The 72,089-nt window shown below is 38.9% G+C and overlaps 2 protein-coding genes across 2 annotated transcripts; both read right to left on the bottom strand.

Annotated features, from left to right (window-relative positions):
- Window positions 1–17,809: 17,809 nt before the first annotated feature.
- On the bottom strand, window positions 17,810–71,288 carry POC1B (POC1 centriolar protein B). Its single transcript, XM_030469045.1, has 12 exons — window positions 71,191–71,288; window positions 70,833–70,917; window positions 61,871–62,042; window positions 60,923–61,102; window positions 59,540–59,647; window positions 58,616–58,731; window positions 57,789–57,922; window positions 56,980–57,048; window positions 53,552–53,704; window positions 45,128–45,214; window positions 19,240–19,422; window positions 17,810–18,034 (listed from the first exon to the last, which is right to left on the bottom strand). The coding sequence occupies exons 1-12, from the start codon at window positions 71,203–71,205 to the stop codon at window positions 17,930–17,932; spliced, it is 1,407 nt and encodes a 468-aa protein (XP_030324905.1). The 5' UTR covers window positions 71,206–71,288; the 3' UTR covers window positions 17,810–17,929.
- On the bottom strand, window positions 68,541–70,492 carry GALNT4 (polypeptide N-acetylgalactosaminyltransferase 4). The gene has a single exon (XM_030469043.1). The coding sequence runs from the start codon at window positions 70,290–70,292 to the stop codon at window positions 68,541–68,543; it is 1,752 nt and encodes a 583-aa protein (XP_030324903.1). The 5' UTR covers window positions 70,293–70,492.
- Window positions 71,289–72,089: the final 801 nt, after the last annotated feature.

The raw sequence follows: 72,089 nt of genomic DNA, 5'->3' as shown, positions 1-72,089 counted from the left end.
GGGGACTGGAAAGGGTCTTTGCTTGCTTGTTTGATTTTGGCTTGGAGACTTTTGCTTGCTTGTTTTCTTTCTTGTTTGTAATTTTAACATTTGTTTGGATTAGTCCAAAAACTGGTGAACTGACCTTGTTTACTCTGCTCCCAGAATAGATAGGATAGTTTTCAAGGGTCAGTTGGAAGGCCAATAGGCCTCTGGATAACTCTAATCTTACATTCAGTGATTTCATCCAGCTTAATTTACCCTTGGATTTGCATGTGGTGAGACAGAAGTTCAAGAAACCTAAAACTGATTTTAGTGTAACAACTACTATTTTAAAGGTTGATTATAATTCTATTCCAGTGGGTTTTTTCCAGGTGTTTTGAATTTGTGCAGCTTTAAGTATCTTTCAGTGATAATATAGGTGGAAAGTTAAGATCATAGTATAATTAATATACATCTTGATTTCCTTAGGTACCTTTTGGACATCCATTAGAAGTAATTTAGGAGCCCCAGGCTTAAAGATCTGCTCTATAATGTTTAGCTCTAATGTGTCAAAACTCAAGTGGCTATTTTGACGTCATTCCCTCCATGCAGTGGGCCAGTCACCTGATTTATTAGCGTAAAATGAGTATTGTATTTATGGGTTCTTCCTATCGTTTTGTAATTATTGGATTCCCATTTTTTTCTCTCCTCCTCTGACACCACAATCATCACAAACCATCATCACCATGTGTAACAGGTACTGTATACTTCATCCTGACAGCATGCCTCCCAGGTGGGACTCTTCTGTGGGCTATACAATTGGGTGACTCCCAAATCATTGATGTGATTCCTGCAGAAAATCACGCCATATCCATGACTGGGACCAGTTTTGAGGCAGTATGCCATCCTCTTTTGAGAATTTGGCCCTAACTGTAATTACTGTAGCTGATGGATGCCCACTTCTGGAAATGTGCAGTGTTGTGGATGATGAATATTTGAAAATCTGATGCTGACCATCCAGTCAGTGGAATGCTGCCTCAGTTCAGGGGTTATATAAAGGACAGGAGAACAAGGGACAGAACTGCTAGAAAAGGGAACTCGATATGCTTTCAGAGTAACTGGCAGTGTCTGCTCAAGATTCCAAATACCTGGCAAAACCAAACCAAAATAGGAGTATTACTAACAAATATCCAGCACAACAATTTTTCATAGTAAGTATAAAATGCTAACTCACTTCCAGAACAAACACTCTAAACTACCTTTGCAGAAGACTGGCATGTCTTCAGCTCCTGTGGAAGAGGTCTGAACTAAGATCCTCAATCCAGACCTTTCCATATGTTCTGGACAAATTAATCCATTCTATGCAGAACCTTGGCCCCTTTACCATGTTATGTGTTTCACTGGGAGAACTGGAAATATCACAAGCTGCTGAAGAACTGCCTTACAAATTCTTTACACTCTCCCTTTGGCATACCCTGTATATGGAAACCTGTAAAGGTTAACATGTAAACCATTGTGGTAACAACCACTCTATAAAGATGTAAAATGCAATCATTGCTACAATACCTATAAACCAGCTTCTATCAAATTTACTTTAAAATGGGGATCCCAGGTACCCCCATACACATCTGGATGACCCTACATGTGTTAGCAATATGCTGCAATGACACACATGTGTTTCCATACAGCCTACACCTGTAGCACTGATAGCACAGGTTTTTTTGTTCAGAATCACATCACGCATGTGTTTGTTATTCAGGTTTCTGCTTCCCCAACTTTCCTTTGATGTACGTTTAATACAACTTTTTTCATCATTATTTGAAACAGAAACTCTGGGACAAAGTGAGAATCAAATATACTAAGTAAAATTAAGCCATGGTTTATACTTTTTCTGGAAGTCTAAGCCATGATAAAAAGTACATATTTCTCAGAAGAAAATGAAAAGTCTCAACTTTTACTTGGGGTCTACAGAGTTAGGGTCGGGCTGGGATGCTATGGCACTGAGCTGACCGAAGTCTACTGCAAAGGGTTTGTTTCAGGTGAGGAACAGGGATATTCAGATTGGCCTCATCTCTTCTAGAGACAATTTTCAGTGGGCATTAGCTTCTGGAAGTCCCCTGTGAGTCCTATACAGTTTTGGAAAATTAATGGAAAGATGTTTATGTGAAGTGTGAGAAAGATGCTTAATCTTAAGATTTAATTTATTCTTGAAATGTTTCTGAATCACACCTTCACTTGTTGCTGCCTTGCACAGTATGTTAAGGTAATGCTACTTTGTGCTTAACCTTTAAAAAAGAATTCTGTGATTACTGGTCCTGGTTCTCAAAGTGACTGTGAGAAATGGACAGGGCAGATGGGAGCAGGCTTTCCCAGTTGATGCTACAGAACATTTCTGTAATGATTCAAAGCCATGTTAAACAATAGCTTGTTCACATTCAGATGCAGAGCATCCCAAGATGCTGCATGAGGCAGGGGAAAGAACTGAAATTGCTTTTGTGGAGAAACTAGGCATAATTAAAGGCTTATGTCTGAATCTTATAGATCACAAACTGCTGTACAACAAGGGAAACAGCTCCCTAAGTAGCTTTTTATGAAACACTAAATATACTAGCATAACAATAAAACCTAACTATCCAGCTGCCAGTGAATTGTGTGTATGTGGTACTATGGACATCACTTCCCCTCTCTCCCTTCAAATCCATCCCTTACTGCTGCTGAAAAATAGCTAAGGTCCTCTCAGGACCAGATGAAATGTTTAATAAAAATAAGTCAGAGCTGCTTAATCTGCCTTTACAATCTGGCTGCACTTTTTCTGAAAATCATGATTATTCCTTTGGCAAAGTTCAGGGTGAAATGAGAGCTTTTAGCATGGCCCAAAGAGGGTGGGAGAAAAAATCTGCTTGCTGTCTCCCCTTTTGACATGACAAATAAAGGCGAATGTGTGAAGGTATTAGAGCCCCAGTGCAGAGCAGGAAGAGGAAAACAAATGGCCCCACACCATATGCCCGTAATCCCAATTAAAACGCATTCAAATTCATTTCTCTTCTCTTCAGCTTCCCTTTTCCACACCAGTGAACAAGCATGTTTGACAACAGTGTGGGAATTTCTAGTTCACTGAGCAGGTTTCCTTTCTCTTTGCTCCTTCATCTACCTGAGGCTGCTGCTCTGCACCCTCCATTTGCACTCAAAAGTCAGCTCTGTCTCTCCTCACCAGCCAGGCATTCTGCACTATGCCAGGGAGAAAGGAAACATGGGAAGTAGCAGGCACAGATTGAGGCAAAACCTTCTCAGTGGAAATGATGGGCTTTGTAGGAAAGCCCAGACCTTTTAGGCTTCACACTGATGATGTGCTTAGCTTGCCACCTTTCCCAGACATGGAGCTTCCTATCACTGAGGAATACGCATGGGGTAGCATCTAAGAGGGAAGCAGGTCCCCCTGCCTTCAACAGGCACAGAGAAGTGGGTGCAGCAGCCAAGGTGGTACATACTCAGTGTCACTGTCAAGGAAGCAGGGAAAAAAATGCTACAGGGTGCCTAGGAGGTTGGAAACTACCTTAGAGTCATCAGTCATGAGCACATGAGAGGAAGGCAGCATGGACTGTTCATTGGAGGCTGAACAGATCATGAGAGGGAGAGGATGTTACTGTGGCAGATCAATCTGCAACCATTAAATTGATTTTTAAAAATGAAAAAGGATGCACATGCCATTATAAAATCGAATAGGAAGAGCAACAAATAAACATGGCCTACAGTTCATAAGCCCATTGTTATGGGAGCCCTTTTCTTAGGCAAGATAGCAGGCAACCTCATCTGCAGCTTTCATAGAATCATAGAAAGTCAGGGGTTGGAAGGGACCTGGAAAGATCATCGAGTCCAACCCCCCCTGCCAGAGCAGGGTCACCTACAGCAGGTCACACAGGAACACATCCAGGTGGGTTTTGAATGTCTGCAGGAAAAGAGACTCCACAACCTCCTTAAGCAGCCTGTTCCAGTGCCCTGTCACCCTCACAATGAAAAAATTCTTCCTAATATTAATGTGGAACCACCTGTGCTCCAGTTTATAACCATTGCCCCTTGTCCTGTTGTTAGTGACCCCTGAGAAAAGCTTGACTCAATCCTCCTGGTACTCACCCCTTACATATTTATAAACATTAATGAGGTTACCCCCACTCTCTTCTTCTCCAAGCTGAAGAGACCCAGCTCCCTCAGTCTTTCCTCATAAGGGAGATGTTCCACTCTCTTCATCATCTTGGTTGCTCTGTGCTGGACTCTTTCAAGGGGTTCCATGTCCTTTTGGAACTGAGGGGCCCAGAACTGGACACAATATTCCAGATGTGGCCTCACCAGGGCAGAGTAGAGGAAGAGGAGAACCTCTCTTGATCTGCTAACAACCCCCCTTCTAATGCACCCCAGGATACCATTGGCCTTCTTGGCCACAAAGGCACATTGCTGGCTCATGGTTATCCTTCCATCCACCAGCACCCCCAGGTCCCTTTCCCCTGTGCTGCTCTCCCACAGCTCAGTCTCCAACCTATACTGGTACCTGGGGCTGTTCTTTCCCAAATGCAAGACTTTAAACTTGCCCTTGTTGTATTACATTAAATTTCTCCCTTCCCAACTCTCCAGTCTGTCCAGGTCCCTCCAAATGGCAGCACAGCCTTCTGGGGTGTCAGCCACTCCTCTCAGTTTTGTGTCACCAGAACACTTGATGATAGCACACTCTATTCCCTCATCCAGGTCATAATTTTCAGATTTCTACTTTTAACAATTCTAATGTAGAACTAATTATTTCCATCTAAAGGCCCTTCCCTCTCCATCTTTTCACCTTCCTATTGACATAAAAGCTAATGACTGGACCTATAGTCACGGAACTGCTTTTCTCTATTTGTCTCTTGCTTCAAACTCTGTTGCTTGTAGAATTTTGTAGAATCTTTCAAATTTCAACCAACAATTAAAAAAAGCCCTTGCTTTGTCTCCAGGTTTTGGGTTTTACACTGCCTTCTTCGCCAGCCTTTTCACGTCTCCATCCCACTGCTTCCAAAACAGAGTACAGCTGCTAGGTTGATGATACAGATGCAGAGATAAAACTCATCTCTCAAGAGATGCCTTAGTAAAATAATTTTAACATGAAGTTCCAGATAGTTTTCTCTGTATGTATTTTCTTATGTTTTTAGATTTACCACGTGGGCCATTGCCTTTAGAGCAGGTAAAGTAGCTAAGGTTGTCTCTGTCCTAGTGTATTTGCTTTTCATTAGGATGGAGTTGTTCTTATGGATGTATTTCAGTGGTCAGGCTGCCTGCCTTCTCAGAAGAAATGTCACTTACTCCAGTTTGCTCCTATCAGCTGTCCATACTCTTTCTGATGCTAAAAGGTCTCCAGAAAAGGTCCAAAGAGTGGTAATATATTATCCTTTTCTTCAAAAAGGTTGAAATGTCTAGAAATTTTCAAACTGAAAAGGATACCTATTATGGAAAATTTCATTCAAATGTTGGGAAATTTGTAGGAATGGCCTCTTACAAAAGGAAATGTAGGAAATTAGGGCTATTTGTGACACCCGTAGACTGTGCTTTAAATAATGGTAGGAGCTCTTGCCCACCACTTTCCTAACCAGGGCTCCCAAATGAGCTAAGTGATTCTGTATGTCAAGCCATAGTAGTGCTGTATGAACTATAACATTTATTTTAAATCCTCTTGTAGACAATGTACTGATTCAAACTCAATCCCAATCCCATAGCTGCTGCAAATGATGTCATTATTATAGAGCTCATTATACCATGACAGCTGGCAGAAATGAGCTTTGAAAATGTGCCTGCACTGATGTGATACCCACCAGGACTTCTTAATGGCCACATGGACAGGCAGCTACTGAGCTGTATCAATACCAGTGTTCCAGGTCAGTCAAAAAAAAAAAAAAAAAAAAAAAAAAAAAAGAATTAACATGATGAGGCAGATTCCTTCCAGCATATGCTGAGGCTTTGCCTGTGGTCATTTTTTGCTGTGGTAATTCTTTGCTGTGTGACTGTGGAGGCTACAGTGTCTCTGTTGTGTGAGGTAACCCATGAGAGAAATCTGGAAGGAGGCACAATATTTTGAGGTGGCCTTACACTATTCAAGGTTTGGCAGTCCCATTGTTTATACAACATTAATACCAAACTGATGCTTTTGGGAAACTCCACCCGTGCGTGATCTAGAAAACTTCCTGATATGCCCAACAAGACTTCAGCCAAGTGCACTAATTGTAGGCTGCAAAATATTTTTTCAGAGGAAAAGGATGGGAGAGAAGAGAGGGTAAAAACAGAAAGAGGAAGAGATAAGCAAATAACTGATGGGCTAGAGTAGGACAGACAATATGGGCAGGACAAAGTATTAGTGCAGAAGGAGGCAGAGACTGGTGGTGCATTTGGAAAGACCTTTTAACCTAATTATCAGAGGGTGTACTTAAGCAGAATGGGGGTCATGTTTATCCACTCCATATCTCTCTCTCTGCCTGCATTCAGCTTCTGCTGGCGTTGCCTCTTTCACTCACCCTCCTAAAACTTAAAGCTACCTCTTCTCCTTGCAGGGCTTACAGCATCACCTAGAAAATTACACTGGGACCCATTGCTTTCTGTCTCCATTCTTTCTCTAGCCCCTGGATATGCTGTGGCATCAACATTGTCTGACTCCACTGGCTGCGCTAGCCTCTTGGACAATCCACTTTCAGATTTAATGGGATTTCTCATTAAGAAAATATAATTAAAACTGAGACATCTGGAAAAAAACAAGATAGATACTCTAATGCTTGAAGAAAATATTAAAATTATGCTTACAGCTGTATCCTGCTTTTTGGTAGAACCAAGACTAAATTAACTCGAGAGTTTAAATCACCAGATCTTCTCAATGTTGTCTGAATCTTTCTTCTCAGTCAGTTGCTTTACAAAGTCAAGTTAGCCCAAATACACGGACACAATTAACACACTGATAAAACTCATGGGCTGAAGGAAAACAAAAGTATACGAAGTTGCTAGAGGTTGAGAGCCTGAAGCACAAAGGCAGATAATGTTAACTGCCTACAGTGTGAGCCCTGAAGTGAAAGAGAATTTATCTGCCATCCCCAGCATGCTTCACCTACTGAGCCCCCAGGATCCCAGGCATATTCCTGCATAAAGTCCTGCCACAAGATAACCCCACATTAAAGAGAGAAAATGAAACAACCATCACTGCCAAGTGATTCAGACTGAAGAGCAGAGTTTCAAGTGAAGATGGAATAGATAAAACAAAGGAGCAGCAGCCAATACACAGGCAGTTAGTTGACCTCGGAGGTGGCTTTCTAGAGTATCTCTCTGTACTTAACATCCCAAGAAACAACCTCACATCCACAATTCCAGCAGCCACCAGTACCCAGGAGGCACTAGAGAGATTGATGCAGCCTCCATACCAGAAGCTGGCCTGGGAGAAGTGAGTGATGGAGTGCTGAAGGGCACTCCCATTTCAGAGAGACAGAAATACAATCAGGTATTTTAGAAAACAGAAGAGGCGATATTGGCAGTGGGAGTTCTCCTGCAAATACTCAGAAATGAAGTATAATGTGGTATGAAAAATATTTCATTTCCAGGGCAGTTGAACCTGAGCAGCTTCTTTGGAAGTGAGGAAAGCTTCTCCAGGTCTCCCACATAACAAACCAAGAGACTAGATCATGTAATGTCCTTGTTCTCAAGATACCTAATTCTGAATAACCATAAAAAGCCAGGCAGAGCCAATGTATATTTATCCGGAGAACTTTCCCCCCTACTAAAAAGATAATAAAGAACCACCCAAACCCAACCAACCAACCAACAAACAAACAAAAAAAACCAACCCAAAACAAAACAAAACCACCACCACCAACAACAACAAAACCCCCCACAACAATAAATAAACAACAAAATCAGAAAAAGAAGTCAGGAAGAATCACAAGTTCAGTCCAGAGCTGTCCCAGGGCTGTGGAGCCTGGAGGGCTGCCAGGCAAGCTGGAAGGAAATCAGGCGGGTTTGTGATGGAAACCTGCCTGTGTTTCATTGGAAGTTCATCCAAACAGAGAAGCTTCTGTGAAACATTTTGCTTACGACAAATCGGCATCTTCTGACAAAAACCTGTGCCACTGGAAGCCTCCCAGCCAGTATTTATGGCATCATTATTCCTTAAATGAAAAATAAAAAAAGACACAAGAAAGAAACTGGGTGTGTCATAGCTAACATTAATGTGCTAAGTTACATATAATTTTGTGACTCCTTATATGGGCCAAATCTTAAAAATAAGACCTGGGGCATTTCTGTGATTCCCTGATTTCAGTCTAGTTTTGTTTGCACAATGAGTGCTAAAGGCTCAGCTTTGTTATCCTGCAACATACACAAATGTAAAAGGAATGGTGAGATGCTGGATGAAGATAAAGTGATTTTATTGCATCTGTCCTTTTATTACTCTGAATATCATTTTTAAAGTATTAGATTGTTAGTTTTGTATTCTTCCCTGTTCCTCATAAGACCATTACCCAGGAAAATACAGATAATTCCCTCCCAATACTCCGATTATGTAACAAGGACACAACTCACTCACATTGAAACTACTAATTTGAGAGTTTAGAGAAAAGAGAGCAATCTGGAAAACACATACACAGTCTGGAATAGCTGAATAATTGAGAGCATTTTTCTTTTAAAAGAAAAAAAGTGGGATATTTCCTCTTTTATGGTTTTGAATGGTTACTGGAAATCTCTTTCATTCTTGCATCTCTTTCAAAGGAGTACATAAAAGGCCACAGCATAAGGTCTGCATATAAACTGGGGACTTAGTCCTGCATACTCTTCATTCACCTTAGCTCCAGAGCCAGAAGTGGGAGGCTCTAATTCAGCAAGCTGTGAAAGAAATAACAAAGTACCCATTTAAACTAACCACAAGTTCAAGTTGTAAGGGCTCTATTTGTTTCCCATGTACCTTGGAAAGAAAACAGTCATCAGCTCCTATTCAAATTTTCTCCCTTTGCCCCTCAGTTATGTGAATACAGTGCACAAGATTTAGACATTTTCAGCATGGAACTTCAATCATGTGAGAAGCCCTACAGATTTCAGCCAGCTACTTCCTATTGAGTCAGCAAAGCACTTATGCCTGTGTGTGATTCTGAAGATGACTAATGTCCCTGGCTGTGTCTGTGCTGGCGGGTAGGCACATTGGGCAGGATGTCCTGTGGCCCCAGCCCCCAGCATACACCCTGGCTGCATCCTGGCTCTGGGCTGGGATAAAATCATTGTGATCATGAGCTTCTTTGGAAAAAAAAATCCCTGTGCCTGGAGCCAGCAAAAATGGTAGTGCACTTTGTGAGGAGTCTGCAGCTGGGGTGATTGAGGGGATGATCAGAGGGGCATCTACTCTGCTGCATGGCCAACAGCCCAGCTTTGTGCTTAGTGTTACCCACATGACGAAACCTTTTGGTAATTTGGAGTGGTACTGTATCAGCCCTGGCTCAAATGACATTGTTGCAACTCCTCTAATGAACATCTCACAGTCTTTCAATAATGTGGCTATTTATAGGCTAGGTCTATACCGAATAGATTGCAGAAGCTGCACAAAAGCTCCCAGTGTTTTAGCAATGAAGCTGCAGAAAGACATCAGTGTAAACCAAACCCACTCAGTATGGTTACATGCAATGAAATATTTGTGCTTTGACTGATTTTACTCACTGCTTAACTGAAAACTTAATGGCACCTTGATAAAATTTTATTTGGAGTGAAAGCTGGTCTTGTGAAGCACAGGGACTTTTAAATCTTACAGACTAAGACCTAAGCCCTGCATTTGTCTGCAATATCAGAACAATTGTCAGGTGCAGCATCACTTATTTTTAACAGAATACATCCATTAATCATCGTAGAACCTGGACACAGACAGAAACCATCAGCAACTGTCTTGTCTTTCAAGTTGCTCTTCGTAGGCTCTAGCAAACATCTATTCCCAGCACGCACCACAGGGTGAAAATAGTAACAAAAAGAATGATTAAAAAATGTTTGACAAGTGGTCTCATGAAGAAGAACTATTGCCAGGAGAGTTCTGTCCCTTTCACCATCCAAGTGCATTGCATCTTAAAATCATAGAGAATCATAGAATTGGCCGTGTTGGAAGGGACCTCAGAGATCATCGAGTCCAACCCTTGATCCACTACTGCCACAGTTACCAGACCATGGCACTGAGTGCCACATCCAGTCTCTTTTTAAATATCTCCAGGGATGGAGAATCCACTACTTCCCTGGGCAGCCCATTCCAACGTCTGATCACCCTCTCTGTAAAGAAGTTCTTTCTAATATCCAACCTAAACCTTCCCTGGCACAACTTAAGACCATGCCCTCTTGTCTTGCTGAGAGTTGCCTGGGAAAAGAGACGAACCCCCCCCTGGCTACACCCTCCTTTCAGGGAGTTGTAGAGAGCGATGAGGTCTCCCCTGAGCCTCCTCTTCTCCAGGCTGAACAGCCCCAGCTCCCTCAGCCTCTCCTCGTAGGAGGACTCCTCGAGTCCCTTCACCAGCCTGGTTGCCCTCCTTTGGACCTGCTTCAGGACCTCAATCTCCTTCCTAAACTGAGGGGCCCAGAACCGGACACAGTACTCGAGGTGTGGCCTCACCAGCGCTGAGTACAGGGGCAGAATCACTTCCTTGGACCTGCTGGTGACGCTGTTTCTGATACAGGCCAGGATGCCATTGGCCTTCTTGGCCACCTGGGCACACTGCTGGCTCATGTTCAGCTTCCTGTCAATCCAGACTCCCAGGTCCCTTTCTGCCTGGCTGCTCTCCAACCACTCTGTGCCTGCCCAGCCTGGAGCTCCCTATGGGGTTGTTGTGGCCAAAGTGCAGGACCCAGCACTTGGCTGTGTTAAACCTCATCCCATTGGAATCAGCCCAACTCTCCAGTCTGTCCAGGTCCCTCTGCAGAGCCCTCCTGCCTTCCAGCTGATCCACACTCCCCCCCAGCTTAGTGCCATCTGCAAATTTTCTGATGATGGACTCAATCCCCTCATCTAAATCATCCATAAAGATATTGAACAGAACCGGGCCCAACACTGATCCTTGGGGGACACCACTGGTGACCAGCTGCCAACTGGATGCAGCCCCATTCAGCACCACTCTCTGGGCCTGGTCCTCCAGCCAGTTCCTAACCCAGTACAGGGTGCTCCTGTCCAAGCTGTGGGCTGACAGCTTTTTCAGGAGGATGCTGTGGGAGACGGTGTCAAAGGCCTTGTTGAAGTCCAGGCAGACCACATCCACAGCCTTCCCCTCATCCACCATCGGGTCACCTGATCATAAAAGGAGATCAGGTTGGTCAAACAGGACCTGCCCTTCCTAACCCTGTGCTGGCTGGGTCTGATCCCTTGCCCATCCTGCAGGTGCTGTGTGATTGCACTGAGGATGATCTGTTCCATAACCCTGCCAGGCACTGAGGTCAGGCTGACGGGCCTGGAGTTTCCTGGTTCCTCCTTCCGGCCCTTTCTGTGGATTGGCGTGACATTGGCCAACTTCCAGTCATCAGGGATGTCCCCAGTGAACCAGGACTGTTGGTAGATGATAGAGAGAGGCTTGGCGAGCTCTTCTGCCAGCTCCCTCATCGCCCTGGGGTGGATCCCATCTGGTCCCATAGATTTGTGGGGATCCAAGCATCTCAATGGGTCACTGACTGTTTCCTTCTGGATTACAGGGGGGCTATTCAGATTCTTGGTTCTTTCTACAAGCTCCAGAAGCCAGATGTCCTCAGGATAACCTGTCTCACTGTTGAAAACTGAGGCAAAGAAGGTGTTAAATACCTCAGTCTTTTCTTCATCTTTGATAATGATATTCCTGCCCATGTCCAGTAGAGAACGAGGTTTTCCCTGCCCCTCCTTTTGCTCACCTGAGACCACCAGCAGAAGGTGGGGCAGCTCATCACAGCCTTTTATAGCCCTCTCCGTAGTGCTGGGTGACGGCCCCTAATCAGCTGACTGACCTCACCCTAAACCACCAGCAGAAGGTGGGGAAGCTCTTCCCATTCCTTTATACCCCTCTTGGCAGTGCTGGGTGCCACCCCCTTATCATCTGATTGATTGACCTCACCTGAGACCACCAGCAGAAAGTGGGGCAGCTCTTCACAGCACTTTATAGCCCACTTGTCAGTTCTAGGTGCCACATCCTTATCAGCTCATTGATTTGTCTCACCTGAGACTACCAGCTTAAGGTGGGGCAGCTCTTCGCAGCCCTTTATAGCCCTCTCAGCACTGCTGGGTGCCACCCCCTTATCAGCTGATTGCCCTCACCTGACACCACCAGCAGAAAGTGGGGCAGCTCTTCGCAGCCTTTATAGCCCTCTTGGCTGTGCTGGGTGCCGCCCCCTTTTCAGCTGATTGATTGACCTCACCTGACACCACCATGTTTCTTTTTCAGCTGTGCTAGATGAAAGGAGAATGAAGCAGCAGGACCCTTTGCACATGGCTCCACCAGGTCTTTCATAGAAGAAATCTGAAAAAGGACTTTATTACTTTAACCTTCCCACACTTCTGTTTGTATGAGACTTTTTCATCAAGTCTCAATAAATAGCAGACTGCTACAAACACGCATTGCTATGAATCTTATACATCTTCTGAACCTCATGACAGAATTGACATTAAATACAGGTGTTGGAATAAGCACTGCAAGCCTTTGGCTTCCATCACAGTGGCCAGAAAAGGCTTCAGTGACATCCTCTAGCACAGAGACTAGGAGTTCCTTTCTCCGTGCCTTCAGGTTTTATTCCCTAAAAGGAGCAGAGATTAGGGGATTAGGAGAAGAGAAAAATTTGAGGCAGAGGTATTATTTCATTATGATAATAAAGCACAAAAGGATGAAAAAAGTAGCTAATGGTTGTATTTGCTTTTTCTCTTCTGGCAATTGCTTCCTCCTCAGCAGCTTTGAAGAGAAGTTGAGTCCCTCTTTTGTCCGTCTCTGTAAGGACACAGGACACAAAGGGAATTCCAAACCTTACTACTACTCCAGATGGCAGAATCCTTTAGTAATACACCACTGAGACCTTTTTCTCAGGCATTTTTTCTCAGGCCACTCCTGCCTCTGCAAGTGCATTGAGCTCTCTTATGTCCATATCCCTGATATAGGCATGGGAAAATTATGTGATCCCAGTCACCCACAGACTCATACCCCCCTTTAATGCTAAAGCTTATGCAGGATTCCTGAACTAAAAGTTCCTGCAAAGGTCTAGACTGGCTCCTTCTCAAACAGCTGCCTTTAACATTCATCCTTCCTCAGGTGAGACAGAGTGACTTTTGGAAGACAGGAAGAATGGAAGGTGCACCTGCCTGTGCAGAGGGGTTGGAACTAGGTGATCTTTAAGGTACCTTCCAACCCATTCTGTGATACCCTATGATACTTGAAGGACAAGGTTAGATTAGGCACATGAATCCAAACCAAAGTCCCTGCTCCAGTGGACCCTTATGATAAGCCTAGGAACTTCCAGAGATCCTTGAAATGAAACTATTAAACAGTCAAACAGCAGCACTTTGGACCCTGACACACCCAGATAAGTTCTTTCCATTTGTTTTGTTAATTTTTTTTCCTGAAGACAGGAAAAATCAAGCAAGGCAAGGCAAAGAACTTGTTCTGATTGTGGAGCTTAGTGAAAACAAGCAATTTTTCTTCTTCAAGTTGTATTTACAAATATATTTGTGGTACATTGTCTGGAACTGCTGTCTCTTAAAAAATAAATATTTTGGAAGTGATGACACATTTTCTTTTTCATGATTCCTCAGTGCTCACCAGAAAAAACTCTTCAATACCAATGAATGGTCAAAGGCCTTTTTAAAATATTAGGACATTTAAGTACACTGCTAAGTTATAAATATGTTCTGTAACAGGTAATAAATGCAGCTCATTTTCTGTCTGATGGATTTAAAAATTCTGGTGAAATTGGTGAGCAGTGCACTCAGCACATCCTGTTAGCTGAGTCAATTGAAATTGCACCTGTTCTTGGATGCAAGTCATAACAAATGCAACCCATAGACATTGTAAAGAAAAGGAGTTGTATGCACTTTTTCCAATTAACATCTGCCTTTTGGCACGTCATTAACCTATTTTCCCACAAAGAAACAGCTTCAATTGTATTATGCATCTGAAGCGTGCAAAAAGTCCCTGAGGGGGCACTCTGACAAAAAGCCATACTGTTCCTGGATTCAATGTGAACATACATATTCATTAATTGTTTGGGGCCAAGAGTACAGTATTTCTGATTTTTACAAGTCTTACAAGGTAAACAGGTTACATAAAACTATGTCCTTGGAAATATATTTACATCCCAGCTACCGTAGCTCAGTAGAAAACTCAAGAATGATTTTGTGTTGTGATATGGCAATGAAAATAATTCAGCAAGACTGTGATCAGACTTTTCGGAAATTAAAAAACCCAAAAGTTTACCCTAAAGCAGCATATTTATTGATTTAAATAAATATAAATAAGTAATGGTAGGAAGTTGTATTCCTCTGACCCCCCTTAATGCTGTTCAAGCCATCTTAAAATGGTGAGGAGAATCTCTTCTACTACAGCTTCTTTGGTCATAAGATTAGTTAAATCAAAATTTAAAACTACAGCTTAAGTCTCTCAACATAAAGGTAATGATAACAAAACAATTAATTATTACCTTATATGTGTAAAAGCAAAAAAGAACTACAAAGCCAAGGGAGTTGTTCAGATACATTTGCCTCAGGAATTTGTTTTCCAAGTCCCTTAATGTTATAAAAAATATGTCAGCAGTAGCAAAGAGTAAATACTGGAGAGTTTTGGAGAATGTAGTGATGGGTTTTTTTTAAAAAACAAACAAACAAACAAAAAATCAACCAAAAACCCCTACAAAGAAACAAAAACATACCCCAAAATTAAGCAAGCTCCAGACAATAAAGAAAAAAAGCAACAAACCTATAATACAGTTTGACTTTGGTCTATAAAGCACAATGAATTATTGGCATGAACTGATGTCCCAGTCTGATTGTGCCCTGGTATTTGGGAGCCTCTGTGTCCAGCTTAAAATAAAAAGTGCCTTAAGGTCCAGTTTGGCAACATTTAGCCACTTGGTGTCTGCCCCCATGGTGATAATTGGGAACCTCTAGACATCCTCCCAAAGCAAATGCATATTAAAAACAGAGAATTGTTGCTGCCTCAGCAGCATGCTTTATGTAATACCTAAAATAAAAATGCCATTAAAGTTCCACTAAATTTTGATGGCAATTCAAAATAAAATTTAAGACACAATAGTAAGTGACAATATTTCTTTCAGAGTGAAAGAGTGGTGTTTTGAAATGTCTCCAGAAACCTGTACTATGGGTTTTTGAGCTACTGTGTCATGCTTTGACCCTCTGGGAATTTGAAGTTGGGTTCCTCCCAGCGACACCAACAGAAGAGGCTATTCCTGCTGTGACTTTTTCTTTCTCTTCCCCAGACTTGGGCAATCTACTGCAAGTCATTCAGACTTTGGTTGTGTTTTGTTTTTTAATAGGCAATGGAGGCAGTTTTGCAGTAGCTGGTCTGGATGCTGGAAGCAGTCTTTCTCCAATGAAGTTGCCCATTTACACTTACTGTCAGAGGGTCAGCTTAGCTTGAGGACCACATCAGGTACATGGTTCAGCTGGTTTAGAACAAGTATAGATTTTCAGTACTTCCCTGGGGTCTACATATTTTCATAATAATTTAATGACCTGAGCAATTATTTTCCATGTGGTGCAGAAGCAGAACTAAAACTAAAAAGTGGTCATTTTCCTCTAGCTCTGTCAGATAATTCAGATTAGTCAAGTCCCTAGTTATTTGCTAGAGCACAAGCTCTAAAGTAAATGCTTCTGAGAGTTTAACCAGCCTCCTCAGGTGATTTTAAAGGAAATTTTTCTATTCCACAGGTTTATTTGAAATTATAAGGATCAAGAGAATCAGATAACTAGCTTACATCAATGTTCCTTTAAAAAAAACATCACTGTGAATGGTTGTGGTTGTGTTTTAGGAGAGCTATCATATCTTGAGGAAAATACCTCAATCCTGTTCTCAACTAATCATTATCTCTAGTTATAGAGACATTCCAAGTGCCATGTATGTTGAGTTTCAGTATCAACAGACCTCCCAATAGAAAGACAAAACATCTCTTACTTTAGAAATGTTATGTTAGTTCAACGGTTCACAAAAAGCAGAGGAATAAACTGGATTAAGTAATAAATGCTCCAGATAATAGTGACTGAAAAGGAAGAAGGATTAGTGATAAGATCTAAGGTGGAAAGGAAAATTTTATCAGAGATTTTATTAAAGAACACAGAAGGAAAAAATATTTCCAGATCTTGTTGATAAATAATGCTGAGAAGCTTAAAAGCAACAAAAATCTATAGTTTTGAAATATGTACATAGTCCATTCAGAGAAAACAAGAAGCAAGAAAATTATTCTAATATCTACGTGGTTTTGAGTCTTCTAATAGAGCCAGAAAAGTAAAATACTAGAAGAGTATATGCAAATGCATAAAGCAAAGTACATCTGACCTAGAAGTATTTACATAACTGTGTTATATAGCATTATTCGCAGTTGCATAATCAAAGGTCAGGCTGCTTACATTGGAATATGTAAGACTACCTACCCTGTTGCAAAAAATCTGTGGCTGGGATGTTGCACAAAAATAGTTGAACCTAAAATTTTCATAAACTGCTTCTTCACTATAAACAGTACTACTAAAGACTGAAAATACATAGTACTTACTAAAATTCAGAGTTTACCTAGCAAGTAAGGTGCTGTCTGGCTATCTGAAGGGGATTACTTGGAGACAAAAAGAAAAGTTAATAATAAAAAGAATTGACTGCTTGTTGCCTTAGCTTGAACAACAATAGCATTTGCACGGTGAGCTTCTGTACTTAAGTTGAACTCTATTGATACTGATAAGGTTCAGCTTGGGCAATGGGCTTTATCTATATACAGTCAGTTGCAGAATTGGATTAAAATGCTCCCCCCATTCCCAATGGCCTGTTTTTCTTGTCAATTGCAGAAATGGATTGTGAAGTTTTGATTGTGAATTTACAATAGGTGTTCTGCAATTGCCATTTAAAAATATAATAGGTAGACATAAAGAAGCACAGATGTTTTCTATTAAAAACACGAATTACAGTTATCTTTTGGAGTCTTATTAAAAATAAAACCAAGATTAGCATACATAACAAAGTCTTTCCTGATTTATGGCTTCATTCCTAATGCATTAAGTGATGGGGAATATTCCTAGAATGCAAAGCTTGAGCACCTCTAGAAGTCCTTGAAGGATGAGAATCTTTTGCATCTATGATACAGATTTTGCATAATTTTGTGTTTGGTTCAAATGTGTATTTCAGAAGTATGATGTTGATCTTTATTTTTCTAAATATGACAAATGGAAGTTGGTGGGGATAAGTGTCTGCATCAGTCTTGCAACTGACTTCACAGAGTTGTAACTATAGGTTCAAAGCTGAAGTGACTTCATTTTCATAGTTTTTACACTACAACTTCTTCTAATGGGTCTCATTGAATTTAGGTGTTTGAGTAACAAACAAGCCTTAGCACAAAGAACATTATTTTCATAACCCTTATCCAAGTTAGATCTGAGTTAGAAAACCCACATAGAGCAATTCCATAATAATTGTTATTCACCTAAAAATAGGTAATTTGTTGCTTAGTTACATTCAAAGATCTTACTATGTTTAAAGGAGAGCCCCATAATGTTCAATAGGAATGATTTTAGAAAATACTAGTTTTGGCTGGGCTATACTTTATTAAATAAATATCTGAACATTTATATATATACCAATGCTTAAAATACTGTGCAATTTTTTCTTCAGTTTTTATTACACTGACTTGTTAGGAAAGAAGGACTATTTTTGTTTATAGCAAAATCTAATGTAGTAACATTTATTTCTTTGAGAATATATGAAACGTATTCTCTAACACAATTAATTTTCATTTTCACCTTTTATTCTTCCTGCTGTCCCTGAAGTAACATTTTTTGCTGATTTTCTAAGCATTCTTTCAATTTGTCTTCAGTCAAAGTAAGACGTTGTTCCAGGATTGAAACAGTCTGCATGAAGAGGACAGTAATTTAAATTTAGGTTTATATTACACAATATTATAAAAGTGTGCAACCCAGTATCAAAAGAAAAATAACTTCAACTCAAAAATAAAATCATTAAAAAATATCATAAGATGGATTTCCTTAACTATTCCATCATTTAAAACTGGCTTTGTATCTATAGAGGTTGTCTAGAGGTTTAAAATTGTTTTCACAAAATACTTTCTCTGAGAGAGAAAAATGTATACATGCCTATATAAATCACTCTGAAATACTAATGCAAAAGCTGTATTCATATTAGAACTGAAAACCAGCCATCACTGAAGAACCCAAATGATGCCTTATTAAAACCTAAGAGAAACTTCTAAAGCATCCCCAAAAAAAGGTATTGAGAAAAAAATGTACTATCAAAAGGCATTCTCCAAGAGATAAGCTTCATCAGAAAAGGTAGGTTTCTGGACACAGACTGGCAGTTACTTTTTAATCCAATTTACTACACAAATAATTTTCAACTGATGACTTGAATCAATACTCCCCCAAACTTATTTCTTGAGTTAACATATATATTACAAAAGAATGCAGGGGAAAAAAACCTTAGCCATTCCCTTTTGGTTTCATTTAATGGTAACATACTAGAGACTATACAGTATTATCTTAAAACAGACAAATGAAATCTGGACTACCAAAAAGAAATGGAAAGAAGTGACTCAGAGTCACTACCTGAGACTACTATTTGTGCATTTTCACCGACACTAGGAATGATTCCACTGCTTAGATTCTTACCTAAGTCAATTCCTTGAACATTAAGTTCTAAAAGGGATTTAATGGGACATTGCCTGTTTACTTTGTTCATCCCCTGCTAATGCATGATTGTTCAAGATGGAATCTGATGATGTCTGCTAAATAACTGGCTTCTGGCAAATCTATGCTAGATTTCACTACCGAAAAATAAGGAATTTTCTCCTCCAGAGTTAAAAATACAACAATAATATTTTTGATTAAGTGACAGGAAACTTTCACTTTAGCAAACACAATAGACATGACTGATATTTGCTGAAAGGAAAAATGCAAGCCAGTCATTTGACTATAGAATTATGCAGAATAACACCATAGACTTTACTATTATGATTTCTGGACACAGTCCTTGGGGGTTTTTGCCCATTGATAGCATTACCATTTTCCACAGCAAGTGTTATCTGTTTTTGCATACTTACAAGAGTTAAAACATCCAGCTGCTCCACAATGTGCTCCAAAGCATTACCCAGGGAAAGGGAGATGCCTGTTTGCTTGTCCACATCATGCAGAGCTGACTCGCTCTCATTCTCTGACTTCCTTTTTGGACTTGTTGCCAAGACTGAAGCAGGGTGATACTGCAGATCTTCATTGCTGACCTCATCCTTGAATACAGAAATACCATTGGAAGGTTCAGTTGTCTTTGTCTTAATTTAATTGGAGCCATACAAGAAGACAGGCAGAGAAGTCTGGCTTTTATGTTGTTTTTTTTTTTAATCTCCATACACATGTGTTTCTCATAGCTGATACAACTCAACACTTCAGTTAGTTCTGAACTAAGAGAGAATTTTAGCTGTAACAGACTAGGCAACAAGTGAAACCTCAGCAGTCTTTATGTGTATGTTTTAGGTACAAATAATTGAGGAAATACATGCTGCACTACTAGAACTTGAATTAAAGCTCAAGTAAATAACATTCTTGACTGGAATTTTCTTCAAAAAGATAACTATAGTTCATAAAGACATTCATTCACAGCAGTCATATGCATGAAAAATACATATTTGACTAGATGATCACAAGGGTTCTTTCCAACTTCATTGTATGAAACCTTTGTTTAGTATGAATTGACTTCTTTCAGAAAAATAATTTTAAAAAGAGCAGTTTTCAGTTGTTTATTCAGTGGCATTACTTTTAGAGAAACTCATTCCTTCAGAAAAGAGGAGGAGAAAACAACAGAAAAGACCCAACCAACTCTTAAGAGAGAAATAACTTTGATATATAAATGTAGCTGTAGGAGAGCAGGATCTTCACAATCACTTCTGGTTTTATTTGTGCATTGAAGTTCTTAATGAGACTTTTGAGTCACAAAAATGTTAATCATCACTAATTTATTAGGAGGTCCTTCATAACAAGTTACCCGATTTATTAATGACTTCTTAGTCTTTCATCAAAAATTTCTTATCCCTCTAGATAACTTTAGGTTACTTTTACGCTACAGTAAAGCCAGGTTCTCAAGATACATTATCTCTAATTAGAATTCCAATATCCACAACATATAAACATATAAAGCTTTTAAAAGGCTGCTAGTTAACTGTTTCTCTCAAGTTTATCAACAGCTGATTAAAATAGCCATTAGCTATGCAAAGGGGATCTTTTAGTCTTACCTGATGCATTTAAAATACAAAATATTTATAATGCATCTAAAATATATTTATGTTGTAAACCCAATGAGATTTTCAAAAGTCTTAAAATCATTGTCAGTCATCTAAAACCCAGATCTCCTAGGTCTCTAAAATTACCTCGTAGAATGCAAAGCACTAGGCAGAACTAGTGGGAAACCTTTACAAGATTACCTGGGGATGTGGATGACTTTCTGCCAAGAATGGTTGATGTGTCACCCATACCTTTGATTCAGGTAGGATCAGAGAGTGATGGATGAAATATTACTACTACAGTGTCATGATTTTAAGTATAAATAATACTAAGTCACATCAAGATTATCAACAGCTTATACTGCTGCATTATCCACAATTCTCTTCCTGTGCCTCCAGTGCCATCCTGCACAATCCTGACCAACTAACATGCTCTGTTTGCTGAGCTCACTGTTGTTGCTGATACTCCAAAATCTTTTCTTCCTTTAGTCCTGTGGTTACTCTATCTACACCAATGAGACAGAAGTAAGCAAGAGAAAGATTGTATTCACCATGTCTCTAGAAGGCTTTTTTTTTTTTAACTAGTAAAGCACAAGGGCTAACCAAAAATTCCACACACGTAGTCAGTAGACGACCATGGGTCTAAGGAGGGGAATCACTGAAAGCAGTGATTGTAGTGGGGTAAAAGAGTTTCCTATCTGACGAAAAGGAAGTCTCACCACCCCCTCTGGGTTAAAAGCTCTGCTGTGCAGTTAAGGTCTCAGTCCCCAGAAAAGAACCCCTGAAGTGCAGAATATGGGGTTGACAGGGACAGAAGAAGATACTCATGCATATACTTCAGACATTAACCTGCAAAATCGCATGGAACCCTTCTCAGGGTTTGGTAGTACCACGATATTTGGTGATATGTCACTTTCATTAATTTCATTATGAGGAAAGAAACAGAGAAATAGACTAAAATATACCACCAGTTCACTTTCAGCCCTCTTTTTTGTGCTTGGTGACTAATATATGGAAATGAATGATGCTCATCAAGTAATAAAGGTTTGATGCAATTAATATTGAATTCCAATTATTGATACTGGGTTGTGTCAAAAAATAAAAGTGTGCTAGAAAACAAACTATATATTTCAAGCATTAATTACCCAAGACGGTTATACAGAATGTCCTGATGGTCACAACATTTACATTGGACTACAGAGAACTAGCCTTCTCAGTCTAAGACTACTTAAATTTGTGGCTAATTTCCCAATGACTTATTAGCCAGGCTGTTAATTTTTAAAGGCATGAAACTATAGAAGAAAGGGTACTCTTTCCAGCCATGCAGTTTGAATTTTGCCTTTGGTCAACAGAAAGCAGCTTTAGTTCAGTGGTTAAGACGCTCCGTCAGGAGCACGTAAGACCTGCTTCCATGAGACACTATATTTCATATTTAAGGGTATAAAACAAATAGAAACTCCACAGTAGAAAGGTTTTGAACACAGAACTTACCCATTCTTAACTAGCTGGTTTAATAACATCTTTACATCTGGTACTGTAGTACCATGAATTTAAATTTCTCCTCAATATGAAAAGTCTTGTGATGTTAACTTCAAAGCATTTCAAAGAATTGTACATTGTGAGGGAGTCACTTGTTAGCTAAAAATGAAATAGAATACAAATGGCTTGATTTTTGGACAAGGAAGGCAGAAGACAAATTTCCCATTAAATATTGTGCTTTAGCTCCTTGCCTTGAAGTGTTAGCAGGCCTCAAAGAAAGTATTCATAATATCTCAGAACATTCTGGGGCTCACAGTGTATACCATTATCTCATGTACTTTTAGATGAGCATGAAGTATATAGGATTATTACATTTTAAGACTGTATCTTCCCTTTGCAGATTTTGTTATATGAGATATCATTAATTCAATTCCAGAAGAGCTCAGATTAACTGTATTATTTCTGATTTACCAATTTATATTTGAGGACCTTGGAAACAGAATTAATGGAAGCTTTTTGGCATGCTTACTAAATCACACAATGGAGACAGTCTCAACTGCTAACAAAGAAAAGATGAAGCTGAATTTTGCAATCAGATGTTGAAGAAAAAATATTGCACATTAAAGAATTCCTGCCTTATAACCAAGCATACCATGAAGAAACCCCTTGTATTTTACTACAACGGGAGAGTCTGCTAAGATAGACCTCTTAGTGAGATTTCTCTAGAAAGGTGGTGAGATTACAGAAGCCTTGCTTCTTGTACATCTTGACTGCTCATCCAGAAGCTTCCAACCAGGATTAGCTAAACTTGTCAACGAGGTAGAGGGCTCACTGGTTAAGTTGCAGCAAATTTCAGAAAAACTGAAGACAGGATAGATGGGACATGTTGCAAGAAAGACAGATAAAACTCAAGCATTATATATTCTGCCTGGCAGCAGCAAACGTGTGGTTATCATATGCCTTATGAAACAGGCAATTGATGAGGGAAGTTAAAAGTGTCAGTGAAAACCAGCCAGCTGGTGCAGGAACAGTTTGTGAAGATGATGCAATTATTTGTAGACACCTTCATGCATCTTCTGAAAAGTTTGGCAACTTTTTTGATTTTAATCAGACCTGAGGAAGAGGTAGGGGTCTCAGAGGTAATAAAGTTCCTAAAAGCTTCAGAAAACCATTTGCCAGAGTTTCCCCCCTGAGGCTAACGCAGCTCTACAAGCTCCTCAGCTCCCAAGAGGAATAAGGACCCAGGGTTAAACTGTGACATCATGAGAGTTCCAGAAGTGAGAGAAAGACTCAGGCTGGAACCTCTGTCTTCCCAGACAGCAATATTAATAAGTCCATTGGAAATAAACCTACCAGACTTTGTCTCATGTTAACAGAGCCACTTGTACTAATGTTTTGAGAAGTACATTAATTTTCTTGCCCTTTGAATGTTAGAAGTAATTAAATAACCAAAACAGATGTAACTGTAAACTTCAACTATTACTCTCTGACTTGTCTTAAAGGCATACTGGCTTTGCAAGTTCAGTGTCCAACAAATAATCTATTCATTCTCAGATACTTAAATATAATAAAAATATATATAACATTTAGTGGCACTCATATAAAAGTTTGCTGTGTGATTTGAAATATTTGGATTCAAAATCAATTTAATGGAGAAGAAAAGGAAAACAATATGATGTTATTATACATAGACAAGTTCTAAAAATAGTCTTCTTTAAGTCTTGCATTTCTCAGTTTCTTTTCAGACAAGCCCCATGTACTTCAGACTGAATATAAAAGTAGAGATTTCCATTTAGGTTCCCACAAAGTGATTACAAATTTTGCAATTAAAACCAATGTAAATGGTTTCTTTCAACCCAAGGAGAAAAGCTGTCAGCTTAGGTAAACAGAGCAATAGCTAAGCTATTAAAAAATCTCACCAGACACTTTTTCTTACAGTAAAATTGATCCAAAACTCAATGTATCAGACAAATGGGCCACAAAAAATGCTTTGGAGCTCAGTAAAATTGCCATCAACATTGTGAAGTCAGAGTACTGGAAAAGTTTTCTTCTAATTTAGCAGGTTAAGCAGGAAATTGAAATTCTTCTGTTATATACTCAAAGATGTATAGGGACAATGTGACACAAAAATGCTTATATAAATACAGCAAATGCCTTAACGTTTGTCAGAGCTGGATCAACAAACTGAACTTTCAAATCAGTAAGAGAGAAATGAAATGAGAAAGCTTCAAATTTTCAGCTTATCTAAGTTCTACCAAAATTGTTGCTATTTTTACCATAATATAAAAATTTGTTGAGATATTTTAAATGTTGTCAGGCATCAAGCATGCTGAAATATTATTGAGGTGCTTGCCTTACATTTCAACCTTTCCTAGTGTCTAAACTTACAATCTCTTCCTGCTCAGTGAAGGGTTCAAAACTGCTGAAATCTAATAAAACACTCAAATGTCAAAACCTGTTATAACGGGGTGACATCAGTATAAGTCCTTTAATTTTGGATACCAGTCAGTTTATGTTCACCACTTTCATTCAGCATAGTCTTTTTTATAATATCTTTTAAAAGAAACCCTTTCTACTCAACAGCCTGTTTTACATAAAATCTTTCAAGAACTAGGTGTTTCCTTTCCTTCAAACTAGTCCACTTCTAAAATACTTTACATACTTCCAGTTCATAAACAACAATTCTATGTCACCAGTGTAGTAAAAATGCCTCATAATTCAAAAAACCCAAACTATTCTGAAAGACTTCAGAGCTATAGCTTTTTTTGAGAGAACAGATTTGAACAAAGCCATCAATTTTAAGTTGTTACTTTTGAGCAAAACTTAAAAGAAAATTAAAATGTATACAGTGTTTCTATTCAAACAAGCAATATGGACTCACATTTGGGCAACTTCATGTAAGTTACAAATAAGCAAGAGAAGGAACAGATTTAATTAATCAGTAGGAAGTTATTACCATGACATTACCAAGCAGATGTTCAGTAGAAAATTGAATTTAGCTTATAAATGATGTCACAAACAGCAAACCATAATTCCTTATCTTTGTTTTCTGTCAAGCAAAAGAGCCAAAACTCTGTGGGCTGTACTTAATCAATTCGTGAAACATCCTTACACAAAACATTATCACCTCTCTGATTCCCAAACATCTTCCCATGAAACATTCACAGGTCACATGGATAGAAACAAACAGTTCACCCCAGTCTCCCTTCACTTCATGTTGTATAAGAATAGAATCTGAGTAAAATGCATCCATACATAAATATGCCTGAGGAGTTTTATTTATAGAGAAAAAAAAATTCCCTTAAGAAAAAAAAAAAAAAGCTTCTGTCACTGAACTGAAAATCATTAGTCTTCAATCTTCTAAGAGCTTTGAATTCAGAAACTACAGACAACAGCTTCCAAATGAGTATCTGGAAGATCCTAATTAAGATGGGGCTTATATGAAAAAGTGACATTGGATAAGCTTCCTAATGAATCACAAAAATTGGCATAGTCTTCTTCTTAAAAATAATCCTTTAAATATTGAACACATGGTACATTTGCCTATTAATACTAAAACATTTCTGTTATTGTGATTAAAACATCTACAAACAATTAGACATAAGTAGAGCATTAAGCTCAAACAGACCAAAGGGCAAAGGCTTAACAGTAGTCTCTCACCTTTTCAGACCTCGATTTCCTCTGTTTTTTGAAAGGTTATTTAAAATAATGGGAAATTTCACAGGAGAAGTAACAGTACTATCATTATCACTGCTTTTTCCTCTATCTTGTGAACATACCCTCAAACGAAAATGGTTGTTTGTGGACATGCTGAAGCGAACCATTTGGGAGATGTTTTTTCTTATTATTTTTTTTTTTTCCAAAGGCCATAGTTATTCACAGCTTCTATTACTTTGAAATTCTTTTTTTTTTCCAGTCAATAAGTGATCCACATAAAACAGAGCCCTCTGGCCTATTAGGCTTCCAGGGAGTATGTTAAATCACAATCTGTTTTATCAGTTTCTACAGCAGAAAACTTCCCTGTTGTTTCAGCTGATGACAGCACTCTTCATTTCCTCTCCTCTCACACGCACATGAATCAGCACAGCAAAATCCTGCCATGTGCCAAACCGCAGTTTTCTGCCCCTTGCTATCTGATGAGGTAGCTCTGTTATAATTTACTTGCAAACTTTAATCGAAGTAATGCACTCAAGCAGCAAAACACATATCAACTATGCAGCACGTCTAAAACAACATTCTACAAAGCGTTTCTAGCTTGAGCAGACCTCTTTCAAAACAACTCGTAACACAGAATCTCACACCTAATTCCAAGTCTTTCATGGCTTCTTAGCTATCTGTTTTCTCTATCTCTTAAAAGCACGTCCAAGCTAAAACCAAAAAATTGAAAGCACTTGGTGTAAGTGCACCTCACTCAGTCTCACATGGAATTATTTGGTCTCCTCCTCTCTGGCACAGGTATTGGTCACTGAAGATAACGCATCCCTCAGTTTAGAACCTGATTGTGAGTAGTGCTATCAGGATACAAACTCACAGCTTCAAACCAAGCCAAACTATCAGACTGCATTCCTTGGCAAAACAGGCCTTTTCATCTAAAATGGAATAACATTTTCTTGAAATTTGTCTTGAAAACAACAAATTGAATCTGAAATTAACTGACCTTATAGAAATGATGAGGCCAGTACGATACAATGAAAAGTAGTTGTTAAATTTGTGTCTGGGACTTTGTTGTTGTTTTGTTTTGGGTTTTTTTACTGCAAAATTAACTGAAATCCTGATGCACTTACAGCTATGGTCTGATTAAATGTTCATAGAATCATAGAATCATAGAATTGGCTGGGTTGGAAGGGACCTCAGAGATCATCGAGTCCAACCCTTTTACCACCGTTGCAGTTGCTAGACTATGGCACTAAGTGCCACATCCAGTCTCTTTTTAAATATCTCCAGGGATGGAGAATCCACTACTTCCCTGGGCAGCCCATTCCAAAGCTTGATCACCCTCTCCGTAAAGAAATTCTTTCTAATATTTAACCTAAATTTCCCCTGGCACAACTTAAGACCATGCCCTCTTGTCTTGTTGAAAGTCGTCTGGCAAAAGAGCCCAACCCCCACCTGGCTACACCTCCTTTCAGGGAGTTGTAGACAGTGATGAGGTCTCCCCTGAGCCTCCTCTTCTCCAGGCTGAACAGCCCCAGCTCCCTCAGCCTCTCCTCATAGGATCTGTGCTCGAGTCCCTTCACCAGCCTGGTTGCCCTCCTTTGGACCTGTTCCAGGACCTCTACATCCTTCTTAAACTGAGGGGCCCAGAACTGGACACAGTACTCGAGGTGTGGCCTCACCAGGGCTGAGTAGAGGGGCAGAATCACTTCCTTGGACCTGCTGGCCACGCTGTTCCTGATACAGGCCAGGATGCCATTGGCCTTCTTGGCCACCTGGGCACACTGCTGATGTTAAATTTAGCATTGCTATGATGGTATGGAATAAAAAGCTCTGCTCTTCACAGGTGCACCTCAAGATATCTTGGATATTTTCATGTAAAGAAATTATACTATACTTTCAAAGTGTTCTTTCACATACATAATGAGAAACTGGTTACATGATTTTGTTATGTCAGCTTTTTCCCAGATTACTGCTTGTGGTCTGTGAAAACATTGTAAAACAGAACACGTTCGATGCATTGAGTTTCTCACAATTCCACATGGACAGAATCTAGGACAGAACAAAACACCTTTCTCCTTATTCAATTAATGTCACGAGAACATAGAAAAAGAAGAAAAAATAATCCTTGTTTTCTCCAAGAAACGTAAAAATTAATTATATTTCCCCCAATAAAAAACTCACAGAAGTCCACAAATATTTAAGTGCATTCAGTCAGAAACAAATAAAATTTCTGAAATATTTATCTGAATTCTTAAATCAGCAGTAAAACCTAATATATACCTGAATACAGATTTACCTGTTTTTCAGTTTGTGCATTGGTGTTACTTTCTAGCATCAGTAGTTCCCTGCACAGTCTAAGTCCAAGTCAGTAAAGGCATCTACAAAAATTGAATAGTTATGCTCTGTTTCCACTGGATTTAGATAAACCTAAATCTTAAAATTGAATACAGTACCTAAATACAGAACCTATGCAGCTTCTGTGTAGGAAGAAAAGAAAAAGAAGAAAAAACCCAAAACCACAGCACCTTCAAACATATTCTAATCAAACTATTATGCTTTAAATACTTAGAGAAAACTGAGGATTTCCCCTTAAAAATAAGCAATACTGCTGAAAAATTAATAAACACAAAAATAAATATCACAAACATCCCACACAAATTGAACAGAAATCTTTAGAGGTTCAGTTTCCAAAGGTGAGAATTTCTCTGTCAAGAAGCAAATTATAAATCCAGCAGTTCAAGACGACCACATTCAAATACTTTCATAAATTACAAAAATAGTTTAGTGCACCTCAGGCACTAAAAATAACAATATATAACCTATGGAATAAAGCTTAAGGAAGATAAGTGACCATCAGTATACCTTGAGCTTCACCAAGAAGTTTTGTAAAGCTTACCATGATGGGTAACATGAAACCACAGAAACATTCCCTCTAGTAGCAAATTTAGGCAAATAACTTTGGACTACATGCGTGTACATCCACAGAAACATAGCTAAAACTGATGCTAAAGTTTCAAGTGATGACTTCATTTCACCCACGCAGATTCAAATAAATATTATATTATATTACATACTCGAGTTGAACTTTTTCTCCATTCTAGGGCAGTGAAAAGCTGAAGGAGGGCAGGAGGAAACCTTGTAAGAGAAACTAGAAACAAAATGAAAGAGATACAACCCAGCCTTAAACACATCCAGGGAGGGGATAGCCACAAATTCCCTGGGCAACCTGTTCAAGTCTCTAACATAAATCTCCCCTCTTCAAGTTTGAAACCATTGCCCTTTGTCCTCTCCCTACACACCCAGGCAAAAGGCCCTACCCCAGCTTTCTTGGATATTTCTTCAGATATTGGAAAGTCACTATAAAGTCACTTCAGAGCTTCCTCTTCTCCAGGTTGAGCAACCCCAACTTCCTCAGCCTGGCTCCATAGGTGAGGTGCTCCAGCCCTCTGATCATTTTTGTGGCTTTCTTCTGGACATGCTCAAGGATCCTTATGCCCCATGAAACCCTGCAGAAAGCTGAGGAGAACTCCCTGTGCTCCAGTATGCACAGCCTGGGCTCTGCTGCCTGACAAGTTGGGAAGGCTGCTGCACAAGCAGCAGTGCAGAGCTGCCCATGCTGCAGGATTCCTCATCATGCACATACACAAACTGCATTAGCAGAGCCCCCTGCTGTAGAAGGAGCACAAAAGAACTTTTTTCCCTCCCATATATAAGTATACTCTCATACATACCTACACAAAAGCTCCTTCAAAATTGTAGGCGCAGCCAACAGATGCTGCTTTCTGTTGGCACAGCTGCACCTGTACCAGTGTTTTTTGTCAGGATAACAGTGTCAGTGCTATGGTATGAATTCTTTTTTTTTTTTTTTATATTTCCTACCAACATGCAACAAAACGTCACATAAATGAGCCTATCTTGCCTTCATTTATGGTGCTAAGGGACAGGGTATCCACATGAAGATTTCAGAGAAATTTTGTTACCCAAGATCTGCCAGCTTTGATTTCCCCTTAGAGCAGGGATAACAACAGAAGGGTAAACCACTTGACTGGGTGGCTATCAGCAATACCACTGGGTTTTTACTCTTACTCCTACTTCTACAGAGCAAACACCTTTCTCCAAATTATTTAGAAGAAAATATCAAGGAGTAAAAACCATTAGAAAATGCTATCCAGAACATCAGGGCCCAAAGCTAAATCCAACAAGATCAGCACAATTGCTTGAAGACTTTGCCAAAGAACCAGATGGTTCTACCAAGAAAGAAAAAAGAAAAAAAAGAAAAAAAGAAAAAAAAAAAAAAAAAAAAAAAGGCAAATATTTCACAGCTTGGAACTGAAATCCCCCGACAATAGCCAGGACAAAATATTTTACTATGTAATACAGGAGCACTATTCCTCAGCAATTGACCAAAGCTTTTGTTAGTAAAATATAACAGCTATAACTGATAACGAAGAGAGGTTTCACAAGAATATCAATAAGGATATTCCATAAGGATAAAATGAAGCTTCAAAATTTTCCTTAACAAGTCAAACTTATGTGCTTTTGTTAGTTTTCATATAAATCCTGAAGAGAGACACAGAAGTCTATGCTGAGCTATTTCAGTGCTTAGCATTAGTAATAGACTGAAGGGCTGGACAACCTGTCCAGTTTGTTCAGATGAAACAATTCTCAGTGCTGCTGAGCTTACTTCAGAGGTGGAAAAAATTGCTTTTAACAGCACTTGCATAACTTTGTACTTAAGCCAATTGAGTTTTACAATTTACTGTGAAAGAAATCAAGCTAGGGAACTGCAGAAATCAAGAAATTTGAAAATTGTATACCCATATCCAAAAAACGTTAAATTTGGAGTGGTCTGACACGCATGTTATACTCTTGAAAAATAATTTATTTTAATTAGTGTTCTATTGCAAACTTCTGTCAAAATATACACACTGTTCAGCATCAATTAAGACGGTACATGTGTTGGCACATAAGACTGGTAGGTAGATAGGTTCTGTTGGCTGTATTAAAAAAGGAATTCAGCAAAGATAAAAATTATAGTGAAAGCATTAAGGTTGCCAATAATAGCTTTATTTTTAAATGATTTATCATTTTCTCCCACTGTTGGAACCTTGAGAAAACCAAGATAAACACCTTCTCTGATTTAAAAATATGTTCTGCAGTTGTGCCAGTTCATTAATATCAGGATTCAATTTAAAAATAAAAATTTTAAAAATCTCTGTGGTAAGCTGAGAGAGTGGCTTTCATTGTTCAGGAAATTTGCTACCTACCAGGCTCTAAAGATTTATCTTCTCCCTATTTGACACTTGGTATTTGCATTTTAGCCAATTTCTGCCTACCTAAAGTGACAATAATTAGCAAACCATTGGAGGTGACTAACTGTCAGCATGTCAACAGGAATGAATTTGGATGGTCGGGGCAGGGGTCAGGGTAGGGATGGTGGCTGACTCAGTGAGTTACAATTCCAAGAACATTTGTTATTCTTAAGTTTCACAGGAACACACTGTAGAAGTCTTAATCACCGAATCAGGTCCTTCAGGTACAAGGAGCTGCATCTATACCTCTTATTTAGCAATCTCTTACTTTTGAAATTACAACATCTCCCACGAGGAATTTCTTTTATGACCATTTATTTATTTTAAAAAGCATAAGTGTGGACAAAACTCAGTAGATCTAGCCAAGCAAAAGCATAAAACCTTCCCACTTCTGTCTCAGCAGATGCTCTTAATACCATAATGGTCACATCCACAATACTGTTGTCTTTTGTTGAAATAAATATGGATAGATAAATATAACAAAAGTAGTCAGCTAAAATTTAGGGGTTGTTCTCTACTTCTGCAAATGATGCAAGGAGGAAGCCCTCTTCTTCCATAGTTCTTAATATGAGAATGCCTTATGGATTAGCATCCTGATTCATATTATTAGTGACATGACACAGCTGACCACTTTTCAGTCATCGTTTCCTCCCTGCCAAAACCAAAAGAAGAGAGGAGGATATCTACCACAAACTCCTGCCTCTCTTGGCAGCAAAATGCCAACAACTTGAGGAAGCTCTGCCTTGTGATTCTTATAGGATTGTTTTTCCATTGAGCTGCAGAGAGGCAGCTGGCAAACACTGCAGAAGGGAAGCAGCCTGGTGTAAGTGTCCACGAGAACTCGTATCTTTGTGTTTCTGATCCAGTCACCGTCACACCTTAGTACTCTCTCTTGGTAGAAGAGAAAACTGCACTTACAGTTTCCATCCTCTGTAATGATGATTATGTGACCAAAAAGCTGAGGTAATAATTTGCTTATGCCACTGTATCTCAATAAGCGATCACACTCTGTTCTGGAAATTTGATCCTCTGTTTAGACCAGGGCAAAGAGAAACCAGAAACTTTTATTTTACTCCTGCTTGCCATTTCTTTGGCATTGAGATCTGATGTTTTACTGAGTAACAGAACAGAAGTTTTTTTAAGTTTCACCATACATTCAAACTAAATCCCTCTTTTTTTAATGATGACCAAGTTGCAGACTCTTGGCAAATTCTTTTTTTTTTTTTTTTTAAGAAAAAAACTTCCTTTATTATTCTAATATTATAATCTTTTAAAACTTCCAGAAGGAAGTTTACTTTTACCATCACCAGCAGTCGGGTGGTAGAAAGAATTTATAGAACTGTGTGTTCATGCAAAGTACAAGAGGATATTAATTTCCCAATGGTGCTCCCTGTCATCCATGTCCCTGCATTTTTAGGCAAATAATTTACAATGATAACAATAATGGACAGCATTAACAGTTTAATCTAGAGCTCAATCAAATCAATCATAGAATGGCTTGGGTTGGAAAGGACCTTAAAGATCATCTAGTTCCAACGTCCCTGCCACAGGCAGGGACACCTCCCACTAGACCAGGTTGCTCAGAGCACCGTCTATCCTGGCCTTAAAAACTTTGAGGGAGGGGGCAGCCACAGCTTTTCAGGATACAATTGGCTTTCTGGGCTGCAAGTGCACATTGGCAGCTCATGTTGAGCTTCTCATCAACCAACACCCCGAAGTCCTTCACCTCAGGGCTGTTCTCAGTTCATTCTATGAGCAACCTATAATTATCCTTAGGATTGCTTCGACCCAAGTGCAGGACCTTCCACTTGGCCTTATTAAACTTCATGAAGTTGCCACAGGCCACCTCTAAAACCTGACAAGGTTCCTCTGGATGGCAAATTATTTGCCTAACACTCATGTGGAAGACACTCTTGTTAAGAGCAGCAGCTCTGATTTTGAAACGTGGTTGTGCTCCCTTGAGCTTATGGCCACATGGCACTTGAAAGTAAAATGTATTTCTCTGAATAGTTTGTTTGCAGCAGTTAAGAGTTGGACTAAGAGTACAACTGAATTGAAAGAAAACAGGTTAAAAAAAAAAAGGTAAAAACAATTTTAAAATAAAAAACTTCATTAATTACTATTCACTGCATTGAATATAAGATATACAAGCATAACTTTGCCAAAAGGCGTGTACTGTTACGACCTTTTTACTCATTTCATTTAAGGCTGTGTGCTTGCAACTGCATAGGAGAGCTAAACAATGTGGAATCAATTGTAGAGTATCAGTTATGACAGGAAGGGGTCTGGCTGAGATGTGGAGATGCCCCATGCGGTGGGATGGAGAAGGCATTATCACTACTGTGTGTCACAATCCATACTTGAAAAGAAGTTAGAATGACAATAATACCAAAAGCAGTTGGCACTGTAATTCCAGATCAGCAGCTGGCATTCTAGTCCTAAATGCCAAGCTCCTGTTCAGGATTTAGAGCCTACACAGATAAAATGTATTGTTGCTTTTTACAACTTGAAAAGGTGGACTAATACAAATAGCCATAATATAAAGTAGAAGTGATGAAACACAGTTGATTAGGATAATTGAAGGCTGAAGGCCTCAGCAAAAACTCAATAGCCATTAGTATTAAGGGCAATTGGAAAAATAAAAGGAAAAAAGCATCCACTTCCTTAGGGAAACAATGCTAGGATTATAATTTTTGCTCTCCCCCACATCTTACTTAAGTTTTGAACTTATTACAGATTTAAGAGGGTCTGATGAAGGAAGAGATATTCTGAGAGAGAGCTGATTTCATGTAAGTTTCCTGAGAACAGACTGCCAGCTAAAAGAGAGCAATCAGTAAGCACTCCCACTGGGACAAAGGCTCTGGCAAAAGTTTACATGTTACTGGAGACCAGAGAATGCATGAGAGAGACAGATCTTACAATTACCTCAAAGAAAGAGAAAAGCTTCAAAAAAAAAAAACTTACAGTCAACTATGAAACACAGATTTGCAGGAAGTTAGGCTACATTATTTCTGTCACTCCAGGATTATTTGTATTTCACAAATATTAGGAACAAAAGTAGTCCTACCAATGGCGCACTTATTAGCTAAATGTGTTAAAGAGCAATCCAGCATTTTTTTAAGTGGTTAATGAAGTATTTTTATCTATCATCTTGGAAGATAATAAATGCTGTATTTCTGGCAAAACACCTTCTATTCCAACTGCAGCAAGACTGCTAAACAATTTATACTGTTTCTAAATATTTTTCAAACCTGGGTTACACAGTTTGAACTGGATGGTGTTGAAATAATTTGACAAGGAAGGTAATGATGTTGATTTTTAATATATCCTGGAATAATGGAGAAATACCAGGGGAATGGGGAAGCTGACATTCCGTCAGTAGTTACAAAGGATAAACAGGATAACTGTGTGGCCACAGGTCACAGCTTGAGAACTGTGTCAGGAACAAACACTGAAAAGTTGATATAAGGCATAGGCAGTAAAAATTTAAGGCATAATGTCAAGCAAATAATACTGTTTAAGAAAGAAAAGAAATGGTCTATCAAAATGGAGGCCTCTCTAGTGAAATATTTAGTCAAACTGTTCCTGCTACAAGTCCTTTTTTTGTTCGGTGATTTTTGTTTGTTTGTCTTTTGCTTTTTTGTTTTTTTAAGATCAATAGCATACAGGCTACAATTTCAATTAATGCATTTTAGGTTCTAATGCGGTATGAAGTCAATTGTCTAGCTAGTGCTTCTTAAAAAAAAACTAAATCAGAAGGTTAGTACAGAACTATGCTGGTCTTAGTGATTCCACTGAAATCTGTTCTTGTTTTGGTTCTATGTAAAATGTACCAGTGATCTGGAAGATCAAGAGATTAAGTTTACAGATGACACAAAAAGGTATACTGGAAACTAGTAAAATAGGCAGGTTTAATTGTCAATCTGACTTCATTCAGCTGTCCAAATGCACTTTATGTACACGTTAGGTCTCTTAGATGAAAACACCCTAGAGCAACGCACTATAGCAAACAGAGGCATTGAAAAGAATTACAATGGCATAACACGTAAGTGAATAGAATGATAAAACTTTGATATGATAAGGATATTGAGTGAAGAATTACAGTAACTTCCTACATGCATTTATAACTAGCTGAAAGTACTGAGCAAGAGGTAGTATTGTACTGTTCCACTTCACTGGCAAAAACTGGAAGTACGGACACAAAAATCCTAAGAAATATGTGAGGAATGAAGTAACACTTTTAAGATTGAATCATGTCTTGGAAGAGTAATCTTTTCAGTGAAGAACATCTGATAATCGTTAATCTAAGAATAGGTTAAGGATAAAGTAACTAATTCTCTTAAATCTCTCTGTCAAGAAAGGAGTCTTCCTTTACAAATAAAAATACTGCAGTAGCCAACTCAGAGTTGCATTGAAATGGTCCTGCTTCAGGTAACTGATGTGCAGTGAGGAACTGACACCTTGGCACTCAGGAAGTACAGTCTCCATACACTTGACACCCCACAGGAAAGCATCTGTCTATCCCTCCCTCCCTTGCACAGACCCAAGCTGGTACAACCAGTGCTATGAGGGAATACAAGAAAAAAATAAATAAAATAAAAACAAAGGATCAGAGGTACAAAAAAACAAAACAAAAGAAAACACCAACCGAAACCAAAACAAAAACCACAACCAAAACCAACAATAACAACAAAAAACCCCACAAAAAACAGACCAATGATGCCACATATCTCCACTTAGGGTGTCAGTCACACAGCTCCTACTTTCCCCATCCACCCCCAATACTATTTATTGCAAAATGCATATGGGCAATGAAATCCACTGTTCCTTTTCCAGAAGAACAACATAATCAGTACCCATGGATTGCTTCTCACTTGCTTTCCTCTGAGACCATATACATTCAGCTTTTGCAGTGCTTCAAATTCGAGCATGAAGGATGGATCTGCCTCCATTCAGCCTCTCTCAGTCACCTGCTGTTTAGGTTGCAGCCATACAGACAGAAGAAAGCAAGCTGAATCCTTTTAGACTGGAAAAATAACTGGCTACAACACACCTACTGCCTGAACAGAAGAAAAGCATTGCTACCACCTCCTGCACTTGTATCTTTACATTGCACCTTAAGAAAGATGATGTTCAGATGTGTCAGGCATGTAACATACCTGTGTTACACAGGTGTAATATCTATATGTGCTATATAGCACAACCACATTGGACACACAGCTCCATGGACATCAGCCAGCCTCAGTTAGGTTACAGCCAGCACTAACAGCCCACTTAACTACCTCAATTTTTTCTCATTTCCTTTGTGCTTCTATTAGTGTTTGGATAGCTGAGCAGATCACGGAACTGAATTGGATGGAACTAATCAGAAAAAACCAGTCATTAAGTTAAAATGATTGTGAACTCATCCTTTAGCATTGTCCTACCTAGTTTTTGACCCCAAAACTATTTTGGTGGAAGATACAAGGCAAAATTCTTTCAGACACTTTCTATATCAGACTTCTATCTGCAAAGGAATATTTTTGCCCTTACTGCTGCACTTTATTTGAAAAGTCTCCATCTCTCAATCATCTTTTAAGCAACCTATGTATTTTTTTTAATCTCAGTGCTTCCATTAACTCACACAAAGCAAGCAACTGCATCTCTTACAGCAAACTAGATGGTAAGGCAACAAAGGATTGCAAGGAGATTTTGTTGAATTAGAACAATTTATATATTTGGAAAACACAAACTTTTAGGCAGAAAGGACCCCCTAGGTTCAGATATCGCTGTAATCTAAGTGAGATATAGAATTTGCTAGCAGTTTTCCAAGTACTGTCCCTTAGGAAAAATATGAACAAAATTAGACAGTATTGAAGTGTTTTGTAACAAACTTGCATTAACCATTTTGAATGGCATGTTGGTTATACATATATACATACATATATATTTATATAATTTTATATCCCAAGTTCTACTACACAACTGCAAGCATGCTGAGCCATACTTAGACTCCAGTAGTATTTAGGAACAAAGACTAATTCAAGGACATTATTTTAGGTTTAGCATGTTTTCTAACATGCTTGATCTGTAAACTCAGCTTTATTATCCAACTTAAATAAAAATCTTGCAACCTTCTCTAAAAGAGTCACACACTATAACTATACATTCCCTTGTCTCTCAGTCCCACAAAATGTGCAATCTCAAATTTATTAAAGTCCTGTGAATACTATAAAAGTGCAAAACTTAACTTGTGCTACTGCAGGAAAAAAAAAAATAAAACTGGTGCTTACAGAGTAACAGAGCTGCTGAATGCTAACTTCATTAACTTCCATTAAGCAAAATGACTCACAAATGGCATTTGGATCTGTAGTAAATCATCATCTAGGTCAGCAGGAAGCTCATTACAGACCGACAATCCAAGTGACAGAAACACTTTTCTACAAGTGCTATAGTAGTAATTTCCTGTGTGAAAGGCTTGCTGCTGTTCCTGCATTCCTCAGGGGACACTTCTTCTCAGAGGATGTTACTCTTCCCCAGGAAGAGGAAGGAACCAGTTGTTATTGGATGTGTGGGCTGAGAGCTGTCGGGCATTTTCTGCATGCCGTAGAATCAGCTGTGGGAACTGTGAAGACAGCTTCGGTTCCCAGCCAAAGCAGGGAAAAACACTGCTTGGGCAGACAAGGTCAGAGTGTACACATACAGTATCTCAGGAAGTTGAAACAGAAATAATACCTGGAACTTCCATCCCTCAAGTTCCCCGAAATGTGCTGATTTGCTAAAGAAACAATATACAGACATGGAGCAGCTTGAAAAGCATTCTCAAGCATTGCACTGTTGCTATGAGCATAAGACCCTGCATAAAGTATTGCGAGTTCTAAAAGTAATCTACAGCAAGCCAGTTACCTTACAAAACAGTAGCAACAGTCCAGCAACAGCATCTGTTAACAGCAATATAATTAGGCAAACTGGCTTAAATATTGAAGCTTAATCTTTTACATGGAGTACTGGAAGCTGCTGTAGATCCCCCTCTTGAGCTTCCTGTCTGACAGTAACTCAAGCTCCCTTCCTATGTGCTGTTACATTCTTACAGGGCAGGTCACCAGTAGCTAGTCTGTACCTAGTCCAGTAACAGAGAACTCAGTCTCACATCCTACTGGCTTTTTTCTTAGTGGTATCACTAATATGTTTTCTTATTCTACAAACTGCTAATTTCCCAACTTGGTTAAAAAATTAAAAAAAAATAAAAATAAATCAACCAACTAACCAAAAAGTCCCCACACAACCAGCCAACCAAAATAATAACCCACCAACTATTTGATATAAAAGCAATTGGACAGAGACAGACAAATAGTCTCACAAGGTATATTTCCTTAGGAAAGTAGGCTAAAAATAGCATAGGAAATATATCCTTGCACTCTCTAGTGCTCAGATTCAGAACTCTGTCTCCAGTGAAAACTTGACTTTCTCTTAAGTTCCAGTTCACTGAAAGAATATAATGAAGCCTATTAAGGAACACCAAGACATGTATTATTACCTAATTATGTAGCAACACAACACATTTCCTGTTCTCTCCTTGTAAACTAGCAGTTACATGCTGTGTTAGAATTGCATCACTGCAAAACACAAGGGCCATTTGGATCATATTCCTCTTTTATTACAAATGTTGAGTTCACCTTCATGTATCTGATCTTTAAGTGTTATTTGATGCTAGTGGCATTGAAGCATATTGCTTCTAAGATTAAGTACACAAATCTTTTTTAAACATGCCTGTGCCTCCACAGAGACTAAAAATGCAAGTTTAGAAAAATCATCGTTCAATATGCCAAACAGGTCATCTCTTTGGCACTTGTGACAGAAGATGAGCCATTTTGTTCGTACACAACATACCTTCTTTGGAAAACCCCTAGCTGGGAAAAGGTTGTTTCTATTGCTTAAGGGTTGTTCCAGATGGATTAGGTGTAGCGCAGGGAGGGATGAGAGATTTGCCTTCCCTGAGAACAGCTGAATATATTTAGCTGCAGAGCTGTGGGGAGAAGTCAGCCCATCCTCTTCCCTCAGCCCTACACCCAGTACCTGCATAGTGTCCACAGCTGAAAGGTACATCTGGACTGTGCTGTATGCCAGGAGGACACTAAGAATTGCTTGTCTAAGAGAAAGACTGGATAGAGAAGAATTCATTTGCAAAAACACAAAAACAGAATTTACAAGTCCTCATTTCTATTCTGCTACACTGAACACTTCTGAATTCCCCTGTATACAACATTTACTCTGTGTTTTTGTAAGAGCTAGAATCAGAGATTCAAAGCCTGTTTGAGAGCTTTTGGTAGGTTCACCTGTGAAAAAGGCGTAGAGAGTTTTGCCTCAAAACTCTGGAGAAACAGGATCCCTTCACATTGTTCCTTAATTTAATTTTGTGATTGTGGAGTAAAGTTCACAGAGTTGACAATTCAATAGAATATGCATTTACTTGGACTGCAAATGGCAATACATGAAAAACTCCAGGGAATGGCTTTTCTGTGAGCAAGGAATATAAGGTGATGGGAGAGGCTTGAAATTGTCAATTTTTATCAAAGCCCTTCTACTGGTGGGATCACTCTTCAGTGCAGAGCTCAGTCTAATTGGCAACTGACATTTGGACAAGGAACACAAGCAGAACATTTTTCTCCTTTTCTTACAGGTCAGTGATTCCAGTCTTCCTTTCAAAAGGGTAGTGCCAGAATGTTCCTTTGGTAGAGAAAAATGTATAAATACCATGCAATGATCAAACTTCAAGCAAAAGGTTCAATGTCCAAAAAGTCCAAAAAGACTTGATATCCATGAAGTACAGAAAGAAGGCTGTTGTGCTTTTTGATGAACTGTAACAAGCAGTAAGGGCAACTGCTGTACACAGTGAAGTACAATTTCAGTTTTGCACATACTGTTTGTTCCCTTCTGAATTGCCCTCAGGCCTCAGAAGAGATGATCTATGTATTAAATTCCTATTCTTTCCTTTATTCCTTTTCCCCTCCCCTTAGCCTCACTGAAGACAATGGGTGTTTATTTCCATGTAATGCTGGAGCCAGGAACAGATGAAAATCAGAATAAATTTGAAGCTGCATGGTAAGGAAAATATGTAATGTTTTTAGCTTTTAAGAGAAAATTTCTTTTGTCATCTTCTTAAACAGGATTGTGGAGTACTATTAGGTTATGCAAGGAAGAGACATTATTCCAAGGTATCATGAGGAAGAATAGTTGTGTTGATCCTTCAGGTACACAGAGATGGGAGAATAGATTCAAATTTTGCATTCATAATTGCTGTCTTTGTAAAATATATGGGGTGGGTTTTAAGTTGGGTTTTGGGCTTTTTTTGGTTGCACTTAAAATAAGGTCAGGAAAAAATGTGTCAAAAATACCTAAACCCTGAAGTAAAGTGAGGATGCAATGTAAACACGATAAACTGAGAGAACAGGAACTTCTGCTTTTTGTATCAAGACACCTACTGCAAATGCAGTATTAATAAATTAATGACTTACCTTGAGGAATAAGCGTGGTGCATGATTTTATATGCTTTCACATCTTTTATAAGTTGGAGGAGTGGAATTTATTTGGTTGCTTTCTATTTTAAAATAGTTCCTTTCATTCCAAACAGGAACAATCCCCATCTTTCCCCTTCCAATAATTAATCCAGTCTTAACTTTGCAGAAATTGTACTCTAAATGAACAATAAACGTGTCTTGTTTTCAGTGCTAACTAGCACTGGAAGAGAAAGAACAGCAAACATCTCCCAGCCAGTGCAAACATTCTGACTTCCAGATTACAGTACTTTGCTTTGCTTCTTCCAAATCCTGTTTACATGAGCAAGGTCAGAGGATGGAACATTAGAGAGCTTCTACAGTGATTTCCTGCTGCTGTCAGTAAAAACTACCAAGACATCATCAACTTTCCCTTGTTCCCAAGAGCTTATCAGGGACAGGAGGTTACAGATAGATTGCCTTACAGACTTGAATAAACCCATCCTCCCTCAAAACTTGAAGTAAAATCAGAGGATGCAACAAGAAGAAATAGTCCCAAAGGGAAACAAGACTTCCAATTTTTCCTTTTCCATAGTTCCAAAACCAAAGGCAATATTAAGCTGCTTGATACATGGAGAATATTAATGCTTTCAGAGTTTTCAGTGAGATAGAAAGGAAAAAGAACCACCTCAAGACCCCAAACCTTGACTCCAATTCAGTGAACATTTTCAGAATGTAAAAGGCTAGAAAACACCTCGTTTTTAATAACTGCAACACATGAAGGCTCTTACCTTCGGAAAAGTTGGGGCTTTATGCAAATATCAGTTAGTTAAGAATATATAACTTGTTTTTATATCGGTTTCAGTAACACACAGTAGACATGAATGAATAAATGAATCATCAAATTCAAAGCTACTTTCCTGACAATTATGCAGATGGGAATTCTTAATGTTTTTGTAATTTTAGTCTAAAAGAAAGCATCTCCATACTGGAAGATTACAGTGAAGGTTTTCCAATGACACAATGACCACATTCCCCTCGCTAAGTTTACAAAGGAAGTTGCATCAGTATGAATCTTAGATGAAAAAAGGCTTTTCACCAAGTTAAAAAAAAAAAATGGCCTCACACCTTTAAGTTAGAAAATAAGCTGAAAAGATAAGGTGTTTAGAGGTCAGGAAGCTTAATTATTTAATTGTTTTTTAGCAAAATCCCTATGAAAACATTCATACCTGCATATCTTGGCCTCAAGCTTGAAGCTTTTCTTGAAGCAAGAAAATACAAGTAAATTTAAAATATATAAGTAGGCACTTAAAGTGTGGGACTTCTTATAGATTGCTGGCTTTGTTGAAGCAACAAATTCAAATTCCTTGAAAAGAAGAGGAGTGGAAAGAAGAGATAATATCAGTATTTTCTCATACAGATAAAGATCAAAATATAAACGAAGTGCTAAGAAAATATCTATTTTAAATTCACAATAAGGAAGTAAACGTGTTACATTTTTTTATTTGTTTTTCAAATCTCCTACAGGCAGACTATTGTCAAGAATATATGATAGTGATACTTAGCTGCACATTAATTATCTGGAGCTGTGTGTCTCATTTTAGGCTTCTCAATACAAGACAGACATTGACATCCTGGAGCAAGTCCAGCAGAGGGTGAGAAAGCTGGTGAGGGGGCTGGAACACATGATACACAAGAAAAGGCAGAGAACAAGCCTGTTCAGCCCTAAGAAGGAAAGATAGATGGAGATTTTACTGACATCTCAAATATCTAATGGGTGGATAGAGAAAAGACAGAGGCAGGCACTTATTAGTGACCACTGTGATACAATTAGAGGCAATAGACATATTGGAAGACAAGAAATTCTAGCTGCATGTTATGAAAAAAAAAATTAAGATTTTCACCAGTCAAGCACTAGAGCAAGCTGCCCAGAGAGGTGGTGGAATCTCCATTCTTACACATAGTAATAAATGAGCTGGCCAAGGCCGTTGAGAACCTGATCAAGGTCGGCCTTGCTTTAAGGGGAAGTTAGATGGAATACATCTTAGATCTACAACAGGTTGTCATAGGGGAAGTAAGAGCACATTTCTTATCACCAGTAGGACAGGATACAGTTCTAATAGCTGGAGAAGAGGGTTTTAACAGGGGGAACACTTGCTCCTATTTCCTAAAGTAGCTTGAGGTCTAAGGGAGCTGCTTACTGTTAGGAATTTTAAAAGTCATTCAACAATACATTACAAGGTTTTGTATGGACTTTCAATCTCTCTGAAAATATTTAAAGAAACTTCAGGGTACTTAGCATAGATCCTACAAAAGATTCAGTGTTGCTACTTGTCCTAGAGAAGCTGGTCTTTAAATAGTTGAGACAGTGATCCAAGAAAGACTGTACTTTTCTTCAGCAGAAAAATTAAATATGTTGATTAGCTACTACTAGTGGTCCAGGGACCTGCCAGCATGTTTTGTAAATAAACCGTAGGGCCCTGCTGTGTCACATGCATGATGAAGTCATGAAGAAGAACCATTAAAGATAAGTAAGTGCAGAGTGCATTTTTCTCTCAAAACATATCAAAAGTGCAGAAGAACTGCTTAAGGTAGAGCAAAACACTTCAATAAGAGTAAGTAGTTATACGCAGGATACTTGTAAATTAAGCTGGGAACCTGATTAATGAATTTCAGTCATTTGAACAGCATTATTCCAGTAGAAGCAGGACTGAAAAGCCATAAGCACCCTTAAGATGGGTCTTGAGAAGTTTGCAAGAGAAGAAAATAAACAAAAAAGCAAAGCACAAGAAAATAGTGTACAGTTATATTGTCTCTGGTAACCAGTAGAAAAAAAGCAACCCAGAGGGGTTGGAATCAGAGAGAGGGATGAGGATGAATTAGACTAGAGTTTGGTAACATCAGGTTAGAAGAGGATTAAAAGACCATAAGTACACATATGGCCTCTGTACATTAGAGCAATTGAGCCATCTTAAGATAAAAAGGTTCAAGTCACTGAGATACAGAATTATCTGAAGACACAAAGAGACTGGATAGATGGCCTGATTAAGAAACAGATGATAATTCCACAAAAACCAGAAGCTGTTAATGCAGCAGACAGGATGATGACACTAAAAGATGAGTTGGCATTAGAAAGTAGGGAGGACCAAATATGTTTGCAAAGTTATGGTAAATATTACTTACTACGGGAGAAGAAGGATGCTAGTGGCAGAGAAAACATATGAATGGTTTCTGGATATGTGTCAATAGTGGTGTGTTGGACAGAGCTGCTGTCCTTAAAGCTGTAGTCCAAGTAAAAAGGATATAGTAATGATGCTAGATGGAAAAAAAAAAAAAAAAAAGATGTAGACAGTGAATACTGAGATCCAGAAAGGTGAGAATTGATAGTGAACAGAAAATCAAGATTATGGGGGGAAAAAAAAAAAAATGATAACTGACACAATCAAAAGTCATGAACGTTTATGTAAAAAAGATGACTGTAAAGCCAGAAGCCAGCAATCAAAAGGATGCTGTTTCTAGAGGGTCAACTTATTATGAGTTCTGGGCATAAAACTATAAACTGTTCTCATATCAAAAGGATCAGTGAAGGAGTTTAAGTGATTGGCATATTTAAAGGTATGTAACAAAGAATTACAGTGCAACCACACGTTTGAATTCTGGGATCAGTATAAAGATCAAGAAGTAATGAATAGAGTACATTAAACTGATAGGTAGCCAATAATTATATCCACCACAATCCAGTATCTGTCAAGCCTACTAAAGAGATTTCTGGAAGTCTGCAAATTCCTTTTGACAGAAGTTATCTTTAAAAAAACATTTCCATTGTGAAACACAACATGACTGCTAAACCTTAAAATATATGAAATTATCACATCTCAATACATGATTATATCATTATTTGTTTTGAAGAAAAGGTTTCTCTTTGACATCAACCTCTGTATCATGATCTCCAATAAATGATCGTAAAGAATTTCATAAAGTATCTTCACAACTTACCTTTTCATAAAGCACTCAGAACAAAAGAAAACCACAGAAACCACAAGTGCTGCCTGTTCATATGTATTAATTCTGCAACCACACAAACTCTTGTTATGGCAACTAAAATTGCTCCGAAAACAATTCATTCCTTCACAGGAACAGATTCAGAGCAAAAAGAGAAATTCTCATTTTAACCTAATTCTAGAACAGTACATCTTTTAGATCTCATACCATGAGAGCATATTTCTACTCCTACGAAACTACCGTTAAAACATTGCCTTCCTTTCCTCCCACATGCCATTCCAATGTCATATGAAAACCTAACACTAGGAGGATCTATGATTCTCTCTTAGAATGTGTTACTTTTTTTTTTTAATTCTAGAGACCTACTAGATGCCTTAAAAGGAGAAAAATGAAAACATTGCTTTTTTAATTTCATTAACGAGAGATCTATTCTTCAGGTTTCCCATTATTTGTGGGTAAAGACCAAAAAGTTACAAAAAGTTATTTAGAACAAGCTACAATTTTTAATATTTATATATAATTAGTATGGCCTTATAATTAGAAGTCCTGCTTAGTATATGGGCAAAATTTCGAGCATAACATGAAAGCTTTGCTATTACACCATCTTCTGGTTAGCTTTGGGAACTGTGAAAGAAGGCTTGAGTTGAGAAACTAGTATACTGAGCTCTGAGCAGGTAACAATTGTTAAAAAGGTAATTCATTTGTACAGACAGAAAGCATATTTTTGATAACATGCTAGTTTGACACCTGACCTTCCCCCCCAGAGCCAACCCCCACCCTCAGAAAACAACTTACCAGAGTACTGAAGGATGGAGAGCTACTAATCTCTATGACAGGTGGGTCAAGTGTTTGTGTGTTAGTCACATCAAAGGCAGGGTTGACCTGTTGAAAATTAATTATAGCATCATTATTTCAGCACCAGTAGAGAATGGGAAATAAGACTGAAATAGACCACTTGCTACATTAAGGCACCACTATTCACTAAGGACTAGAAACAGGCTCCAAAAGTTTTAAAAAATAAAGGTAGATGTCACCCTACAAACATGTAAAACACAGTCCTATAATACAGAAAGAGAATCCAAATATGCATTTATTACAGAAATACAGTTCATACTTCCTAAGTACCCATCACCCAGAACTAACTCTGGGGATTCCTCTGCAAGAAGGAGAAGTATTAAGAAGTTCAGTTGTACAACAAATGAATAAAAACAAAGTTACAAATACTAGTTTTCTAAGCTGGCTAACCCAAAACTTGCCCAAGGCTGAAGCCATCCAATTAACCAAGTAGCCTTTGATGCTGCTGAAATACTGAACAGGGGTAAGTATTAGAACTTCAACTCTGTAACTATGACTTGCAGGTGCTTTTCTAATTTTTTGCATGTGCACAACTATAGGGGCTTCTTGAAAGTCATATGTGAGTTTTACTTTCCAGCATCAATCACTTGTAGGTGCAAATATAAGCTATCTTTCCTATTCCTCTTTCCACTAGTGCTGGCAGAAGTAGTGAACTGCCTCAGATAACTCTGGACTTGAGAGTTACCTTCTGGCAATGACGCTTAATTAGCTTGTTACAGTACAAGGACAGCTGTAGCCCTCAACTTGTGGAAGTTTCCGTACACAGCTATGCAGCACTCCAGTTTTTATGTTACACTGTTCCTCTAAGTCCCACCAACACCACTTATAAGTCCCTAGCTTGAGCTAGGATGAATGTGGATGCAGCCATAGGAATGCACATGCACAGGGAGGGGAGCACCAAGTCCCTCAGCCCCAGTTGTCTCACTGACACCATTGGCACCAAAGCTGAAAGTGAGCACACACTTAGCTGCCCAGATTGATCACTTCCCAGCTCACAGTCAAGTTCCTCAAGTCACCTATCACAACCAAAAGACAGGATGTTGACTTGCTTACTTCTTATGTGCCAACTACAATCACCAAAATAACTTGAAAAACGCAGCTCTGGAAAACAGGTAGGAGGTTACAATGAAATCCGTGATAAGTTAATTAGCCAAACACAAGCCATACTGTTCCTTAGCCACAGAAAAAACTGCTTTATACTAGGATAATGTCAGATGCTGATTGATCAGATATGTTATCACAACATCTGCAATTCTGAGATCTTAGTACCACAGTTGGATTACTCACTCATTCTTGGTTATAGGAGTTAATCTATAACTTTAGCAATTTTTTAAAATGTCTTTTTCTGAAAGGGAAGCACTAACAAACCATAAGAAAATAAAAAGCAGCAGCTTTCTCAAACTTTAATTTCTGCTGTGGTTTTACGTAATGATCAAAATATCCTCCCCATAAAAATCTGTGTCCATATTTTCCCCTTCCATTTTATTACCCAGGTGTATATCACAACCTAATACTTTTGCCCTCTCAAGGTGATGAAGCATATGGAAGTATTATTCCCATTGTTATATGAACTTATATAATTCCTAGAAAGATGAGACTTTCAAATAACCAAGAAGTCTGGTGTAGTAAAGAGAAACAAACTTTTCTCTCTTCAACATTTTATCACTTATCCATCAGCAGCTTTAAAAAAAAACAACATTAATTACAAAATCCCAGAATGCTAGAGGTTGGAAGGGATCTCTGGATACCATCTAGTCCAATCCCCCTGGCTAGAGCAGGCTTACCAAGAGTAGGTTGCACAGGGTGGTGACCAGGCAGGTTTTGAATGCCTCCAGAGATGAAAACTCCACCACCTGTCTGAGCAGTCTGTTCCAGTGATCCTTCCAAGTGAAGTTCCTCTACATGTTTATATAGAACTTTCTATATTTGTTTGTGCCCGGTATCTCTTGTTCTGTCACTGGGCACCCCAGAAAAAGACTGGGCCCATCCCCCTGACACCTTACCCAGTGTAAGCATTAATTAATTGTAAGCACTGATAAGATCCCCTCTCAGTCTTCTCCAGACTGAAAAAAAAAAAACCAAGTCCCTCAGCCTTTTCTCATGACAGTTGTCAGAGTTCCCTAATCACCTTCGTAGTGCTTTGCTGTACTGTCTCCAGGAGTTCCCTACCCTTGATTCAGGGAGCCCAGAGCTGCACACAGTACTGCACACAGTCCTCCAGATGCAGCCTCCTTGGGGTAGAGCAGGGTGGGAGGATAACTTCCCTGGACCACTTGGCTGTGCTCTTCTTAATGCAACCCAGGATGCCATTGGTCTCCTTGGCCACAAGGTCACATTGCTGGCTCATCCTGGCTAATTCCAACTATCTTGCTTTAAAGCGGGGGGGGAAAAAAAAAAAAGAAAAACCCCACACTTGCCTAGTGAGAGAGCTATATTTTAATTGGTGAAAGCTTATTAGATACAAGGGTCATTTTATTTTAGATTCTAAAAGAGCCTATTCATTTCATCTCTAGGCTGTCAAGACTCTGACTCAGCCAGAGCTATTCACTCAGTAACAGCTTCAGTGCTGCTTCCACGAGCAAAAATCCCTGATGCCAGGGTCTATACATTGACATACAGACTTTTAGATCAGAGATCCATTTGTTGAGTAGTTCGAATGAGTTCTTGAAACTGGAATTCGTAGCTAGGGAAGGCAGGAAATAGCATCTTCTACTGCCTGAGGCATTTTCATTCAGTTCATTTGGATTTACATAACTCATGCAGAAATTTAGGTTAAAACTAATAGAAGTAAATATTCCTCAGTAATTGTGGATGGAGGGGTGGGAGGGAGGAAGAAGATGAAGAAAGCTTACTAGTAAGCTAGAAGGTAAAAAGACATTTAAATAGTTACCCGATTATTCAAGTGGAAACTGATCCTCACAGTTTACAGGCCTTAAAAATCAGAGATGACAAACCTTCCTGAAGAGAAGATTTAAGTCTGTTTTTAAGCTAGTTCACCTTTTGACTAGTAGTGCTTAGCTCTTTAGTGGATTCAGTTTCAATAAGTCACTCTTAATTCATGAGTTCTTTTTTGTAGGCATTCTGTCTTTTAATTATAGTTGCATCAATTGAGAATGAGCTGCCCAGACACAATCAGTAAAACCCGTTCTGCTAAAGAGCCAGAACTGATAACTTAATATTCTCCCTTAGTTTGTAGAGTAGAGGTTCAAGTCTTGCTTTCTTCCAATTTTGTCAAACAGACTTGGAGGAAAGAAGAGGAAGAAGCAGAACCGAACCCAGGTAACATGGTCTAAGTAATAACTTCCCACTCATCTGAAAGTAACATCATTTTAACTGGCCTTCTTCTTCAGTTTCTTCTCTACAGAAAAAAGCTGAATGAATTACAGTATTGCTTATCACTTTATCAGAGTGAAAGGGAAGAAGAGAAGAACTGCAGATTTTACTTTTTTCTCCTGTATACATAACCAGTGTGTTTAGATTAAACAGACAACTCTCCTAAAGAGCTTACATTTGTTTAGTGCCCAGTATAACCAGGGTCATTTGCTTCTGACCTTCAGTTAGTCCTGTACTAAATACAATTAACACATTATCTCAGTGTCAGTCACACTATGGGCAGCTAAGCCTAAAGTCTCCCTGAAATACAACATGTAGACACTAATAAGAAAGCAGGACAACATATCTGCAGGACTCTGCAAAAGAGGAACATCAGGTGCTTTTTATGTGTAAGTGTCACATCCTGGAGCTGGAATGAAAGTCTGTGCTGCATTTACGTGACCAACTGTTTTTCAGAGGTAATGGGAGCATGAGGGGCATTGCAAACACTGACTAGGAGGGCAGGAATTCTCATAGGCCATAATAAAAGATACACGCATATAAAGAGGTAAATAAATTGTTAAGCAACAAGTAAAAAATAGCAAAATGTTAAAATGTCTAAAGAAAAAAGAAGGGCATAAAGCCAAGAAGGCTGAAGCTAAAGCCTTCTCACAAATATCTGTGTTTAATATTGCTCTAAAAGTTAGTAAGTTAATGGAATTAAGCTAAGTGTAAAGGTTGTAAATAACTTGATATTTCCTGACAAGGTGATATAGCTGTCAAAACTCAAACATATTTGGGAAAACTTATTTTTAAAAAGCAAGAATGAAAACACAGAACACTAAAAACCAAGGAAGAGAGAACTGCCAGGTACTAAAGGTTTTCAAAAACACCTTTCCAAAGCTCTCCTTTAGTTACTTGGTAAAAAGACATTCTTTTCATTATTCAATGATACAATTATAATATTTTGATCCACAGGACAAGAAAATATTTGAAGGAAGGTTTCTACAGAACCTTTCATGTAAGGAATGATAGATTTCTAAAGAACAAAGTGGAGTGAAACGTAAATATATAATTTAAACAAAGAGAGAGGAAGGAAATAAGATCACTGTTTAAGAGAGAACTAGGGGAGGAACCAAAGAAGCAGCTCTAATTATGTGATTCTCAGCTATATGCTTTAAGTAAATGACTATGCCCCTACAGATATCCCTCTGTTGATTTTAATAAAGTGCATCAAATCTCAAAACACCCACCCTTCATTATTTTTATAATGCATTTCATAAGACATTGATGTTATATTGAAAACACACAAAAAATTCCATATTAAAAGATTTTTACATGATTCACACACAACGTATTTTCTAGGAAAGTGATGTAGCCAGCTGTAGAATTAGTCTCTCAAATTTGATTAAACACTGGACTGGAGCCCAAGACAAGCAAGCCATATATTCTTATTTCTACTGCCACCTAGTGTACATTTGGACTTCCTTCATCTAAGAAAATATTTACATCTGAAATTACAAAAATTACTTCTGAAACTAAATCAACAGTAGCTTTTCATGTTCAAGATATAAACTGTAATTATCTACAGTTCACACCTCAATGCTATGTTTTTCCTGGTATGAGGCACTGTGAAACTTACTTCTATCTTCCATCCACTTTGAAGAGGTCTTATAAGTATAAGAGATATTAATTATGAATAGAGAAAATTCAGGAATACAATGGTTACCAAGTGGAATGGGTTTCTTTCAGTATGTTGCACTAAAACTGGATTACTGATACAATTATCAAATATCTCTAAATATCTTTCAAAGTTCCAGCTGGTGACGTGTGAAAACACTACTACTGTCTTTCTGAACCCAGGTAAATAAATTCTGAGCAAGGTGAGCTCTATTTTGTGTGCACTGTTTTTCCAGAATTAAGTTCTGGAATATCAGGGACCTTGTCACAGTGCAGCCAAGGAGTGAAAGAGAAGCAAGAAACATCCAAAAGCAGTTAGATACATGGAGAGGTAAGAAACATCAGGAATTTTAAAAGCATTAACAGAATTACTACCCTCTTGAGTTCTACCTGTACATCTGAACTTTGTTTTCTATCAGTTTGAGTTTTATCATAAGGCAATCCATCATCATTTGTGCTACAGAGGTAACTAAACTTAATCAGCTCAGCATAACTCAGGGTAACGTATTATAACACATCTCAAGTGTCCAGATGACACTGAAGTGGCTTTAAGAAAACCTCAGAAGTTCATCCATACTTTTCAAAATCCCATGTTTGAACTGCTTCCTCTGCCTGCCTGTAACTCTTGCATATGTTACCATGTCTCTTAAAATACTGTTGCTTAGTTTAAGATCAATTGTCTTCCCCTGTTCCTTATGACAACAAAATTAAGAGGAAGCAAGCAGCTTGGCATTTTATGTGGTGCAGATGAGGTACTAGAAAAAGTTGTGTCCTTACAATTGCTGTGCTGTAGTAGAATAGATCACCAAGAGAGACTGGGGAATTTCCTTTCCTTGTCAAGGGCCTCTTCCTATGGCTGACTTGATGTGCCACTGTCAACAAGACCAAAACAGCTCCCTCCAGCATGTCTGTGATTAATTTCCTCCTTTTCCAGGTATTTTACAAAGATGATGAGCCACAGAAAGATAAGAGTGGTGTTGCAGTGGAACTTCCTAGTGCTAAAATTCTCTCTATTGCCTGTTGCTCAGAAAGATGAATGGGAAGTTTAAAACAAAAAGTATGTTAGTTCTAACTGAATAGGGACAAAAATTTTTTTTTCCTCCTCCTGAGTACAGCACAGCACAGCAGTGTTAGAAATGCTGCTTTTTATCAGGAAGAAGTACTTAAGAAGAAACACTGAAAACTTTCAAGCACAATTAGTGCCAGTAAAACACATTACTGCTGGTAGTAACCTGATACTAGTTTTGTCTCAATAAATTATGTCTCTGTTTAGATGGCGAGATCCATTCTTTCTTGCCACAACAAAAAATGCAATATTTTTGTTGAGAAAGAGGAATAAAAAAGGAAAGTATCTACAGAGCAACAAAACTTGGTAGCTTGACTTTACCACTGTCTAAACTTTATTATATTGATTCTGAAAATAACCTGCAAGAGAGATCCTGATCATTATTATATTAATTAATTTAAAAACATATTAAAGTATTAGCAGTTTTATTGAAACTATCAGACACTCTCAAAGAACGTGATTCCTGTTTATTTGAGAACAAGATCTTCTACTGCCATCATATTATGTGTAGAATACTAAACACACCACCCCTATTCTTAAAATCCTGAAATCAGGCTAGAAAATAAACGTCAAAAACTTTGCTATGACAAATGTCAAAGCCACATACCCACCCTCACTTATACACAGCACCTAAGCCAGAAGCCTATAAACTGCTACACCTCAGAGAAGAAATGCAGACATTAGATTAAGTGAAATCTGTCAAAGCTAACTGATAAATAATTTGACATTCAGCTATCAAACTTCCTTTATGTGCCCTTTCAGTATTGATAATAAGGTGCTTCCTAGCCTTTGTTTAACTTTAGCCTAAACTCTTCATTGCTTTTCCAGAGCCTCCCAATTACCTTGGACCAAGGGGAAAAAAAAATATGGAAAATCTCTTTAAAGAATGTTCATATCTTTGCCAGGCATCTGAGCAGCTGAAGTCTGGGAAAGAAAGCAACTGAAGCCTGCAGTTAGAAGCTACTGTGCTTGGTTAGCATGTGTTAGAACTGATTGCAGTTTGAATGCGTCTTGAAGAAAACTGTTGATGCAGCAAGAATGGTTTGTATCTGCTGGCAAATGGGGTGACTGAGTTTGTTCCAGCACTGACCACCTCTATAGGAGGCTGCTACCAGTAAACTTAACTTCATTCATAGACCTTACAATGAAAATGAAGTTTTCTGTTCATAAACAGTTTATGAACAATGTGCTCTTGTTCTGACCAAAACCCTATGCATCAAAAAGGTTCGCATCCAACTTGACAACAGAGTCAGACCCATGAGAATATTCAGGGTCTCTCCATCAAAATATTTTCCACCTTTATACTATTTGTATTTCATATATTCATACTGCATACACATATAGAAAAAAAAAAGCTCAATATCCTGAAATCTCCATGTTTTAACAGTCTAATCAGGAAACAATGGCTGCAGTAACTGCATTTTATATAAACAAAATCAGGTAATCATGACTTTCTCTGTTAATGATGTTAGTCTATGACAGCAACCAAAATGTTTCTAGACTTGTATCAGACACAGCTCTTAGACACTAGCGACACAATGAGATTAACAAAGAAGAGATAAAAATATAGGTAATCACCATTTAGATGCTAGCCAGATCTACCAAGAACAGTCACAAATGCATCCCTGCGGTTTTATCATAAACAATGGTCTTGTCTAAGGCATAGTACTCTACCTATTTAGCATAGCTTTCAGCCAACGTGACAAACAGGATTTTTCAAATACTGCCACAGAAGAATTGACATTGCACTTTGGTTCCCTGATTGCCAATACTTGAGTTGCTGGTAGAATGTTTAACTGTAAAGTAGCTAAAGAATCGAAGTATCAGGGAATCAGACTACATAGTGATAAAATACATACTACTAGCCTACAAAAGGCTGTCTAAACTTTTAGACAAGCATCAAGATCTTCTCACAAGACCTCTAGAATCTTTATAGAAACTTTCTATAATAATGCCACCTCATCCTGCTTATAATCATATATTTTGAGTAGTATTCTAAAGCTCACTGAAGATTCAGGTATCTTCTGCAACACTTATCATGTTACTTCAGGCTATCACCTATGTTTTGTTTAAATCAGGTGTAATACACAGACTTCCACAAGAGTGATGAAAGGAATTCACCATGATAAATCTGACAGCATCAGCTAGGCTAGTAATGTTAATGTTTATTAATAAGCTATGGTTGCCTCCAAAGTATTATAAATAGTAATTATCTGGTATACACAGAACACATTTAACTATGTTAATGCTAGACAGTGTTTACAAAAGCTTTTGGTTTCCTATATTAGAGCACTTGTTGCACTCACCTCAACTGGCTGAAGTTTTTCATCATGGAGATGAGGTGACCTTGGGTAAATATCAAGAAGATGAGGAGGATCATCAATATGTGTTCTTCTAATATGGTGTTTAAGAATATCTTTATAATCAAATGAATCAAAGTTGGTTTTCCAAAGTAATACCTGTAAAAAGCCATCATATCAGCAACTACTACAGGCTTTTCATTGCCCAAAACAAAACTATTCAGTGTAGTCTGTTATTATTAACATATTATGACATCAGAATGAGCCTGATGCCATCACTTAGTCTAACAGTGAAAGTAGGATTCATGGAGCTCAGTATGTCATATAAACCTGCCTCAAAACCTGGCACTTGCCAGACAGTGATGTGCTAAGATTAGTTGATTCAGAGCAGGTCACTGTTCCTGTGAGGTAGGTCCTGCTTTCTCTCCCTTCCTCTTCTTAGCTGTGTAGTTCCACTACTTCCATCACCCAATCCAGCATAAAGTTTTATATGGTTTTTCTCCATTTTTGCAGGCTAATTTTAAGCTTGTTTAGAACTTAGAACTGGCTAAGCACTGAGAAGAAACAAGGGCATAGGCAGGAAGCAGAAGATGACCTTTTACCAGTGGTGAGGAGTTTAGCTGCTCAAGCTCTAAATGTTTTATTTTGCTCTAAAGTAGAAGGCCATGGCACTGGATCTTCAATATTACAGATAACAAAATGAGCAAGAGTAAAACCAGAGTGGAAAAACATGTCTGGAATATCTCAATTGCAATGCAAACAGGGTAAAGGCAAATATGCACTCAAGGTATAACTTTGCTTTTCACTTGAAAGGAAGAGCAAAATGTCTTCTGCATTCCTTGGAAGCAGTCAAATGAATAAATTTGTCTTGTGCACACATAGCCAAGAGGGGCAAAGAACATGAACTTCGGAACTCTGCGTGTCCAGTTTTTTTTGATTGAGGAAAGAAGCAAAAAGGAAGAAACAACAGAAGTATCCAGTGCTTGTTTCAAATATTTAACGTGCTTCTGAACAAAGCTTTCAGCTGGCACCGCATCAACCAGAAAGAAACTTGAAACTAGAAGCAGAGATACTGGTTTTCCTTCTTTGATGGAAGAAAAACAGATTTTATCTGTTGTTTGAGAATGTAACAGCCTTAACCTAATATGTGTATAGAGCAAGTAACTTGTGGTAAACTTAAAATGAATCAGCTTGCCTTCAATTCACACAGTGCACAGACAGTATCCTTTGGATACTCATGAGGGATAAAAGATGTACTTTTGTCTAGAGTCTTCTCATCAGCTTGCCAGATGAGCTTTTCAAACTAGTACACTCTATAACTACAGTAAGTAAACTTAATTTTATTATAGTGAGCTGAGAAACAGTCCCACAGCTATTCTCCTGGCAGACCTGGAAAAGGGCTCTGGACAGGTCAGCAAAAAAAGGATGTTTGTGGAGTACATGTGTGTATATGCCAGCAGCAAATGGGACATAAATGGAGGAATAAAGTTCTTATGTTTGTCTTAGACAGAGATAAGGCATAAGGCATAAGGCATTTACCACACAACAGTTAGCACTGTACCTTTTAAAACTTAGCATACAAAAGTGAAAATTATAGCAAAATAATTAGCCCTCTCCCAAGAAAAAGGGAGACACTTCAACAGATAAAAATGTGCCTTTCTGTAAGGCAAAGAAAACTAGGATTCATTACTAGACCTACTATTATTACTGTTTAAATTCAACATTGACCTAAGAATGCACTTCCTAATGAAACTGGATCTTCCCTCTCATGCATTCAACATGAAACCATTATACCAAACTGCTGGGAAACATGAGCCATCTTACAGATTTTGCACTATGATACCTACTCATACCATGATCCCACATGTCATCAGCTCTATAGCATGAAGTCAGAACAGCAGAAAGGTGATGACATGATGCACTGAGCATACGAGTCATTCAGGGGGCCCCAAAATTAAAAGGAACCTTGCAATAAGACAGGCATTCCCAGGGTATGGTGGGATCTTTTGGGGAGCTTGAGGCAGCCATAATACTGTAGAGATCCTTTCAGTCAAAGACTTTCAGATTAATCTTCTGTCATGTGACATAGTTTAATCTATGAACTTCATTTCCACTCAAACATAATACACCAGTCATCATGAAACTCAAAAGAAGGCAAGGTCAACAATTCAGGAATATCTAGGAATCAAAGTTTCAGTCTGGAACTGGAAAATTCTCATAAAAAAACCTAGTGTGAAAAATAAAAGATTAGACTAGTGACTCAAGGAATAAATATCTTTTCCTTATTCCTACTTGGTTTCTTTTTTTTCCTAATTGTAAAATTAACACTGGAAATTTGCTCAGGTTTTCATTTTTCCAATAACTGTCAGGTTTGGTATTGTTACTTACTAATGCTTTGTGACAGAAAGCAAATTTAATTTCTTTCTTTGAGTGCCTTCAAGTCATTCTTGAAAATGTGCTCTCTTAAGCATTGATTAAAATCCAGAACAGATCGTATTCTTCCTATTGATACTGGAGTTTTAAATTGAAAAGGATTTATTTTACAAAACTGTCTGCTACTAGCTGAAATGTATTTCAAGCTCCACAAACCAAATATAAATATGAATTATGGTAAATTCTAAAGAACTTGATTACTATGGCATTGCATTCTGTGTCAACACTGAGCTTTTAGCTTTTTATTACAACAGGCAACAACAAGACAACAAATATTAAGGAATATTTAAGACGACTGTGAAACTCTAAGCCTTGGGCTACAAATGTTCTTTCTTTTCAGAGAATATGAAGCCCTGATAGAGATGTTTCCAAGCTCAAAAGAATTTTTGTAATTGAGATTTATCATGGCACATGAATACTAATTGTATGATTTGCTGCTTGATTTAAAATAAATTTTTATTGGTTTAATTGCTAAAACATCTCTTCCCTGTATGAAATGCTGTACTTTGCTGTTTTACCCATGTAAATTAGCACAGCAAACACAAGATTTTTTTTCCCAGTTCTAGCCTAAATTTTCCCAGTAGTAGTACTTAATTCTTATGATTATAGAGTAGCAGCTTTAGAATAAGCGAAACCCCAATGGAGCACCATGGCCTTAAAGCTATTTGCAACACAACTACTTAGTTGTCACTGAAGTGCAACACTTTAACTTACTTATTAAAATAAAATTATTTTTTTTAATAGAAATATTTTGAGGTGGCTAACACTGTGGTCCTCCTGTTGTAACATCGAATTGAAAGTAGTTAGGATCAAGTTTTTAAATTATGTATCTATCATTTTTCTCCTCAAATTTAACTTTAGGCTAAATAAACTCAAAAGACACACTACTAGAAATAATGGGTGCCAGCATACTGTAATTAGCATTTTACTATGGCGTACTATGTTTAACTCCCATCCACTGTTACAAATATTAAGACATTTAAATAGACAATATGACAGACCTGAGCATCTGCTCCACCTGAGACAAATTTTTCACCACCTTTTGAAAAAGCTACAGAAAGTACAGGTCCCTGAAAGGAAAAAGTAGCATTCAGTAAAATTATGCTATTACTGTAATCATGGTATTTTAATGCAAAGAGAAAAACACTCAAGTCATTTTCTAACACAAATAGATTTTTTGATTTTAAGAAAATAAGGAAGAACTTGACTATAGTGAAATTTTTGTAAAACAACTTGATCAAAGAGTAATATTGCACATCTTTTAAGATACTGCAGTACAATTACTACAATCTATACAAGGAAAACAGCAGAACTTTCCTTAGTTCTTATGCTTTAACTTTACAACAAAAAAAATTATCAAACACATCAGTGAAGACAATGTGTTTGAGTGATTCACTATGAGCAGTGGGGTTTATTTTGCATTAAGAAGAAAGGGAGAAAATGTCTGCCATTCTTCACAAAAGTTATCTTTCAAAAGCTTCCCCCTCCTTGGGAAGCAGTTTTTAAATAGACAAGAAGACTAATGTGCCAAATAATAGATTTTGACAACTAAGAGAGTGGATTGTTAATTAATTTAGAACATGATTACTTAACATTAAGCACACATACAGTGTACACAGATAAACTGTATGATTGTTGATAAAATTGATGCATCTGTGACAAGGTATATTAATAAAACATTTTGCTGTCCACTAAAGTTTATCGGCAAGTTGCAAGGTACAAGACATAATGGCAAAAATGTTACCTTCCCTTTGAAAATATTCTGAGTAATCTACCAACATCTCCATTTAAATAAGGATAATGTATATACCTTGTGTCCATGAAGAGTATAAATAAGTCTTCCTTCTAGGAGGTCCAAAATCTTAAGGGTACCATCAGCAGAAGCAGTGATGAGGTAGTTACCAGAAGGATGGAATGATACACAATTAACCCCTGCTCTGTGAACTAATTTACAGAAGACAATATTCAAAGACTGTAGGTATCTATTAACAGGAAACGTACTTAATTTCTTCACTCTTTTCCTTCCCCAAGAAAGCATACTCCATTTTAGGGAAAAATCCTCAAAGTGCTGGGGCATAGAAGATTCTCCAAAGTCTTTGCATAGCTCTGTTCTAAAAACTAAGGGAGGAATGGCATAGGAATAATCAGGATACAGCTTGTATTTTAGGGTTGCTAGACTGCAAAAAGATGGCTTACAAAATACCAATTCCAGTACTTAAAGTGTGACTAAAAAGAAGATGGAAGCTCCCTTGTATAAGGAGTCACACAGAGAAGACGAGAGGTAATGGATACAAGTTACTCCTGGGGAGATTCCAATTAGGCACAGGAAGAAAATTTTTCACAATGAGAAATCATTGGAATAATCTCCCCAGGGAAGTGGTGGACTCCCCAACATTGGATACTTTTAAGATTCATCTGGACAGGGTGCTGGGCCATCTTGTCTGGGCCGTGCTTTTGCCAAGGAAGGTCAGTCCACATGACACTTGAGATCTCTTCCTACCTGGGATTTGTGACTCTATGAATATAACCTATTTGTCCACTTTTCCCAGTAATGAATGAAATCACATAATCTAAATAAATAGTATTTCATTGCAAAGAGCTCCATTCTAAAAATCCCCCCAAAAACTTTGTTTTTACCTTTGTAATGCTGCAGTAGTTTGTTCATTCGAATATCCCAGAGTTTCACTGTATGATTGGAACCTGCAGAGGCTATACATGTACCACTTGGGTTGAAATCCACAAAATTTGTAAATCTAAATATAATTAATGAAAATAGATTGATCATGTGTTTCCATAGAAATATTTAGATTTGTACATTTATACATATAAAACACAGTATTAATACTGAGCTGCCACAAATTCATGTGCAATCCATATGTATGGGAACTCAAACAATGTATTTCAAATAACTGAAATAAGTATAGGAAAATGATATGGGCATGATAAATCAAACTGTAAAATATGGCTTTTGTTAAAAATATGGCATAATTGTTCTGACTCAAACCTTCACAGATTGTGTTGGAGTACAAAGTGCCTAAAAGAAAGTGCTGCAAGCAGTTGGATAAGTAGCAAAGAAAATAATTTTGTCTAAGAACAGAGTATCTAAAACACATATACACAATTAACATACAACTCCATTTGTTAATTAAAACCCTGGTTTCAAGAAAAATGTAACTCTTTTCTAACCTTAAATAAGTGAGGTAACTGAAGCTAATAGAACACTGTTTTCGTCAATCTGTGGAGAATTTTTAAAGTTTTCTTGTTGAAGCACTCAATTATCAAATAGCATTATCAAAATGGAGAAAAAACATAAAAACTTTCAAGAATCCAAAAACAATGACTTCTCTTTCTCTTATTTCTTGACAGCTGGAAAACATCTGGATAAGTGCAGCCAGTTAACCTCTTATGAAAACATGACATTAATTATTTTAGTTTGTATGGGTGGCAGAAGTTTGATCTATGTTCAGATATAAGCTATATACACATTATCACCAAGAAACATGAATTTAATTTCAATAAAAGTACACATTTACAGTACTCCTTTTTTCTAGAAACACTTACCCTCCATAATCTTGGAAGCTATCAATACAAGTTTTATTCCTGGTATCCCAGATATTAATAGATTTATCCTCACTGCAAGATACTATTAGTCTTCCATCAGGTGAAAATCTGGAACATGCAAGTGTATACATAACTAAACAACTGGTATCACCTAGATAGCATAAGAGACAAAAGTAGCAAAACACCAGAACCAAGAAAGCCTGTTTGGAATTAAAATGTGCAATATTCAAATTAAATTTAAATTTCTTGTATTTCTCATGGAGTAATAAAACGGAAAAGAAAACCTTCTCCACCCACTCCTCCATTTCACAATTAAGCAGGGCTATAAGCAAAAAAGAGGGACAGGGAGTGAGGAAGGTGACAGTAGCCTGAGGCTGTTACTTCATTTGCCAAAAACATTATTATAGAAAACTATAGGCAAAAAGGCAAAGAGGACACAGAAAAACCTTGCATTCAATTTTAACCTACATACATATATTCTCCTGTGAGCTCTCTCTATACTTACAAACTGCCAGCAAAACTTTCATGATTATTTCTATACTAGTATATCAGTTTTTAAACAAGAAAATTTATTTGACTCTCATTTTACCATTTATTATTTCTCATATTGAGCAACTGCAGAAGGACATAACTTTCACGTATTATTTCCTACTGCTTTTATTTTTCTTTTCAACGATGGGATACTTTGGAACTTTGTATGGATCTGCATTTCACCAGTGTTAAATTTCTCTCTCAGGAGGATTAAATCAGTCCAGTGTAGCTGCAGATTTTTCCACTAATATGGAGAAGAAGAAAAAAAATCAGCAAAGAACAATCTTTTTTTGTCTTTGAAGACCTGTCCTGCCTTTAAATAGAGCATGACTCTTAGCTTGCAGTACAAAGGCTATTTCTTTTACCTTTTCCAGGTGACATAAGCTTAACTCATTTTGACTCATGATCATTCTTTTATGCCACTGCTATTCCAAGAATAGTTAAGAAACCCCCTACCATGCATAATATATCTAGAAAAAAATGAATAGTATAAATATGTTAACAAAGCAAGAAAACATACAATACCTGAGGGAGAAACAAAGGATAGTGACTGAAAATAAATACAGAAGACCTTATTTGTCCTTTAAAGCATAAAAATAAACACCCAGCAACATGTAATAATAATATGTAAACATAATAATATTTACATATAATAACACCGACCAAGCTTTCAGACTTCAGCTAGGAAATAAATCATGTGTGCATTAGGACTGATTTCTTAAAAGTTCATTATTAGTAATAATCAGATCATTTATCATACCCAGATCTTTCTTCTTAGTTCTGCCCTGGGAAATAAAAACTCTTTTCAGAACTCTGATTCTTTGCAAAGAGAAATAAAAACCCCACACTTACTTTGCACAGCGAACCCAATGAGTGTGTTGGAAGAGGGAAAAAAAAAGACGCTGATGGCGAACACTCCAGATTTTTATTGATTTATCATTGGATGCAGAAACCAGAAAGTGTCCATCGTGGGAGAAGCTCACGCTACGAACAGAGGCTGTATGACCTTTCAGTACCGATGTTTCTCCGTGACTTAAAAACAAAACCACAACAAACAAACATGACCAAGACAGAAAACACAGTTGTATTAAACTGAAAGAGTTTAAATCTCATAAATCTCAAAGTTAACGTATATGGAATCTTATTCAAATGAAAAAGCAATATATAAAAAGAAAATGCGTATATACATGAGGCTAAATCTCAGTGCTGCAAATATTCTTAGCCTTATTTGAATATTTATTAGAATAGCAGACTTGAAAGTAACTGTATTTAAGATGACCAGTTTTAGAGAACAGTGCAATCAAGCAGAAGCATTAGCCTCCATACTGTATTTGAAAGATAATTCATTTTGATACATTAATCTACAAAATCATTAAAATTTAAAGTAACAAAAGTTTTCCCAAAATCATTCTCAATACCTCAATCATTAGTACTTGAGACTCTTAAAAGGCAATTCCCCAAAATTCTATTTTCTGGGTTTTTTTCACCACTTGTCTCCCCAGAATGAAGTGCAGCCATGCACTTATTAAAAAATACATCCTTTAAGCCAGAGAAATACTACCAAGCATAGCCCTGCACACATGAAATGATGATCTCTGAATTGCTATATTTTTCTTCCTAAACTTCAGACTATTCAACAACGAACAAAGCAACACAGTAAAGATCTGCGTTGCTCATGCTCCCTGATTCATTTCTGTCAAAGCCCAGGGATGTGAGAAGAAACTTTTCTTGGGTAAATACTCCAATATTCCCATTGCACATTACTGAAACACATAGCCAGCACCACCCAGTTATACTCACATGCAAGGAATCCATAGTCTGACAGTATGATCTTGAGAAGATGAAGCAAGTAGCTGCCCATCTGGTGAGAACTGTACACTGGTCACAGCTTCCACATGGCCTACAAATCTGTAAGCTTTGCATGGTGTCTTCAGCTTCCACAACATAAGAAACTTATCCAAAGAGGAGGTAGCTGGCAAGAAATAAAAGATATTATGAGACCGCTCATTTTATTGGTAAAATCAGAGCTAATGACTGTGGATTTGGATTCACCAACTTGATATTAGGGAGTGGGAGAAGTTACTGGGTTTTAAGCCTGAGCAGAAGCCTGGCAGCCAGAAATGCCAACACCTTTTGGAAGGACATCAGAAGACTGGGAGGAGTAAAGGAAAATTCTTAACAGGTAGCTCTCCCACATATTGAGCAAACTGGCCTCCAAGTTCTTTAAAGATCACAGAATGGTTTCGGTTGGGAGGATCTTAATGATTTTCTAGCTCCATCCCCCACTGCATGGGCAGGAACACCTTCCACTGGACCAAGTAGATATAGACCAAAAAATCCAAAGTCAAACATCATGCACATGTCATTAAATATGAGTCTAGATTTGATGTTACCAACTACTAAGAAAACAACAAATTCTTTAGTGATCCTACTTTGATCTCCAAGATGGAATTTGTTTCAAATATCTAGTGTTTAATTCTGAAAACACAAGCCAACTTAAACTCAAGATATAATTTCTAACACTCCAGAAGTCTACACTAAAGTAAATATCTGAATGTTATAATTTTATTTCTTTTTAAGTACTAGTTTTTTTAATACTAACATTTGTCTAGTTCAAAGCACAATGTGAATTTGTCAGTCTAACAGTAGAAAGACCGTGAATATTTTAATTTTGTTTTGGAATCCCTTTACAGGTACTCTACACTATCTGCATTTGTGAAGGCAGACATAACTTTTACTGGAGCTTGATCACTTTCAGGAAACTGTAAGTCACAAAAGCAAGTAGCAATTGAATTAAACTGACAAGAATGGTATTTCTACACTCCTATTACCATCAGGTCTGCTAAGTTCTGGCATGCAGGACATAAATAAAACCAAGGGGTTCACATTCCTATCTCTTAGTTATAAAATTCCTAGCCTGTGGAAAAAAAAAAAAAAAAAAAGGAATGAGAGGAAGAATAGGGACCTCCTAGAAGTTTAAGAGGACATGAAAAGGATGGCTCTTTTTTCCTCATCCTTTTTCAGGCACCAACTGAGCACAATAGAATTAGCAGAGCTATTATTTTTATTCCCAAATGACTACCCCCTGGTAAAAGATGTGAACCAGATTATCCCTATGCCTGTATCAATAGGCCTAAATTTGTCACAGAAGTACAGAATATATGCTCCCTCCAACTTCTCAGGACTGCTTTATAGCAGGATTTAAAAAAAAAAAAAAAAAAAAATGCACAAAGTGCCCATGGTACCTTTAAAACTGCATTAAAGCCATGAAACACCAGCCTTCTTTGCTTTCAGTTCTAAAACCCAAAGGAAATATTTTAAAATATGACAGTACAATAAATTCTGAAGCTTCTTGTAGCTTGCACTCTCACAGATGAGTTACCCTACAGTTAATGAGACCTGAAGTTCTCCCTTCCCTGGGACAGGCATCTTCCTTATTCTCCTTTTGGACTCCCTGTTGTTTACACTCACACAGCATCCTCTCCCCATCCTTAGGTAGGTTTCCTCTCTGGAAGCTCCTTACCATAACACTCAAAGGCTGTTACTATCTCTGATGCTGCAGTTCCAGCTCAGTTAACTCCCCCAGAGGGAAGCAGTTCAGGACCTGAACAGGAATGGGTGAGACCTGAACAGGAATCGAGAGAGCTGTTGCAGAATTATTTTCCAAAGGCACGCAGGCTGATGTAGCTTTGTATCTGAACAGCACAGGAGAGGTGTAAACCCAGAGGAAAAAAACCCAAAAGTCCAATTGCCAAAACTCTGAATTTACATTCAACTTTGTCCCCTATCAGGGAAATTTTCTTCCTGGCAATGAACCCAGGTCCCTTTACCATAAATAAGCTTCAACCAAGCCAAGCTATTCACTGTTCAAGCAGACTGGAATTAAATTTGGTGCATATGGCAAATGACTAGGAACTCTGCTGTAACAGTACACATTTTATCCTAGCTATCTAAATTCAAGAATCTTCAGGTTAATGATGTTACCAGCAACAATTTCCAATATCAATACTAATCTTAAAAAGTTTTATACATGAAAAAATCTATTACTACTTTTATCAAGTGAACTTCTTTTCTATTTCTTTTTTCATTCCATTTTAAGGGATTTTGCCTACTGTGTAACAATGCTTTTCCAAGATACTTAAGCACAGTATTTTAAGGATTGGTTCTTAATCCTTTATGCATTTTTCTCCCCTCAAGTTCATGTTGTCCATGCATTTAAATGTTCAAAAGGATGGGAGCAAGAACTTTCCAGGACAAATTAAACACTGGGCACTGCAGCAATTCAAGCCAGATCAATGCATTCTGTCAGCATTTACTAAGCATGCCAGCACTCTACAAGATGACTTTCAGTTTACTAGGCCACCAGCAAATGGTCCACAACAGATTACCAGTGCTAACTGAAAGTATTGGAACTGAAACAAAAGAAACACAGAAGGTCCAGAAGAACTTTTTAGGATGGGCCATACACAAATAAGTCTGTTTCTCATGGTCCTCAAAAAACCCAAACCAAACCAACAAAACACAAAACAACAACAAAGGTTAAAAAACCAACCAACCAAACAAAAAACCCCACACACCACAAAAATCCAAACATGATGTAACCAGAACCAATAAAATTTGGCCTTGCTGAAAATTCACCCCGAGTTAGGTCCAATATACAATTTATTCCAGTTAGTAACCTCAGTGACTTTGCTTCTGTTTCCTTATGAGTTTGGTTTTTGGTGTAGGTTTTTTTGTGGTTTTGTTTTTTTTCCCTCCTTTTTCAAAAAACATCAGTTCTTTCTGTACATACCCAAGGACAGCTGAGATATCTCTAGGTAATTTATTTTTCTGATCATGAGTCAAAACAGAATTAAACACCAAAGAATAACAGACTTGGTCTTATGAAAAGACCACAGCTCTGTGCTTTGATTCTCTCAACAGATATCTTCAGATTTCTAATGGAAGTTGTTTACGGTATTCAACAAAACCAAGTTCAATTTACAAGCTGTGATTATTGGCAGCATTTTCATATAAACACATGTATAAATGAAGACAAGAGTTGCCATAAAATAGAGCTACTCTTACGCTCCTATTTCCCAGAATATCACAGCAGTGACCACAAGTTGTGCAACAGATGAGGGAAGATATACCCAGCCAGGCTTTAACAGACTGATATACCCCTGGATCACGCTTTCCATGTTGCCTCTTCCCTTGCCCAAATACTGAAGCATCTCCAATATAATTAACTGTGTACTAATTACATACAGATAGAATACAGGGCTATACATGTGATGTGCACAAGTATTCAGCCACTACCAAAACACTCACACACCTTGCAGGAAGGATGTAAATCTGAGTTATAAGGTGCAGTGCCACTATACAAACATACTTAATAACAATTCACAAGATTCCCTACTTGGAGGAAAGCAATTATTAATTCAATCTCAGTCAGGGTAACCAATTGGGAGTCCTAAGTAAAGTGGATAAATTACAAGGAGCTTCTAATAACTCCCATAATTTCAAGTTCATGGCAGTTTTTATTGTGTAACGTATGTAATTACACAAGCGAAAAAGAATAGGAGACTCAGCACACTAGCCAAGATTTAATTATCATTCTGGATTTTATTTTTTCAGAAGAAAACCCAAAGCCCTCACACATTTATTCAGTGTTAAGTTTACATTCAATTTCTTTTAAGTCACTTAAAAATCAGTAGTTTAAAATATATACAAGCATTCCCCCAATTTTTTTACATCTAACAGCACAGAAAATGTCTCAGACTTTCAGATTTTCCAGAAATCTGTACACATTGAAAACCAACTGCACTGGAGTGTTTCTGTAGAACTGGTGCAGCTCAGTTCAAAACTAGCATAACGTGAAAAGGCAAGGGTCTTTTCTCTCTTTCTCTCTCCTTCTTCAGCCCTTCCCCCACTCCCAATTTTTTTTATTCCAATTGGGAACAAATGAAACGAACTTTGGTATTTTTAGGGCCAAATAATTTTTTTCCTTGTTTTCTTTTTGTATTTAAATAACCATAAAAATAGAATGAAGGGTGTTGGGGAAGAGGAGGAAGGGTTCAATACATACAAAAAGAATAACTTTTCAAACTTTAAGAGGCAGGTTCACTTAGACTTATTGCTTAAGTAGATAAGGAACACTTTGAATGTCAGTTTTATCATGATAATAGTTCTTTACATCAAATGTAGTTTTTATCAAGTCCTAAAAAAGTTCATTGTCTAAAAGTTGCATAGTCTATATTCACACCAGTTATTTATTTTGATCTGAGGAAACATGCATTGCATATACAAGTGAGTGCTCTGCCACGCAGGAGAACCCAGCCCTTTTTCCTGCAATTTCTATTGAATGTAACAGTCTACAGCAAACTTATCAGAGAAGCACATACTTTGTATAATTTATTGCCCCAGTACACGGCAACTGGCTCCTTTAAAAATTTGATAAATGGTTCATAACTTGTAGGTCCACAAAAGAATTTCTTGCTAAAGAGCAGAATGGAATTTTTCAGGAATGTCTGTCTTATATAGTCAAGAAGTTCCCTTTTTCAAAAAAACCAAAACCAACCAAACAAAAAACAGCTGGGGAAATAAGAAAAAAAAAAGTATCTAATTACAGGTAGCCTCCTAAAAATAAGTTAAAGATTTAACCCATGCCACACAGTGGCAATCATCTTTAGCATGATTCAGTGCTACATTCCTCAGTTCCAAGTTTTCTTCTTCTGCTCCCCTTTTACTAGCCTGCTTCCAAACAATCCTCTCAATTCTTTAAAACCACTAAGATTCAAGAATAAATCTTAATTTCCTCTTGCTTTATTTTTGGCAAATCTTTACTTACTTCAGGTCTCACTTGCTTCCTTTTAATCCTTCCACTTACTGACACCTGCAGCAAATGTATACCTACTCCATTTCCCAAGTATCCATGATTCTTTTTGATCATTAGGACAAGTTCCTCCCTATCAGCCCCTTGCCACAAAAAACTACGCTGTGGCTACTGAGACACATTTACCACTCCACTGAAATTAATAAAAAAAGCTGGAATGCCTGAAACATTAAGGTAAGTGTTTAATTCAATCATATAAAGCTAAAAACAGATACTAACAAAAGGTATTTTTTTCAAATACACAATAAACCAAATCTGCTGTCTATAGTCATGCTCAAAACAGATTAGTGACTTGATTCGAGAATCGATGTTCTTCAAAACTCAACATAACAGAATACAGAAAATATTCCAAATAAGCAGTTCTGTGGACCACCTAACCAACAAATCTTGTCTACCTTCAAGCTGCCATTTGCCTTTTTAGCTCCCTTCACTTCAAGAAGTCCAGCTTCCCAACCTTACTTAAGGTCTCCCATGGTACTACTGTGACTAGAAAGAGGCAGTATATGGTGCATTATTTCAAAACTCTATCTGGGGCTGATGCATGCCAGCTGTTGCCAAAATACATGACACAAAATAAAACAGCCCAAGGTTTCCTATGTGTCTCCTTCCTTTACCCCACGAAATGCCAAGGAAAAAAAAAAGCCCAACAAAAAAAGGGTGCGTGGTATAGTCACACAAGGTACGTGTTCCTAAGATGCCAGGCTTAACACGGGAAAGCTTACACAAAGGCAACAAATATACAGTGAAGAAACTGCAGCAGCTAATGCAATTCTGTGCTTTCTTTCCTTTTCTATTGCCTTTAAACAGAATTCTTACTTGTAGCCATCCCTGTCTCTTCCCACTTGTGGTACCACCAGCATGCCCTTGGTTCCACTGCTACCACACTTCTCCCAATGCATGCGAGCTCCTGACTGACCCTCATGAGGCAAGTTTTCCACAGTAGGCACAAGACTGCAAAAACTACAAATCTGCTAGGAAAAACCCTTCCTTTTCTTCAGGCTAATGTAGCTTGTTGTTACCCTGAAACCCTTAAAGAGTACATGAATTCCAGAAAACTACAGAATACTACAGGGCTTAAGATTCCATTTTTCACAGCAAGGTTGATTCAACCACATGCTACTGTAGCGTTACTTAAGGTGTTAGATACATATGTTATAATACACCTGCAACATAGGTCAATTACTTCCACTGCAAGAATCTTAACTTTTACTGCTGTTCAGTCCAGATTCTTTACTTTCCAGGCAACATTATCTCACTGGCTTAATGTGCATAATGTTTCTATTTAAGAAAAAAAGCCTCTCCTCAGTCCACCCAAAAGCCTTTGCTTTACCCTAATCAAAACAGACCAAAGAAAGAAAATAATGGATAAAAATTTTATAAAAATAAAAGGCATTAGATTTCTAATTAACAGTTTAGAAACTAAATCCCAGTATTTACTTTAGCTTTCCATACAGTTCACCACAGCAGATATAGTTTCTACACCACTACAGACTCACTTGAAGATATTCCAAGGTATACAGGCAAACATTGCTATCTGCTCACACATATAAAAACCTTGGAGCTCAGAGTCCATTTGATTCATACTACCAGCAGTGATTATTTCTCAAATTTCCAAATCTGATTCTTATCTGCAGTATTACAAGTTCTCATTTCCACATCAGCACGCCCCTCAGCTGTACGATAAGCAGTAAGGCACTTTCCTGAATGAGGATGATAAATAGTCCCATCTTCTTTGAAATACCAAATAATAATTTCTGGGATAGGAGATCCATCTTTTGGGCAACTCCTCATACCTATGTAGTCTTCATGCTCTGGGACTTCAGCACATAGCTCTGTAACCGAGTTAAATCTAATCTCCTTATTTGATGTGTATTCAAAAAATTGATTGCCTCCCTGTCCGTGACATCCAAAGAGAGAAAGGTGAGCTCCAGTAGGATTATGTTCTGGTAAGACATAATCGAGGCATTCTGAAGCTATTCCTGCACTGCGGATAGCACCGTGCCAGCCAGGGCGATCTTCTGGTACATGCAACTCAGCAAATATGTTTTTTAAATACCAGTCAAAACCCTTACATTTCAAACGTTCTCTTAGTATCTTTCTTTCAGAAATATCTCCATAGTTTTCTTTCCTTGCTGAAGGATTTCTGTTGTAAAAGTGCTCTTTGAATTCATCCATCCACACCTCAGCAGCGCGTGCTGTGTTCTGAAGGAAATTTGGCCTAGCATAGGGCGCACGCTTTGGAAACACGTGGCCCACGTGGGAGCACGGATGAATTTCCAGCATGCCTCCGCACTGCCAAACCCTAAATGATAATTCTAAGTTCTCCCCTCCCCAAACATCCATTCCTGTATCATAGGTACCCAGGTACTCAAAATACTTCTTGCTGACAGCAAACAAGCCACCAGCCATGGTCGGGGACCTGATTGGGTCAGTTTCAGATCTGCGCCGGAGACGTTCGTGTTTAGGCACCGAGTGCCACTGGAACGTCAGCCGCCAGTCAAAACCCCCAATCATGGGCTCTGCCGTTTGCATGTAGTATTCAAACGTTTTCCAGTCAATGGTGTCAATGACAGGACAGACAATGACAGACTCATTCTCAGCAATCCTCTCAAGCAGTGGTTCCAGCCAGCCGGAGACACATTCGCAGTGACAGTCCAGAAACGTGAGGACCTCACCAGCAGCAAAAGTAGCACCAATTAAGCGGGCACGAACCAATCCTTCTCGTTTGTTGGTTCTTATCAAACGAACTCTTTTCAGGCTGCTTATGTATTTTTCAAGCTCAGCCTTCAAATACACTTTATCACTCAAGTCATCCACCAGTATAATTTCTTTTAGAAGCACTGAAGGTGATGTTTCAAGAACACTATGGATGGTTCTCAGCAACGTTGACCAGGCTTCATTGTAAAAAGCAATTACCACAGATGTTGTGGGCAGTTTTCTGTAGTCGTAAGATTTAGCTTTACAGCCACTCAGTCGATTATCTTCAATGTGCCGGTGGAGAGAGATTTTATCACTCAAATAAATATTAATTGCATACTTCTCGATCAGCTCTTCTTCCTGTTTCTTTTCCTCAGGACTCAAATTCAGGCGTGAGGGCTTACCCCATTCTCCTGGGGCATACGGATCAGGCGGGGGTTTGTCATAGACGGGACGAGCCAAATCCACAGCTTCTCCTGCTCTGTCAGAAAAGCGTCTCTCCCATTTCCCTTTGGTGATGCTCTCCCCGGTGAGGGAGGCACCGAAAGATGAAACCGACAGCTCGACCACAAAGTAAGCGATCATCAAGAAGCCGAGAAACACGCAGCTTTTGCGGACCCAGGTCCATCTTCTCGCCAGACGGATCCTCATGGTGGGCGATGAAAAGCAACCCCTAGCAGAGAGGAGCTCTGTAAACTACTGCCGGCTCCTCCCGCGCCCCCAGGACGGGAGCGAGCTGCAAGCGCTGCCAGCTGCGGGCTGGGGCCGCCGGCCGAGTTCGCATCCACTCTCTCGGCGGCGGGCGCGGAGGTTTCCAGGAGGACGGCGGCGGGGGGGAGCGGGGCAGCAGCGGAGGCACGGAGCAGCCCCCCCCCCACCCCTCCGGCTCGGCGCTCCCCTCACTAACTTCCTCCTCCTCCTCCTCCTTCTCCTCCTTCTCCTCCTTCTCTCTCGCCGCGGGACAAACCCCTCCTCCCGCCTTGTGGTTTGCTCAAAAAGTTGTCGCTTAAGGAAGAGGCAGAGACTCCTCGGCCCGCCCGGCCGGCACGGGAGCCCGCCCCGCCTCCGCGCCCGGACCTGAGCCCGGAACCGCCCGGCGGCTCCGCCAGCTGCCAGGGAAGGAGAGAGAAACAAACGCCCCGCCCGGAAAACAAACGGCGCCCGGCCCCGCCGCCGCCTCCCTGCACTCACCCAGCCCCGCAGCGTCCGCATTAAAGGCGACGCCCGTCACCGCCGCTCTGTGGCCTCGCAATGACCGGATCAAGACGGGATCGTCCTGGGGAAGAGAGTGACCACCGTCAGCCCCCGAATAGGGGCGGCCCGGCACCCACCTCCCTTCCTCCTGTCCTCTCCCCGCCGCCTCCCTCCAGAGGCCATCAAACGTCCCATAGGCGGCGGGAGCACGGGCGGCGAGCGCTCCTTAAGCCCTCGCACCGGCTGTAACCGCGCAGCCCTGGGCGCCAGGCGACACCCGCCGGTCCCGCGGCAGCGGCTGGGCTGCCCGCCGCGGAACCTCCCTGCCTGTCCGGGGCCGGGGCCGAGCCCTCACCAGCGCGGATGCCATGGGCGGAGCGGGACGGCGGAGCAACGGCCACTGCCGGAGCGAAGCGGGGCATCCGGTTGAACCCCCCGCGCTCCAGGCAGGGTCGGCCGAGCCCCGAATTCATCCGCCGCGCCACCACCGCGGCTTTCGATCCGCCCATTCGCCGCCCGCGCTGCCGGGGGCGGGGCCGCGGAGCCGCCTATCGGTGGTGTTGGTGCTCGACTCCCTCGTGTGAGGCGTTGGGGTGGCGGCGGCGGCGTTCGCGTTGCCGGGCGACCGCGCGTCCTCAGCAGGGCCGGGAGATCGCCGGGCGGGCCCGGGCTCAGCGGCCTGGGAGCTGCGTGGCCTCCTCGCGTAAGGCCGGGACACGTTCGGCTCTCTTTTCATCGGGTTTGTCGGTGCCCGTTTTGACACGGCGGCTTGTGGCTGTGTTACCCCTGAGCCACCGCCGAGGGGACGGGGTTTGGTGGGTGCTAGGACAGGAGATGGGAAGCTCCACTCGGAGGCTTATTTTTAAAAAATCCCTTAACTTCTGTTTTTCCTACCAGGCTGTGAGGGAAGCCCCGTGCTGGGCGGATTCTCTCTCGGGTCGCAGCGCGGGACTCTGAGCCGGACCTTCGGTGTTTGGCCTGGGCGGCCCGGGGAGGTGCGGGTAGCCCCGGGGCCTGAGGCGCTGCCCTCGGCCTGGCTGCAGGCGGAGCATCCTCTCCCTCGCTTCCTCCGGAGGGCCTGTCCCGTTAGCTGAAAGCAAACCTGGAGAAGCAACATCTTCACAGCTAGCGGAACAGCTCGCCCACCTTACTTCGATTTTATGGCTTAAAAATTGATCCAGGAGAGCTCTGTTTAAAAACAGACTGATTTTGTATTCAGCCTCCTTTGACAGTATTGAACCTCTGCCTTTTACT

The sequence above is a fragment of the Calypte anna genome, chromosome 1 (genome assembly GCF_003957555.1).
Source record: "Calypte anna isolate BGI_N300 chromosome 1, bCalAnn1_v1.p, whole genome shotgun sequence".
NCBI lineage: Eukaryota > Metazoa > Chordata > Aves > Apodiformes > Trochilidae > Calypte > Calypte anna.
This window is presented reverse-complemented; position numbering and strand designations above follow the sequence as displayed.

What these genes read in the sequence shown, in the direction of transcription:
- GALNT4 (XM_030469043.1), bottom strand. Translation starts at nt 70,292, where the DNA reads ATGAGGATCCGTCTGGCGAGAAGATGGACCTGGGTCCGCAAAAGCTGC.
- POC1B (XM_030469045.1), bottom strand. An exon ending in ACTACTGCAGCATTACAAAG is followed by an intron (nt 57,923 to 58,615) that starts GTAAAAACAAAG and finishes TCTGTAAATTAG; the next exon opens with TTCACAGAGCAGGGGTTAAT. An exon ending in CAGGTGGAGCAGATGCTCAG is followed by an intron (nt 53,705 to 56,979) that starts GTCTGTCATATT and finishes GGCTTTTTACAG; the next exon opens with GTATTACTTTGGAAAACCAA.